Below are 72,089 nucleotides of genomic sequence, written 5' to 3'. Positions count from 1 at the left end.
ATGTTTCTGCATTAAATTTGATTTAAAAAAATATTGCCTTAAAGTTTCTCTCTTTTTGCTGTCTTTTTTTGGCATCTCCTTAAATTGTGCATCCTGGGCAAGGGCCTCCCTTGCCTCACCCTAATCCTGACTCTGCTCTTCGGTGACGCTCCTCACAACTCCAGTGAAATAAGCGTGCCACAGTCTGTTTCATTCGCCTGCACCCAAGGCCTGCTTTGCTCTCCACTGTGTCCCCTGTGCTCTCCTCACTACGTCTGTCCCCTTCAGGTATGCAAAGACATTTGCTGAACAAATGAATGAAGGGGTTTCTAAAAGGGGCTGCTCTGGATCTGGCCTGTAGTTTCAGTTCATTTCTTTGCATTGTTTAATTAAGTGAGCGCTTATTGAACACCTCCTGTGGCCGGGTGCTTGCTGTGCAGCTGTAGAGATGGTGAAGACAAGATCTCCACTCTCAGTGAGCTTGGCTGCTGGTGGAGACTGATCTAGAAGCAGCTTGCTTCCAGAGGAGAAGTTCTAAGGGACAGGGGTGGCAGTGGGGAGCTGTGAGAGCACAGAAGAAGGGTACAAGCTCATCCTGGAGGTTCAGTGAAAAGTTGACTTAGAGATGATGTTAGAGCCATGTTTTGGAGAAGGCATAGGGGAGAGGCAGGTGGACAAGCAGAGAAATGGAGTATTGGACAGATAGCACAGCATGTGCAAAGGCCCAGGGGCAGGAAAGAGCATGCTATAAATGTGCAGGAGTTCCTAGCAGTCTGATACTCTTGGAGCACAGAGCAAAACACTAGAGAGCAGGTAGGTCAGCCTGTAGAAACAGGTTGGGCAGATTCCCACAACCCACAATGGCAGCGTCTTCAGCATGTCCGTGCGATAGGTGACCGGTGTAACTCCTTCCAAAGGGCACGAACCCGGATTCCATAGTTCGTTCTGGGGAATGCATGCCCAGCTGTTATCTGAGATGGTTAGATATGGGGACAGATATTTGGGAATGGCAGGGAGTCCTTTGTTATGTAGTAGAGGAGCTGACACTCAGCAGAGGTCTGGTTATAGTGCTAAATTCGGATGCACCACCTCCCCAACCCAAACTCAACTGCAGCCATTTCAGCATGTGTCCCCCCATCTCTTTGATATGTATCCAAGGTTGTCACCTGCCACTAGGCTGTCACTCACACCAAGTAGGGGTTTAATAGCATGGAGTCCTCTCTTGAAGCAATCTCAGCCAGGCCCTAACACCAGATAGAGCACTGTTACAGCCTGAGGTATGTATGTCTGTTACAACCCTCTGATCCAAAGTCACAGTTGAAGCATGGACACCACCCCTTTGCCAAACAATTGTCAGTCCCCCGCATGGGCTTGGAGAGCTTATCACAAGGGCCTGGTGGGGCTTCCTGTCATAACTTTGCACAAGGTGTGGGCTTATCTTTCGGGAAACTTTGGAGCTGTGAGTGAGTCCCAATCCCTTCCTGGCGGCCCATTTCATCCTGAGATGGGTGTCGTCGCTCACAAGGAGATGAAAAGTGCCCTGCCCGGGCTGTCAAGGTTTACATTATCAGCTCCCGGAGACTGTATCAAAAAGACATTTGTGGTGGCATTTGACCTCAAGGAGAAATCTGGGCCATTTGGTGGCAATATTGCCACTTTTATCTGCACCTGTTGAGCATAAACTCCCCAGGGCAGCAATGTCCCACCAATAATCTGGTTTCAGTGGTCAGAGTTGGACAGAACACATCCAAGGACATCCTGTCAGGGAGGAAAGATCTCTCCATATCAGCAAGGCAAAGAGGCATCCGTTGGTCTGGGGAAAAGAAGACTTTTCCATAGTTACCCAGCTTAACCCTCCAACAAGTGTGGAGGTCACACAGTGGCTCTGAACCTCAGTTTCCTCATGAGGAAAAGGGGAATCACAGTGCTTATCATTCAGGATCAGCAACGATAAATGCACAGAGAGCCCAATATTCAACAGATGCACATGGTTGTCTTCTCTGTGTTCCAGCCTCAGATTCTCTGGTCAAAGCCAGAAAAGGCAGCAGAGCTGGCACAGAGGAAGTAGTAAGAGGAGCTCAGATTCTAGTTGCAGATGTCGGGCTCTGAAGTTGGATCCTTATTATGACATGTTCTTTCCTTTTCAAAGAGATCTGACTTCTAGGTGTGTAATTTATTTCATGTATATTGCTGCATTGGTCAAATACTGATTTATATAGTCTTCTGGAACTTTGGGGAAATAGGGCAGGTGTATTCAGTCTCGGTTTCGCTCTGACTCACCGACGGCCTGCAGCCTTGCCCAAGGCCCCCCGTGGAGCTGGACTCCATCAGCCAGAGCTCCTCACTGCAAGTGAATTGCCTTCTGACTTGGTCTCTGAGTGTTGACGATGTGGTGGTTTCTCCATACGGTTCTGATTGTCCACATGATGTTGGGCAAATTCTCTCAGGTCTTCAGTCTCCCCTTCTGTAAAATGAAGAGCTTGCATGGGATATTTTCAATGTCTCTTTCTGCTCCTATTGAGTTCTTGCTCTGGTTTGGACACCCCGCTTTGGCCAGCCACTGTTCACCCATTAAAGCTGAGTTATGTTTCAGGCCTGTGTGTATATTGATCACCCACATTTCTTCTCACCCCAACATATCCACCCAAGAGCCTGCTCCTTTGCTTCCTTCAAAAGGGTGACATGTCAGAGTTATGGCATTGTCGACAGGCAGATTTGGCTCAAATCTTAGTGCTGCCTCTTACAAACTGTGTGACATTGGAATAATGCATTTCATCTTTCTGGATCTTAGTTTCTTCATCTGTAAAATGGGAAAGCAGCCACAGACAAAACAAAACAAATGAGCTTGGCCATGTTCCAGTAGCACTTCACTGATGGAGACTGACATTCACATTTCATATCACTTTTACATGTCACAAAATAACTGATTATTTCAACCACCGAAAAACTTTCTGAGCTTATGGGCTGTCTCAAAACAGATGGCAGGCCAGATTTGGCCTGTGGGTTGTAGTTTGCTGACCCTGTTCTAGGCTCTTCTTCCTTCCTGGGGCACTGTCCCCAGGGCTCTAAAGACTAAGCCCATCCTTTGAGAATCCCTTGTCCTCAGAGCTTTACAAGCAGTGATCGAGGGTGTAGACTTTGGAGTTCAACAGACTCAGCTCCAGACTTGGATTTGCCACATGCTAGCTGAGTGACTTGAGGAAGCTGTTTCATGTTTGAGTTCGGTTTCCTCTCCAGGAATAAAGAGAAGAAGAGTGGCATCTGCCTGCCTGAGTTGAAGGGAAGGGGACTCAGACAGCCCTTTTTAATGGGAAAAGTGTCAGAGAATATGTAGCCATCTTTCAGCCACTGCAAGAATGGGTCCAGGGAGGTGACAAGGGCATCTAGCACACAGGTCCTCTATACCCAGCACAGAGCTAGTTGCTGGAGACAAAACACTCAATAAAATGACACACGGATCTTTCCTCATGGGATTTACAGTCTGAGAGAATATGTAAATAGGGAATTACAATAAATAGGGTTAAATTCCAGATAGTGTGAAGGCAAGAGTGGAGAGGCTTCAAAACCTTCTTTGCGTGTAAAAAGATTACCTGTTAAACTGCCTCGAAGACCCGAGGGGAGCAGCTGCTGGGGGCGGCGGGGGGCTGAGGTGGGGCGTGCACCAGGGTGGGGCTGTTTGCGCAGGGGTGTGGGCTCAGGATGTGTGCTCCGAGGTGTGTTCGTATGTATCTCAGTGGGTAATCTGGGCGTGTGGCTGTGTGATGACAGATGAAGGGCGGCTCTGATGTAACAAGAGACATGTTTGCATCTGTGACGGGAAACACAGAACTTTAGAGCTGGAAGGTCTTGGAGATGGTCTGGTCTGGATCCTGGTCCTCTCCTTTTTTTACAGGTTGCTAAGTGCAGGACCCGTCTCCTGACTCCTCACCTTGACTGGCTGCACAGGCAAGGTCAACCAGGCTCTGGTGAACTCAGCTCTGTAGTTCAGACAATGCTGGCTGGCCCTGCCTGGTCTGGGGCTGACAGAGGAAAGCAGAGTGAGGTCTGGAAACACAGAAGTGTATGTTTATGGCAAAGAACTAAGCACAGTGTCAGGCACTGTTTTCGTTTAAGGGTTAACGGAACTTGAACCTACATTTTGTTTATGTTTCATTGAAAGCAAATTTAAAACCTTCCATTTAAAAATTTTGACTTGCATTAAAATTCTTCCATTTCCATTGCCATGAATAAAACCCCACTTTTTAAATTGCATAAGCTGGAGGCGTGTTTTCAGGAGAAGGGCTGCGTTCCAAGATGCCCTTGCCGTGTTTAAGGAATAAGTTGGTTTATGAAAACCTTGGAGGAGTTTTGGAAGCTAGAAAGGTCCTTTGTCCAGAATCAGGTTTGTATGTTGAAAGGGGCCTGCAGGCTTTTGACCTGGGGCTTTGGGTCACAGTTCTGTAGATCCAAATACGAGGCACGACACTTCGTGATATCCTAGCCTCTTCATGTCCTAACCTGGGAGGCAGCTGGTTAAGGACCTTCTCAGCCAACATTATTTTCTCTGCTTGACGTGATCCTGAGTCAGTCCCACAGTGTGGGAATCTCATCTCCGAGACCAGGTGGTGCCAAGTACGAAACCCACGGGATGTGCCTGTTTTTCCATCCAGGATTGCCACTCCCCGGGCTTGCCCTGAAGACAGCCAAGTCCATGGGGTTATGAAGCTGCTTTGAGGATGCACTATTAAAAAATTACTTTCAATATATGAGCAATGCATAATCATTGCTGAAAATGAAAATAAAACATGCAGGAGATCCACTAGAAGATAAAAACCACGCCATTCAAAAACAACTGCTTGTAAGTTTTTAGAACGTGTTCTTGGGAATTTTCCCTATAAGGAGTGTGAATGTTTTTTTTTAAATGAAACTGAGATCCAAAGCCCTGTGAAACTGAGCAAGTGGCTTTGCCTTCCTGAACTTGTTTTGTTTCGTTTTTCCAGCAAAACAGGAGTGGTGATATTCAAAGGACTGTTATACTTGCTCAGAACCCTGCCACTGTGCTATGGAGGTCCAGGAACAAGGTCAAGGAGCGTGGAGATATAGTGCTCCGTGGACTGTCCTGGTGGAGGCCAGCCACTCGAGCGAAGAGCTCCACAAGCGATTCCATTCCCCAGTCGTCTGAGTCACCCTTAGCAATCGGAGTCGTCCCAAATAAGACCCCATGCACCATTGAGCAGAGACAGTCACCTCCTCTGTGCCCGGCCAGAGCTCCTGACCCTCAGAAGCAGGGAGCATAAGAACATGGGCCTGTTTGTTTTGCAGCAATACCTGGAGCATCAAGTGGTTGCATCTGAGAAGCTCTTCAGAGAAACCCTCGCCTGTGCCTGGGACCCACCCCTCCCACAAGCTCAAGGACCTGTGACCTGGGCTGTTTCCTCTCTTCCCTGACTCTTCTCTCTTGCTCAATCCTTTCGCTCAGCCTTCTCTCAGGGACAAAGCCCTTCTCTTTACTCCATCATTTTGACGAGCTACTAATCTTTCCCTCCACTATTCTTTATCAATCCCATTAAAAAAATTTTTTTTATAAGAGTTTATTTGTGCAAAACTGATGCCGTATGCCAGGGAGCAAGATCTCCAATGCTTCTTCAATTCCATTCTTTAAAAAGAAAATGTTTTTGAAAAATATGTTAGTGATTTCAGAGAGAGGAAAGAAGAGGGAGAGAGATAGAAACTTCGATGATGAGAGAGAGTCGTTGATCGGCTGCTTCCTGCAGGACCCTTCCTGGGGATCAAGCCCGCAAACCGGGCATGTGCCCTGACTGGGAATTGAACCAGGAGCTCCCAGTTCATGCGTCCATGCTCAACCACCGAACCATGCTGGCTGGGCCCAATTCCACTCTTCAACCTGCTTCCATACCTCCCACTTTGACCCGGTCCACTGTGGCTCGTGCTATTGGACATTCATCCTCAAGCTCATCACAAGAGTCCATCCAAAGGCCACTTCCTTCCACTCGATCCCCCAGCTCACTGACAGTCTCCTCTCCCTCAGCGTCCAAGTGCCCTCTGCCTCCTCTGCTTTTTCTCCTTCCTTACTCATGGCCTTTGGCAGTTTCCTTCTGCTCTCAGTCCACACGTTACCACTGGATGGTGTCCTTTTTCCCACTGTGAGGACAATTCTCAAATCCACATTTCCAATAAGGAATTTCCTTCCAGTCATCTCTGTGATGCTTCAAACTTCTTTTTAATGACTTTTGGGTTCTTTTCATGGCAGTGCTGGGTCTTCAGTCAGACCTCAGCTTCTGGAGTCAATCAGATCTGGGCTCAAATCGCTAGTTGGCCACTTGATAGATGTATGTTGTCGAGATGGTTACTTAACTTCTTTGAGCCTCAGCTTTGTGTGTGTGTGTGTGTTTATTTTTGTTTAAAATATTACAGATGTCCCTTTTTCTCCCCAGTGATCCATTCCACCCCTTCCCACCCCCCTCTCCAATCCCTCTCCACACCACTGTCCATGTCCTTGGGTTGTGCATACATGCGTATGAATTCTTTGGTTAATCTCCCCCCCTCCACCCACCCTCCCTCCTCCATCCCTCTGACCTTCGTCAGTCTGATCTGTGCTTCCATGTCATTGAATCTATTCTGTTTATCAGTTTATTAAGTTCTTTAGATTCTACATATAAGTGAGATCATGTGATGTTTGTCTTTCTCTGCCTGGCTTATTTCTCTTAGCATAATTATTCTCCAGGTCCATCCACACTGTCCCAAAGGGTACAAGAGCCTTCTTCTTCACAGCTGTGTAGTATTCCACGGTGTAAATGTGCCACAGCTTTTTTATCCCCTCATCTACTGATGTGAGCCTCAGTTTTTGCTCTGTCAAATGGAGATAATGATATCCTTACATCATAAAAATATGAGGATATAGCAATTGTTCAAAATGTAAATGTTATTATGGATAGTAATTTTAAAGTAATGTTACCTTTTCTGGTTGTGCTCATTTTAGAACAAGTGGAAAGTTCTGGAAAGTATTTGATCATTCAAGGCTAAGTACTGCTAACATGGACACGTATTTCCCTTTGCCTTGCATTTTTGTATTGTGTGCGTGTGCTGAGAAAACCAGCTCTCTCAATGCCTTCACCATTTTCCCAGCCTCTCAAGGTAGCAGGCGTGGTGTCATCTTTTACTCTCTGTCTCATCACCTGATCCAGTAAGTCACTAAGTTGTGCTACTTGTAGCCCTGGATTTCTCTCAGATGCTATATCCCTTCTTCTTGATGGTGCCTTTCATAATTTACCTGAGTTTTCAGTCTTTAGGCTCTTTCCCCACTTTTTATTCTAAAGTCCACATGGCCAGTTTCCTCCAGTCACAAAGGGGAATGTGCCAGCTCCTTGCCGGAAACACCCCTACAGCTGTCCTTGGCTTCTGGGGTCCAGTCCAGCTCCTTCCTTGCCAGCCTCCCCTCTCACCTCTCCCCTGTACCTGCTCCAGCCACATTCCTTGGAGGTGTCAGCCTGGCCAGGTCTGTGCCCTTGTTCCTTCTGCTTTGCATGTTTGCTCTGCTTGGTTGGCCGGGAAAACCCCTCTTCATCCATCATGTTTGAGCCCAAGGCCAGCTCCTTTAGGGAGCCTCTCTATTGCTCTGTACCCCATCACCCAGCCTTTGTTGCTTCTTTCTCTGAGTGCCCCAACCCTCAGGACTTTGCTCCTAGCTGGTTATAGCCCCTATCATGTGGTTTGATACCTACCAGGTTGTTTGCTCTCCATGAGTTCTTCATAAGAACTACATCTCCAGTGCTTGGTGCATGGAGTTGCCTGGTAAGTATTTGTTGAATGAATAGATTGAGAGATGTTGTGGTGATTCAAAGAGAGCAAAGGACTCGATGGAAGAACACTTGGGTTTGTGATTCTGTTCCTCCACTGCCTGCATGGCTTTGGGCAAATGACATCGCTGAACCTTGTGGGTTTTTGTTGTTTTAACAGACTTGTTGAGATGATCCAATGAGATAATGGAAAGTGCTTTCAAAAATAAAAATAAACACCATGCAAGCATTCTTTATATGGTTATGTTTAACTGAAAATAAGTATCAGGAGCTCTCGCTCTGGTCTTGCTTGGTGACCATGGTCTGTCCATGGGTCTTGGTTGAGGATGGGAAGTCCCGTGCCTAAGGCCAGGAGCTGGGTGCCTTCAGGAAAGTCCTCCTCCCACTTCCCTTCTAGGTCAAGTGAGGATATTTCTGGCCACTCCCACCTCTCTGCTTATTGTGAGGCCCAGATGAGATAATGCATGTTAAACATCCATTGTGGTTAGAGTGTCTGGAAAAGGCACTGGGCCAGGCAAATGCACAGAGCTTCTGGGGGCCTGGCGCCTTCCTGGGAGGCCCGTGTTCCTGGCCCTTGCCTGAGACACCCTGTCCCAAACCTGCTTGGAGTCTCATTTGATCGAGGCCATGTCTTCTTGCTGCAAGTACAGTTGCAGGCTAGTTCCTGCTTTTGATTTCACCCTAGTGCTGGGTGGCTTGATATCAAGCTTGCTGGTGAATTAACATTCACCCCGGATCCAGGAGGGGAAAATCCCTACTTTCCTATACACTGTTGTGCTCATGGGCTCTATTTCAGGGCCGCTTTCCTTAACCTCCCAGACAAGGCGAGTTCCCTGCAACCCTACGCCCTTGCACCCTTGCTCATTAACTTGGTAATGTCATCACAGTTGTGGTGATATCAGTGTTTGTGTTTGGTATCAGTCTCCCTCCTGGATTGTATCTGGTTCCCTGCTGTTTGTTTCCCTTTTCCCTTCTGCCTCGCACAGTGCCGGGCACACAGATGATGCCAATAAATATTTGTTAAGCAAAGAAGTGAAAGAATGTTCTGAACTTACTCAGTGCCCGCTGCATGCTTTGTACATTCTTACTTTAGTACCTTTGCTCCTGCTGTTTTCCCAGCCAGGACTGCAGCCTCTTCTCTCTGTCTCTCTGTCTCTCTCTGTCTCTGTCTCTCTCTCTCTCTCTCTCTCTCTCACACACACACACACACACACCCTTATGAATGAGGTAATGCATGCACAGCAATTAGCACAGTAGCAAGCACAGTAAGAGCACTTAGTAGGGTTAGCAGCACTGCTCACTTCCCATCCTGCTGAGGCTCTGACCCAACCTCCTGCCCCAGCCACAGCCCAGCAGACACATCACCGCTCGGGACTTGCATAGACGCTCAGTCCCTGTCTTCTTTCTCGGAGACGGAGCGGGGCTTACGGATCACATGCTGGGTGTTTCTATGGCCCTTTCCCAGGTGGTTCAGGGTACGGGAGGAACTGGCCCGCTGTGGTTGCCCAGGTCCTGTGCTTGCCTTGGGAGGGTGGGGAGGTAGGTGGCTAAAACGACAAGCAAGGCAACACCAGAGCCCTCGTATTTAAGGATCCGCAAGAAGCTGTGCACCGCGGCTAGTACCCACATCAACCCTGGAGTCGGACAGACGTGAACTTTGAACCTTGGCACTGCCTCTCGTCACCCGTCCTGGGGACCTTAGGCACTTGCCTAGCCTACCTAAGCCTCAGTGTCCACGCAGTGGGGATGGGATAACGTGGCCCAGTGTCCTGGGTGGGGGAGGCATGGAGTGCCGGGGAAAGGCTGGAGCAGTGCCGGCGGAGGCGGAGGGAAGATTTCCCCGGCCGTCTCCCGAAGCTCCCTCCTGTCTCCACCGCTCCGCTGGCTCTGCTCTTCCCTGACGCTCCGTGTGCGCCAGTGAGCGCGGCGGGAGAAGCCACTGTGGAGGCCTCTGCATACGGGTGTCTTGACAGAACTGCCGACGGCTCTGGGGTCCAGTGAGCATCCCTGGGATTATCGAGGCCTCCGTCGGTTGGTATCTTTGCAGCTGTCCCTTGCCGCCTAGCCAGCCACCTGTTGCTCAGAACCCAAACTAAAGCCTATGCCATGGTTCCAGGATGGAGCTGGAAGGTGCCTTTTTGGCATTTGATGAGTAGAGTTACTGCTTTGGAAAGGCTGGGTCCAGGGGACTGAAGGATTGTAGAGAAGAAAACCCCGCCATGATTAAATATTCACTGAACAGCCACACAGTTAGTGTCAGAAAGTGACAGTGACGCTACATAAAATAAAACACATGCAGAGGCTCCGGGAGGTACCAAGGGAATCTTGCTTCCCTCATGCCCCTGGTCCCATCCCCTTCATCAGCTGAATATATTTCTCCTTGAGCTAGAATATTCTTGCTGTCTGCAGCAACTTTTCTAAAGGCTGACTCCTGACTTCAATTTACATCCAAGTGACAGCTGCATGCTCTTTGGGTCCCAATGAGCTGAGTTCACAGTATGGAGACATTGGATGAGGGGCCCTGTGAGCAGAGGGCCCAGGCTGGACCAGATCACCCAGTGTGGCTTCCATTCTGCCACCGACTCCTTTGCAAACCTTGCCCTTGCTAAGGCCACTGATGACCTCCCTCATGATATGGGTTCTTCTGCCCCTCCCAAGTTCTGAGCTTTGGACTCCGTGTCTCGAGAGTTTGGAAATTCTCCCTTCTTTGGGTCTGGGAGTACTTCCACCTGGTTCCTGCCCTAGCTCTCTGCGAAGAAGATAGAGTGATGGCAAACGCCAGCGCCCGGGTCTGACTCTGCTCTGCACGTGGGTCCAGAGCACGAGGCTTCCAGTGTCAGGCCGGAGGCTTTCCAATTGTTTTCACTCTTGGCTTGGTGAATCCACGCGCATCGTCTGACCAGGGCTGGCCCCCCGTGTATCCAGCACTTCAGTTAAATAATAAATCAGCCTCCCGAGCCTGATGTAGGTCTCTCCTTTGCTGTGAGCCCCTGTTCATGATAAAAAAGCACTTCTGCTGCTCACCTCCTTCGAGAAGGAAAGTGGGCTCGGCTGATCAAAGAGCAGGTCCTTCCCGGGGAGAAGATGGTGATGGGCTCTTAGCAAAGTAGGGTGATGCAGGAAGAGGCTGGGAGGAGACCGTGATGAGGGAGTGGGGCTTCCCCCTCCCCAGCACTCTCACTTAAACGTTAGGCAGAGTTGGGAGTGACTTTCCTTCCCTATGCCCCCTTAAGGGGGTAAGGTCTAGAAAGAGAAGCTAGGATGTTGGCTTTCCCGTACTTTAACCACATAGCCTGGTGACCTGTGGCATTCAAAGGCAGAAGAATTTGGGTCAAGGGCATGGCCCTAGGGTGCTTTGGTTCATTTTCTCTACTGACATCACAAAGGACATGGTGGACTTTTCATCCCCCTGAACCTTGTGGCCCATCTCCAGATACGGTGGTTCCTGACATTCAGTTTCAGTCTGATATTCAGTCTGATGGATTTAGCTGGCTTCAGAATTCTTGAAGGACCCACTGAGCATTCTTCACTGTTCACACTCCCACTCCACCCGTCAGGGTAGAAGTCTTTCAACTCAGGAGAACTGGGCATTTCTAATTCTTTCAGGAGCTCTGCGAGGCAGTCAGTCCCATCTCCAAATCACCCACGATTTTAGACCTTTCTAATGATTACTTAATAAGAAATGATAGGATATATCTCAAAGCCTGGTGTAGAGGGGGGAAAACAACCAAAAGAGTTATAGAGATGGGGTAAGGCTGTGGCCACACTAACGCAGAAGATGTGAGCGCCCACCGTATGTAAAGTTTATATTCTTAATAACTCCTCTCCCTCATTTCTAATCTCTTTATGGCTTCTTTTGTCTCCCTCAGATTCTACCAACGTTTTCAACTTCTCTCTCTGCAAAATGTAGACAGAGAAGAAGAAAACCTCACCATTTCCAAGTATTTTTTGAGAAGTGCTGCCCTAGTGTTACCCGATCTTTGTTAAAGATGTTGGAACAGAGCTACCTGCTGAGCTAGCCCATTGAAAATGATAATAATAATAATTAATAATCATCATAGCTACCATCTGCATTGTTGAAAGTGTTATCTTTCTACACATGAACTTGAATTAAATCTCATAATGGCTCTATGAGACAGGAATTATTATTTATTTGATGTGGCTAGTCAGGGGCAAAGCTGGGATTTGAATGCTAGCAACCAAAACCCTACTTCACCTTCTGTTAGGCTGGATTGTTGTACTTACAAGGATCCTTCTCATATTCAGTTACCCAGTCAGAGCCTCTGCCACTGTTGTGTTTTTTGTCACATAGCATACATTGTCAAGCACACAGTGTAAAATGTTTCCAAATTAGAGTCCTTCCCTGTTCTTTCTCTGACAGCCTGGTGTCAACACTCCCCAGTTCCAGGAATAGCTCTTGGAAAGTTCTTGTAGCAATTGCAAAAAATTCTTTCCCTCCCTCCTCCACTGGCTGGTTTCCAAGTCTTAGGTTATGGGTTTGGGAGTCTAAACAGTGTAAACCTGAGGGTAAGATGCAGCTTAGAGTCACTGAGGAAGGCTGCTCTTTGGCAGCTGGACCCAGAAAGGAGCAAAATCATGCTGTGTGTGTCCCTCTGGATTTGCCTCCTATAAAGAGGGTACAGGTACTTGCACATCTTTCCCAAAAACTTCAAATTGCTTGTACAAAAGTCAGCAATATTATTCAAATTAGAAGCAGAAATCCTTATGTAAGGGTGCCTCCTAAAGAAAAATCTCGGAGCTTTGAAGTCAGGCAGACACGACCTCTTCTCAGAACTGCTTTCTTGTTAACTGTGTTAGCTTAGGGTTGGTATGTAACCTCTTGGAGCCTCAGTTTTCTCATCTGTAAAATGGGATGAGTAGTTTTCTTACGGGGTCATTTAAAGCTTTTGTCTGATGTCAGATATTAAGCACCCAGCTGGGAGCCTGGTGCCCCTCCTTCTGATGATCTTCACGTCTCTTCTTTCTACGCTCAGGTCCATAGCTTTTCTCTACTATTTGGATACTTGTCCACATGAAACTGGTTCTTGTGGGTTAGGGTCTAGACAAACACATGTTGGATTCATTTACTTCTGTAGGCATCCCCATCGTCTATGTGCTTAGAATTGTAGTGACTTCTGGAACGGGGTGGTGTGTAACTATAAAATGGGAGACGATGTCATCTTGCACACGGAGAGTTTATTCTCTGATCTAGGCTACCTAAGGGAAATAGAAAAAAGGTAAAGAAATCTTGACTCCATGCCTACCTTGCTGAACAGACCTGTGCTGTGCAACAGAAATACAACGAGGGCCACAGATGTAATTTTAGATTTTCTAGTAGCCTCATATAAAAAAAAAGGGAAAAAGGCGCTGGCTGTGTGGCTTAGTTGGTGAGAGCCTTGCCCCATACACCAAAAGGCTGTGAGTTAGCGTCCCGGTCAGGGCACCGACACAGGTTGCGAGGACGATCCCTGGTTGGGCTTGTGCAGGAGGCAACCGATTGCTGTTTCGCTCTCGCATCGGTGTTTGCCTCTTTCTCCCTCTCCCTTCCTCTTTCTCTAAAATCAGTAAAAGAATGTCCTTGGATGAAGATTAAAAAAAAAAAGGAAAGCCCTAGCTGGTTTGGCTCAGTGGTTAGAGCGTCGGCCTGCGGACTGAAGGGCCCCGGGTCAGCTCTGGCCGAGGGCATGTGCCTCAGCTGCAGGCAGGGGCCCTGGTCGGTCGGGGCAGGTGCGGGAGACAGCCGAGCCATGCGTCTCTCACGTCGATGTTTCTCTCTCGCTCTCTTCCGCTCTCTCGGAAAAGCAACGGAAAAAATATCCTCCAGTGAGGATTAAAAGTAATAATAAAGATAAAGTAAAAAGAAAAAGATGAAATTAACTTTAATAATATATTTAACTTAATATATTAGAAATATTAGTTCAACTGGTAATCAATGCAAAAGTTATTAGTGTGATATTTCACATACTTTTTTTCACACTGTCTTCAAAATATGGGATGTATTTTATAGCACACCTCAAAGTCACCTAGTCATGTTTCCAGTGCTTATAACCATGTGTGACAGTGGCTCCTTGGTCAAACAGAGCTGGATGGCAAGTTCCTTGAGAGGAGGGATCTGTCTTTTTTCCTCCTTCGTGTGTCCCCTCCGCTCATTTTTGTGCCCAGGACTTGCCTTATGCCTGCCGGTATTTAACGCTTCTGTTGTGGATTTGAATTCCATTTTCATGTTTCTGTACAAGCCAGCTTACCTCTGTCTACTGTTCTTGCCACTGCTTAGCTGAGTGACACTCTTCCTTTCCTTCAGGTTCCCTCCACGCCCGCTCCTGTTGCCCCGAACCACTAGTTCACACCTTCGCATCGCTGGAATCATAGGAAACTTGTTTGCAAGGCACCAGGTAACTAATTATTCAACTTGATGCAGGTGTGGCTTCAGGGTCCCCCGGCAGCCTGCCTTTGGTCCTGGACACCCCGTTAATGAGCAGACACCGAGGGCTTGGAACCAGTTCAAATGAGAATGGCAGAAAGTGATAAAAAGTTGCAGGAGTTGGATCTATGTAAGGAATTTGAGAAAGATGGGCCCGGTGAGTCCACAGAGAAGGCTGAGCCGGGCCAGGTGTTCAGACTCAAGCGGACACATGAGAGGATATGCTGAGGAAGACAGGCGCCGATTATTCTCATTGGCCAGCAAGCAAGGGCTTGGTCTCTGGCAGCACAATTGGGATTATAAAGAACACAAAATTCAGCTCTTCCGTGGTTGAGATGGAAGAAGAGGGCTGTGGTATCCAGCACACCTCTGTCCAAACTCTACTTTGTCCAAGTTCAAACTCTGTGGCCTTAAGTAAATTACCTTAGTGGTTCTTTTGGGACTTGGTTTTTCCATCTTTAAAATGGGGATAAAGTTTCAATCTTAAAGGCTGTCTTAAGTATGATATGACATAGAATGTCTATAGTCCCTAGGTCTGTGCTTGATCTGGATTAAAGATGGAAAAAATGATCTTTCCTTCCAGCTCCTTAGAATTGCGTGGGGTGGGGGTGGTCTGCAGCAGCTGGGGACCCTCAGACCCCAACAGAACCCAACCCTCTCGTTGGGCGGCTAATGGAACTTGTAGGGAAGGGGTTTCTGAATGTCTTTGCTTGTCTCAGAAAATAGCTAAAGCATTTCCAAAATTAGAACACATCTCATTTGTTAAGTGCTCTGAGAACAGGTGAGGAAAGATAGTACCAAGGAAGTTCACAAGCAGGAGGAATGAATCTGGCTGGGAAGTCACAGGGAAGAAGGAAGGACATTTACCTTGTTTGGTGCCAACTATATATGCCAGGCACTTTCTCATGTGCTATCTATTTAATTCTGTATGGGAGCTGTTGTCAATTCCTCCTGCCTATTCTTTTGAATAGATGAGAAAACAGACAGAGAGGATATAAAACCTGCCCAAAGTCATACAGTCAAAACAGGGTATTCAGGATCCAAGTTCAGGACAGGATCCACGCTCGAGTCCACCAGGTCACCCACTTCTATTGGGGTTAACAAACATAGATCGAGTGTGGGCTGTGCCTGAGGGGCCAACAGGAAGCAGGAGGCACTTAATCCATTTTAGGAAGGGAACCTTTCTTATTTCCGACTCCCTCTCCCCAGCTCTTTGGCTGGCTTTGTAATTCTCATGAAATCAGACTGTCTGGTGCAGTGCTTCCCAAGTGTCTGGGGAGAATATTACTAATGGCATGAGGTTATGAGAAAGTTATTCCCTTTCTAATTCCCTTCCTCTCCTTCTGGAGAGATTCTCAGTTTGGTGTTGCTCCTTAAGACCTTTCCAATATTTGCTGCAGTCTTTGTAAAGAAAGGGAGGGAAGGGGGCTCAGCAACAGAGCTTTGGGTGAGCAATGTTACCTACCTGGAATTTAATAATATTGTGATATTTATATCATTTTTTTCTATTTAGGGTAATGGATACTGATTTTCCATTTATGGTAATGGTATGGTAATGATATAAGTTTCCTTGTGCAGTGAATTAAGAGAAAAGTGACTCAATTAAATATATTAAGGCAATGACAGTGTGAAGTACACAGGCCTGATCATGGTGAAGGTGCTCTAGACATGCCCGAAGTCTGGGAAACGCTGGCCCAGGCTCCTATTGTCCTCTTATGGCCGATACAAGAGTGCCACAAGAAGTTCCTTGTTTGCTCAGTCTCACGCTGGCATAAGATGCCCCCTGATGGAGTGAGATGTTTAGGAGACTCGGGAGATAACTTCTGCCCTATCACGGACATGCACCCCTGGGGAGGGCACTTCTCAGAGCTCTCATTTCTGCCAAATTACATTGATCTCTGGGGTCCTTTAATAGTCCCAAAATTTCTTCAGGGAGATCCCCTTCCCTTTGGCCCTTGATCTCAAGAATTCTAATGGAGGGCTTCATGCTCCCAGTTGAGGGTAGGAGAAGGGGAAGGCTGCCACTCATTCAGCCTCATCAGCATTTTTCCTTCCTGAGTAACTGGTTCATTTGTTCCACAGAACAGGTTAGAGGGACAGTTGTCTTGAACCAATATGCCTCTGACTCCCTCAGAGGATGGTGTGACTTCCCCTCGGATGTCAGCTTCACTGAGGGTGACGCTGCACATCACGTCTGGTTTCGGTTTACTGATGGCTGCAGCTTTATTAGTGACTTCTAGAATACAAGAGCAATGTCAATCCCATTTGCTCCATAAATGGAAGTTTAATTGTGAATATTAATCAGTCAATTTCAAATTCTTTTCAGTATTTAGGTAAGGCTAATTAGAAACTCGATAACTTCTAGTCTGGGACCAGCCGTTGCAACAATACCTTATGTTACCACAGCTTTATAGGGCAGGGGCCCATAAACTTTTACTCCAAAGGGAAAGATGGTAAATATTTGAGGCTTTGCAGACCATGGGGTCTCTGTCGCACTACTCAACTCAGATGGAAGCAGCCAAGGACAGTGTGTAAACAAACGAGCATGGCAGTGTTCCCATAAGACTTTATTTATGCAAACAGGCAATGGGCTGGAACTGGTACATGGGCCATAGTTTGCCAACCTCTGCTCTAGAATGTATTTATTTATTATTTTTTAAACTTTTACTTATTGATTTTAGAAAGAGAGAGGAAGGGCGGGGAGAAAGAGAAAGAAACATCAGTTTGTTGTTCCACTTATTTATGCATTCATTGGTTGATTGTTGTATGTGCCCTGACCAGGGATGGAACCAGAAATCTTGGTGTATGGGGATGACGCTCGAACCAACAGAGCTATGTTTGCTTGAACCAAACAGGGCTGTGTTTGTTTTTCTACCTTTTGCTCTATGCCAAATGCACGCACACGCACACACATACACGCACACCCTCAGCGACTTTGTTTAGGAAGCAAGATAGCCTAGCAGTTAAGGAGGGTTTAGTATATGCTCTGTGGATCGTAAAATGGGTAAAAAGACATGCACTGCTTTTACGACTCAGAAGAATTAATGAGATACAAGGGTAACATGCCTGGCAAGCAGTAAGTACTCATAATATTGCATTCCCAGCTCCAGTCTCCGTCGTCCTCCCTGATGTAGCGTTAAGCCTGAACGACAGTCACTCCTTCCTCACTTGGACTCACCACGTCCTTGCACAACACCTCCCTCCACCTCACACGAGCACGGGTCGTGCAGGGCAGTTTCTTCAGGTGCCCTGTGTGGTTGTTCTTGGCTTTCTGGCCTGTTGGGCTCCTCTGAGTCTTGGGTATGGAAAAAAATCCAGCAGCCTCTTCCAGGAATTCAATGGAAAGGAATTTCTAGGCAGGCTGCCTAAAAGCTACACTGTGTTCTTAGAAAGCAGCTGTTGTATCTGCTGTGAGCTGACTGTGGGAGACATGTCAGAGCTGTTCCTGAGGACTGACCCATTTCATTAATGTTGGGTGTCTTCTAGGTTTCTTTTAAAATTTATTTTATTTTTCAATTAGAGTTGACATTCAGTATTTTATTAGTTTCAGGTGTAAAGCATAGTGGTTAGACATTTATATAACTTATGAAGTGATTCCCTGATAAATCTAGTACCTACTTGGGTGTCTTCTTTCTTTCCAGGGCTGTGATTAGGATTCCTGCAGTGTGTGTGAGCATACGTGTGCACATGTGTGCACGTGTGCACATGCGCATACACATATGTGTTGGGAGGGTATGGTGCAAGAGCAAGCAATTTGGTTTTGGCCCCCGGGTATTTAAAGTGCCGTGGTTTCTGTGGATCAGAGATTGGGAAAGGCTTAGCTGGATAGGCCTCACTTGCGGTCTCCCACGGACTGCAGTCAGGTGTTGGCTGGAGCTTCATCCTCTGCGCGCTCAGCTGGCTGGAGGATCTGCTTCCGCACCGGCCCTCTCCCGTGCCTGGTGAGTTCATCCCGGCTATTGCTCGGGGCCTTAGTGCTTGAGTGACCTCATGGCATGATGGCCTGCTTTCCACAGAGGGGGCAAGTCATGAGCCAAGGTGGAGCTCAATGCTTTTCACGACCTCACCTTGGGAGGCATACATCGTTGCTTCCACCATGTTTTACTCTCACTAGCCATGAATCAGTGCAAGAAGTGACTACATGAGGGCATGGATGCCAACAGGTGAGGACCATTGGGGGCATGTTGTAGGATGGCTTCCATGTAATCCAAGTGGAAAACACATGGATAATTATAATTCTCTGTGATAAATACCATGAGACTGGAAGTGCAGAGCTTAAAGGAGCAGAAGATAAGCACAAATAGCCTTCTCTGGGGTTGAGGGAGGGTGCTGATGGTGGTTCTGTTGAAGACTTTTTGGGAAAAATGGCATTTAATCTGAGGCCTGAAGTTGAGCAAGACTTGGACAGGCTTGGGAGTGAGCATGGAGGAAGTGCGTTCCAGGAAGAGGGGAAAAGATTCTTTAGGCTGCAGCTTGAATGACATTTCCTCCAAAACTCTAGTCCCAGGAGATGTAGCACACAAAAGATTCCTGTGCTTAAATAAGTTGGGAAAAGGCAGCATACTTCAGTTCTTGTGAAAGATTTACTGATACACTTAAGGTTTGAGAAATTTTGCACTAAACATATGTTTTAACAGTTTAACCCTAACCTATTTGAACATGGGAAAGTTTAATGTTAACATTTTGGGAAAAGTTGTATCAGACATCTAGGTCAGTGTTTTCCATGGTTGCTATATCCTTCTCAGTAATTTAGGGGGCAAGGGGAGAAATTAAGCTTGCTTTTTTAACTTGAAGAGTAGGGAGCAGAAATTCATTCATTTATTCACTGTATTAGTGAACACTCCTTTGACTGCAAGAGGTAAAATCTGATCCGAACAGGATGAAGAAAAAACGGGAAATTGTTATCCCACATAATGAAAAGATCAAAGGTAGATCTTCAGGTTCAACTGGATCCAGGTATTCAAACCAGATCATCAGGAATCTGTGTTGAGCATTTTTTCAGCTGGGATCTCTTCAATTGATGGCTAAGAAGTCCATCTGGAGCTTCAATTTAGCACCAGCCTAGTAACCATGGGTAAGAATGATAGCTGATTGTTCCAGCAAAAGTCCTTTGATTGACTTGGAGTCAGTCATGGGCAAAGAGTATGCAGTGTCACACATGGGCCACATCTGGGGCAGGTGCCACCTTTTGGAATCACAACATTGGGGACAGCCTTACCCCAAACCACCTGGATTTAAAGAGAGGGAGGGAGGAGTGGCTTTTCAAAAGGGAGAGAGGATTCTTGGAAGAGAAGATCCAGGTAAATAAAAACAATAGTGTGCATTCTCACTCCCACATATTAATCAATCACTTATCAGGTGTCAGTTTCTTGGCTACCCACAGAGAATGCAGAGATTAATGTTAATCTTCCCTTCAAAGCCTGGCAACTAGCTGAAGACTTCATTTCTACACCCAGCCTTCCAGTTCAAAAGTTTTAATCCATGCCTCAGAGAAGCTACAAATGACCACCTGACTTTCATATAAACAAAATGACAAGGGCCTTTCTTGCAGGTGCCCAGGGTCTCCTATAATTATAAGGAGGTGTCCTAACAAAGACTGTGTCAGGGGCAGAAAGGAGGCAATCCACTCATTTGAGACTAGAAGATCTCAGCTCTTCCTCTGGGGAGATTAAATAATCTCCAGGGTTATTTAATAATAATAATAATAATAATAATAATAATAATAATAATAATTTCCAGGGTTCTACCATCATAGATTCTAATGTAATTGGCTTGGCTTGGGGGGGGTCATTGGGTTTAGGTGTTTTATTTAAAAGTCCCCCAGGCTATTGTGTGATGTGCAGTCCAGATGGAGAACCACTTCTGTAAGGACCGTCAGCTGCTTGGGGGGGCAGAAGCAGTGTTTTGACTCCTCAGCACCTAGCATAATGCCTGGCCTATAATTAAGGCCCAAGGAGTATTTTGTGAGTGATAAATGAGGAACTTATACAGGCAAGAATCAGTGACACACCTTGAGTTTTCCTTGCCTCCTTCACCCTGCACATGCTGAGAATCAAGGGGCAAGTTTTCTCTGAAGGGGACATGTGTTCAAAGCGCAGTGTGCAGGAATCTGGTGAATTCTCGTAGCACCGTGGTGAGGATGGTTTTTCCCTTCCCCCACTTCCCTAACAGGGCACTCGATCACAGAGCACACAAATGATTGGCCTCAGAGCTCAGAGAGGAATAATGATAGGCTTGCGGGGTCTCTGATGCCACTACAAGGAAGCTGATGGAAAGAGATTAAGGCACCAATTTGGAAACATAAAAGGTTAATACAGGCTAGATGTTTTTGACCTGAATTTGATTTCTGGGACAGCCGACCAGTGCTAAATTCACATTACCTCCAGTTCCGAAGACATGGTTTTATTGATGCTGCCTGAGGCTCTTGTCGGCTGCCCCCAGACCCGCTGTTTCTCAGGAGCACCCAGTGAGATGTAGGTTACTCCAGTTCTTTCTATATTGTCAGAGGCCGCTGTATCAACAGGCCTGGTTTCATGAACTGGTGGGTTTAGAATTAGTTTTTTATTGCACTATTCCTATGAGGATGGCTGAGGGTCCCAGGCTCAATAGCCACAGCAAAAGGTGCTGGTCCCCAAACTGGGCAGAGGGATGGTTCTCCTAGCTGTCTTCTGCTGTACCACTGAGGTCATGGGGAATAGCTCTCTCCTCCTTCCCAAGGCACTTGTTCTCATGGGCTCTGGAGCTAGGCTGCCTGGTTTGTGCCTCAGCCCCATTTATAGCTAGATGACTTTTGGCAGCTCACTTTACCTCTCTGAGCCTCAGTTTTCTCATCTATGAAAGGGGGACATTTCTCATCTTAGCTTCTACCCTATAAGGTTGCTGTGAAGATTAAATAGATATTGCTACACACATACACACACAAACAGACATGTGAATGAATATTCTATTTTAAGATATATATGTATATCTTAGAATAGTGCTGAGGACATTGTAGGTGTTGAAATATCTTGGCTATGTCCTTATTGTTGATTCTTGCACATGACCAGCCACCATGCATGCCCACACACCCTGGACAGAGCTGGGTCTTGCTTTCCTCTCCATGCCTTATCCTAGAAAAATCCCCTTGCTAACTCGGTACACATCTGTTGTTCTTGTATCTTGGCTACAAGACCATGGAGTCTTTGGGAATGGGGGCCTTTGGAGCTATGCTCTGTACACTGATGTGACTATTTGTGGTAGCTCTGCTCTACCTCACCCTTTATAAGCCGACATCTCACTCTCTTCCCCAGAGAAAACTTTTCTTAGGTCTGATGGCTAGGTTGGAACTTGATCCATTTGTCATGCTCCTGAGGGTTGTGGTCTCTAACCTGGCACTTCCTCCTGCTACTGAATTATTTCCCCTTGTGTCCATTTCCCTTTGTCTCCAATGCCTTACCAAGAGCAGTACTTTAAAGAATTGCTCTTAAGTGCCTGTCTTGATGGTCACACCATAAGTTCCATGAGGGCAGGAATCATGCCTGTCTTTTCAGCTTTTCATTTGCCACACTAAGCTCAGTGTCTGGCATATGAAAGCTCTAAATTCATATTTAGTAACCTTTTCACAGAGGATATGCTCAATCCTGACTATGTATTATATACTGATAATACAGTCAGAAGGAGGAAAAACATGGGAAGTAGTTACAGTTAGAGAGGTTCAAAGTCACATGTAATTATGTTGCTAGAAGTGGTGCAATCATTCAAATCAGGTCACACAAATCCCTCCTGAGGCAGGGATCTACAGAAAATAGTAATGACTCTGACAATTTGTTCCTACTCATCTGAGGGCCTTCAGAATCCAAAGGTTTAATAACACAAATAGGTTCCAAAGCTTTACCAAGTCTTGAGGGCTTGCCTCTCTGATGCAAACTCATGGGGTCTCATGTCATTTAGTGACCTCTGGTTCTTCTACAGCCACCATCTAAAAGTCAAGACTCCCCACTGAGTCTGAAGGTGCCTCCCTTGCAGGGTCAGAGAAGACTGATTATGTTCTGTGTTTAAGAAACATAGATTTATGCTTGATACCTAAAAAGCACCAATAAATACTTCATTTTTCCACATCGATGAATATGTCTCCCACTAACCATCCTTCTTTGATGTTTTATTTATTTATTTGCATACTCATTTGGGCTGTTTTATCCATGTTCCACCAAAATCTATGTAAGCTTAAGCAAGTTAATTGACTTTTCTGTGCCCCAATTTCCATATCTTTGAAATACAGACAATAACAGCAGTTCCTTTGAGGGCTGCAGTGAGGATTCAATGCAATAACACACGTGCCTGACACATAATAAGCACTTTATAAGTGTTATTAATATTATTATGTTATTTGTTAAGTACTAAGTATAAAGTATTGGGTGTTTCAGAGTATAAGCATGGGCTAAAATGATAAATTTTAGAATAAATTAAATGAATATGTAAGAATGTGAATTGGCACTTTTTGAGCACCTCCAACATGCTCAGAATCTTTGCTTAAAAGTTAAAGTAAGTCTATCCTTGGATAATTTTACATACATTAAAAATAATAAAAAATGAGGTTAATTTATGTTGGAAGGGGCAAGATTGGTGATGGCTTCTATATTAGTGATTTGAACCTGGATCATAAGGTTAGGGTTGATGGTAGGTGAGGATCAGAACCATGGAGAGCTCCAAGGAAGGTTGAGGGGCAATGAAGCTGATACTGAAAACAGTTTCTCTATATCGTCCTGGTGGGAACTGGAGGCCTTTGCTCTGTTCTTGCCTTTAGCACAGGCTTCTACGCTTTGAATGGAAATCCCTTGAAAGAAACAATCTTTAAAGTCTGCTTTTTATTTGATCTGGAGATGTCATAGAACCTTGTCCAAACATGGCATAGAGCATGTTATTAATGTTTCTTAAGGGAAAATTCCTGTGGAGGTATATTCAAGGATCACTCCTGTCTCTCCTGTCTTATTGATGATTGAAAGTGTAGACTCTGACTGTGTTCTCTGTTAATTTCTCGTCCATAGGGAGCTCAGCACACAAATCTCAACTCAACTACAGCAAATGGGTAGGACCTTATGACTATTGTTTGTATTCCCTTTCCCTCCCAAATCCATTGATTCTCCACTTCCTATAATTCCTTACTATACCAATTTACTCTCCTTTCAGCCCTCGTTCCAAAATTTAACAATTTTATTTTGTGTATTTCCTATTAGCATTCTCAAATCTTTCATGGAAGAAATTGGGCTCTAAACAAGTAAATAAATAGGCAAACATGTGTTCCTTCTTACAGGAGGAGCCAGTGGGAAAAAGAAGTGAGGCCAAGGGCCCAGTATAAGTAAATAAACAACAGAGCAGCCACCCCATCTCATGTGAGGTAGGATCCTGTCTGGGACTATCCAGAACAATTCTACAAATTTCTTGACCTTCACCTATGAGCACGAAGTCCTCATCTGTATAACCTGAACCTGTGATTTTTATCGTATTTGGCCATTGGTTTGATTATTCTGCTTAGATCTTTGGGTTCTGCTTTTGTGTTTCCATTGGCCCCCTGTTACTGACCCATTTCCAGCTCACTTTCATCCTCTGTTCTGAGCACATGCCCATTCTTCCATCTTAACCTGAGCCCATAGTTGGGTCACGTGTGGTCTCACCTCCTCTGATCCTTATTTGCACCTGCTAATGCCTTGCTGTCCAAGACTCTAAGGTTGGGCCCCAATCCTGACAACATGTTCAAATCCATTCCTCCGTGGCAGCCTGACACCTGCTTTGAAAAGGAAACCAGGAGGAGGTGGCTATTTAACCCAAGAGAATGCAGCTGGTGCTTGGGAGTCGTTAAGATGCCTTCCAACTTTGAGTTTCTCTCTCAGAAGAGTGAAAAACAGGTAATACCTGTAGTTTCAACATATTGTTCATTGCAAGCGCTCAATAAAAGTTCATTTAAAAATGGCATAATAGTTTATAGTTTAAGAATATTTACACATTTTAAGAATTTGGTCCACATGTGTAGTAGGCATTTACAGCCCCATATTATGGATGAGGAAGACTGGGCCCCCAAATTCACTCAACCCAAGTAGGAAGTGATGAAACCTTAGCACCTGAGCACAGATCTTTTGTTTTCAAAGATCATTCTCTTAACATGGCATACACAGAAACATTTAAAGAGAAGGAGGGAAAGAGATATTTGGGAAGGGAAAGGTTGAACTACTCATAGCTTCCTTAAAATGTAACAGACTCTTGAAAATATTGTATAGTTTCCAATGGGTATCACATAAATACCAGGTTTAAAAGTGGGGAAAAGTCAGCATAGCCTGAGGCCGAGAAGTCTTACAGAAAAGTTTCTTGCTCTTCTGTAATTATGCTGTTACAATAAAAGGCTAAGCATATATTATTACACTTTTGCTATACTGGCAATTAAGATTGTAATCTGGATGACTACTAGAGCTTATAATGAGATTATATCCCCTATTAAAACCATGATCCAATGGTATAATAAAGAACATTCCAGTTCTAGTTAGTATGCTATTGGCCTTGGGGGAGGTGCTAAAAGGCATTAAAAAGCATTGTATAAATTTTAGAAATTGACCCCTTATCAGATGTATCTGATAAGTGAGTATGTTCTCCCATTCAGTGGGTTGTCTTTTCATTTTGTTGATGGTTCCTTTTGCTGTGCTTTTAGTTTGATGTAGTCCCATTTGTTTATTTTTTCTTTTTTCCCCTTACCCAAGGAGATAAATCAGTAAAATATTGCTACAAGAAATGTCTGAGATTTACTGCCTATGTTTTCTTCCAGGATTTTCATGGTTTCACAATTTATGTTTAAGTCTAATCCACTTTGAGTTTATTCTTGTGTATGGTGTAAGAAGGTGGCCTAGTTTCATTTTTTTTTTTTTTTTTTTTTTGCATGATCTGTCCAACTTATACAACTCCCACCAAGAAAATAAACAATCCAATTAAAAAATGGGTAAAGGACCCTAAAAGACACTTCTCCAAAGAGGACATACAGATGCCCAATAAGCATATGAAAAGATGCTCAGTGTCACTAATCATCAGAGATGCAAATTAAGACCACAATGAGATATCACCTCAAGCCTGTCAGAATGGTTACCATCAATAAATCAACAAACAACAAGTATTGGCAAGGATGTAGAAAAAAGGGAACCCTCGAGTACTTTGGTGGGAATGCAGATTGGTGCAGTCACTGTGGAAAACAGTACAGGGTTTCCTCAAAAAATTAAAAATGGAGCTGCCTTATGACCCAGCAATTTCACTTCTGGGAATATATCCTAAGAAACTGAAACACTAATTTGAAAGAATACATGCACCCTTATGTTAGTTGCAGCATTATTTACAGCAGCCAAGATTTGGAAGCAACCCAAGTGCCCATCAGTGGATGAGTGGATAAAAAGGCTGTGGTACATTTACACCATGGAATACTACTCGGCCATAAAAAAGAAGGAAATTTTACCTTTTGCAACAGCATGGATGGACCTGGAGAATATTATGAACTAAACCAGTCAGAAAGATAAGTATCATATGATTTCACTTATATGTGAAATCTAATGAACAAAATGAACTAACACACAAAATAGAAACAGAATCATAGACAAAGAAGAGACTGACAACTGTCAGAGGGAGGGTAGTTGGGGGGTCTGGGTGAAAAAGGTGAAGGGATTAAGCAAAAAAACCCAAATAACCAGACCCTGACAATAGTATGGTGATTGCCAAAGGGAAAGGGGGTGGGGTTGATGGAAGTGGGCAAAGGGGGCATAAACGGGGACGGAAAGAGACTTGGCTTTGGGTGGTGAGTGCACAATGCAGTATACAGATGATGTGTTATAGAGTCGTACACCTGACACCTGTATGGTTTTATCAACCAATGTCACCCCAATGAATTCAGTACAAAAGATAATTGAAAAAATTTAAATAACTGTACCAATGCATTGAAACAAAAAGCACCTAAGTGAGGGCAATGCACTCCAGAATGTTACGGTGCTCGCAAGGCCCAAAGAATTTAGAATTAAAAACTTTCTCTTTTGTATTTTGTATTTTTTTCCAATTCAGTTGGTCCAGGTTTGAACATTTTTATTGCTTTTCTTTTTCTTTTTTGTTAGTATTTCTTGAAAGGAAGTACTATAATTTTAAAAAATAATCACCAGAACCAGTAGAGAAATGTGCTTCCCTTTGTTGCATTGAAAGGTGCTTGGTAAACTCTCTTAGTACCATTACAACCAAAGGAATCTTTGTTACTTTTATTGCCCAGGTTTATTTTAATCTTTATAGCATGTCAAATATCCTTTTTGATTTTTTTTAAACCTGAAAGTGTCCAATTGTTATCAAAATACATTGGTCTCAAAGCTTCATTGACATGGATCTTTTGTCCGGGAGCCACTTCTCATTTTGTGCTTGAATTTCCTACACAATGTCCACAATAAGAATTCTTTCTCAGGGGAGAGAATGACAATGAACCTATCTTAAGCTGGCTGGCTAATGAAAAAAAAAATTTTTTTTTTTCTTCTTCTTTTTAGGTCTCATTAGTGGTGACATCTTGGGGTGAACCAGTCTGAGGAATAGTTATACACAAAGGCTGTCTTGAAAATGCCTTCGGTCCCTCCCTCTCTCTTCTTCTCTTTCTCTCTCTTCCTGTGTCTTCCTCTCCCTCTCTGCCAGTCCTCTCCTGCTGATATATATGGCCATGCGACTAAGTTCTGGCCGATGGGATATAAGCTGAACTGTTGTCTGGGAGCTTCTAGAAACTTTCCTTACTAGAGATCTGGTATAGCTGCTTTGCTCACTTTTCTTTATACGTTTATTTCTGTTGGCTTGGATGTGGGTGTAAAGGCTGGTGTTGAAGCAGCCTTCTTAGACTGTGAGGCAATCTTTGGAATAAAGGCCACTGGCCTGCAGGAAAATCAAGATAGGAGGAACTTTGGCTCTGAAATCTCCATGGAACACAGCAGCCATAGTGCTTGACTATATCTATCTCTAGATCTTTTACAAGATAGAGAACTAAACTTCTATCTTGTTTAGACCACTGTTATTTTTGAGGTTTGTTACATTCAGCTGAACTGACCATCTCCGTTTTGCAGGTGAGGAAACGAGGCTCAGAGAAATGAATGTATCTGTCAGCAGCTGCCACAGTCATAAATGTTTGGGACTTAGGCTCTCTGATTTTGAGACCAAGGCTCTTGTCAGTATTCCAGACTATTTTACTTGCTGTGATTTTTTCCCTATTCTGCTCTAATTAAATTATGATTGCCTGGGGCTGGCCCTCGACACTGTTTGACCCAGAAGTCCTTTAATGTTGATCTGATTTAACTCATTTTCAGGAGATGGCTCTTGGTTTTCTTTGCTTCGGAAATCAAGGAGCTGAAAGATTGGTAGGGCAATAGGATAAAGAATGTTCATTAGCACCATGACAGTAAATTGCACTCTCTTCATTTTGTAGTACAAATTATTGTCTATCCAATCATCTTTTAATTAATTAGCAATTAAGGTTGCTAAGGATGTGAAGATGCCCATTAATAGAGGTTGGCAAATTACTCTCATGGTCTGAGGAAAGATGAATTTCAGCTCTCTCTCTCTCTTTTTAAAAACATCAAAATCAGTTACTGTTCCTATTTTAATATAGTGTTCATTTTTGACAGTGGTTCTCAATATGGCAAATAACCTGGACAGAGAGCATGTCTTCATCCCAGCTATGTCACAAACTTCTTTTGCAAGGTTGAAAAATATGCTAATTTTAATTGGTAATTAAGGTGATGCCTGCAATAAGTGGGTAATCAAATGAGATAAATTACTTTATTCTATCTTAGGACAAAATCATGTATATGTAGAAAACAAGGACCTAAGAGTTTTTTCTCTCCAATGTCCACATTTTGGAGAAATGCAAAACAAAACAAACAAAAAACACAAAGGAAGAAAACCAAAGTTGAGTGCCAAATATTTCAACTGGCTGGCCATCCAAATTGTCCTATATTTTACTTACACTGTATAGATATAAATCTGTTTTCTGCTTTATTTAAATAAGCTCTAAAATGCATTTGACACAGGCTAATGAAAGCAATTCACCATAACAAATGAGATTAAACTGTGTTCCCTGAGATGTCACAGGTGTCCTTATGCAAAGCGTGTTGACCACAGCATAGATCTTGTCTCTCAACTATCTCAGATCAGCAAAGTGGACCCTAATTCAATTCTGTTTGCGCCAGTCATGATCCAATTCTGGCTTAGACAAGGGAGGCTCTTTGCCACCCACCTTCCTTATCTTCCTGCCCTGAGAGCAAGCCTTTCCCAGTGTCTTGGATTATGTGTTTTCCCCCAAAGAGAAGAGCTTCCAATCTTGCCCAATCCCAATCTGACCCTAACTCTGAGGATCTTTGGTCTTATCTCTGCAAAAACGTTTGCTCTTTTTGTCAAAGCCTTTGGAGAATCTAGTAGGTACCAGATAAATAATTTCAGAAAGGACCAATGAAAAGTAGGTGGGTATATAACTGCAGTAAACTTTTGCTCACTTTTTTGGCCATGGGCATGGTCAGAGTTTGCCTACTGGTACTGGACAGGGATTCTGAGACTAGAATAGGTTCATAACACACCATCAAGACAGACTGGATGTAAGTGTGATAAATACCAGTTGCTTGTATATTGAACAATAAAAAGAAATAGTCTGTAAAATGTAGAGGTTGGGGGTTTATTAAAATTTGAGGATACTGCATTCTCTGTCTTGGCTTAATGTTGGTCTGTTTGACATGCCTAGGTCAGTCTCCTAGTATTTGTGATTCCTGAAAAGGAAGTGTACACACCTATCAGAATGGTGAAAATCCAAAACACTGACAACACCAAATGCTGGAGAGGATGTGGTGCAACAGGGGCTTTCATTCATTGCTGGTGGGGATGCAAAATGGTGCAGCCACACTGGAAGACAGTTTGGCAGTTTTTTACAAACTAAACATACTCTTGCCAAATGATCCAGCAATTGCACTTCTTTGTATTTACCCGAAGGAGTCTACACTTATGTCCACACAAAACCTGCATGCAGATGTTTATAGCAGCTTTATTCAAAATTTCTAAAACTTGGAAGCAACCAAGATGTCCTTTAGTAGGTGAATGGATAAACTGTGGTCCATCCAGGCAATGGAATATTATCCAGCATTTAAAAAAAAAGAGCTATCAAGACAAAAAGGAGATGAGGGAACCTTAAATGCATATTGCTAAGTGGAAGAAGCCAGTCTGAAAAGACTACGTGTTGTATGGTTCCAACTCTATGACATTCTGGAAAAGATAAAACTATGGAGACAGTAAAAAGGTTAGTGGTTGCCAGGGAGAAAGGGGAGGGAGGGATGAGTGGGCAGAGTACAGAGGAATTTGGGGGCAGTGAAACTATTCTGTGATATTATAATGACAAATATATGTCACTACATATTTAACAAAACTATGGAATAGACAAAACTATGGAATGTACAATACTGAGAATGAACCTTAATATAAACTATGGACTTTGGGTGATGATGGTGTGTAATGTAGGTTTATCAATTGTAACACACGTGCCACTCTGGTGTGGGAGTGTTGGTAGTGGAGGAGGCTATGGGTGTGCAGGGCAGGGGCTGTGTGGGAACTCTCAGCTCACTTTTGCATTGAACCTAAAACTACACACAAAAAGTCTATTTTTTAAGAGAAGGTATTAACACTTTTGCACCTGCAATGTTCCATTGTTGTGGTGGGCACTTGGCATACACTATTTAATTGATCCTTTCAATAGCCGTGAGCAGCAGATTAAAGAACTCAGGCTCAGAAAATTTAAGCAACTTGTTCAAGGTCACAGAAAAAACAGGTAACAGAAAAAGCACACCTGCCAGGCTCAGAAGTCTGTGTTTGTCTCCATCCATTCATGGTGCCCCTCAAACCTCAGAAGAAATATCCCTCCAGCCTCCACTCTGCTCCCTGCCCAAGTGAGTCTGCTTCACACCAGGAAAAGGTGGGCCCATTGTCCAACATGACTCATGAGCAGCAGCCGGAAACAAGTACCTGAGAAGTCTTATAAAAATCAGTCTGGCTCTTTGCTTTTCTCATCACTGCACTCAGCATAATTATAACAGCCTTTTGTCTATGGAAACTGACTTCAAAGGTCCTGACAAAGAGTATCTCCGGTGGGAACTATGATTATCCCCATTTTATGGCTGGAGAAACTGAGGAATGGATTTGTTAAGTGGCTTGCCCAAAGTCAGCTGGTGAGTCAGGGAATTAAGTCTACATCTGTAGGACTCCCAGGCTACATACAAGCCCTTGCACCATAATCCTGCTCTTGGACCAAAACACCTGCCCTGCTCATTAACTAATATTACTGTTCCCTGGGTAAAAATTAAAGGATTACGTGCAGCCAAATGATAGCATCCGTATCCTTGTGAGGTCCACAGGAAAAGAGGCTCTGTCTCTTTGGGAAATAGGTCATCGGCCCTAGTGTTTTGCTTAAGCTTCTGGAGTAGGGACCTTGGGAATGAACTCACAGCAGCTCAAGAAATCCTCAGTCCCATAAACATGACCAGGGCCACTTTCATTCTCTAGAGAGGTTCAGCTTGCTGGCCATTTCGAGCCCTAGACCTCACCTTTGCCTAACGCTTTGCTTTGGAACCACACCACCTTGCCTGACACCATGTAGGGAGGAAGAAGGAGATGGGGAGAAACTCCACGTTTTGGAAGAGAAGCTGGCTTCATAGTCTGTCTTCACTCCCTGGGGTTGTGGCTGAGAGGAGGCACTATGACTGGCCCTGCTTGGAATTTGCCTATCTGAACATTACCGAGGCATGTATACCTTGAGAGGTTTAATGTGTTCATTAACGTAGAATTCTAGAGGTTGGGTCCTAAGACAGGTTATATGCCAGAAGCTTATCTTTAAGGCTCAGAGCTACATAAATTCCATTTGCTGGGATTCTGTTCCCAGCGGGGGAGGAAGCGTGCCAGGAGAATGGGTGTTCCTGTGAAATCAGCCTCGTGTCGTACTGGGCCAAGGGGCAAGAACAGGGCTTTCACAGTCAACCCATGAGATCTGGAGACTTAAGTGGCCCCCTTGGGAGGGAGTTGAAAAGGCTAGTCTGATTCTGCTGGATATTAGATTTCAGATGGCAGTCAACTCCTGTTGCTACCTGCTGGCTAGATGCTCTTTCATTATTTCCATTTGCAAAATTCTACTCAGCTCTCAAAAAGCATAGCCTTTGCTTCAAGGCAACTTAGATACTCCATCTCCCATGCTCATCTCAGCACTTTGTTCTGACCAATGTTGTGGTGCCTATCACAGCCCTGCATTGCCTGTCTATGACATCTGTCTCTACTGTGGGCTCCTGATGTGATACACCCCAATGGGACCAGAGAATTCACAATCAATGATCTGTGTTGTATTGACAGGCTTGGCCAAGAACCACACAGGAGATCTTTAGTACTCTCAGCCTAAATATAAACCTGATTTTGCTTTGCCAGGGGTATGTCACAAAAATCTCCGTCCTTACTCCTTGGATATTTGTTGGGTTTTCCAAGGGGAAGGGAATCCATGCTAAAATTTTGTTTTGAGATTTCAGAATTTAACTGTACACAAATGCCCATTTAAACTGATCTAAGCTGTTTGCTACCTGTTCACTTGTTCATATAATAAAGCATTTGACACCCACACAAAACCGTAGGTCAGTGGCACAGGCACTATTCATGATTATACACAGGGAGAGTCAAGGTCAATGGTTTGCCCAAAGTCGCACAGTTGCTGAATTACTGTGTTTAGCCTAACACTGACTTCTATTTCCCCTGCCCTGTGCTATGGCCCGCACGTAAAACTGTCGGAAATTATTAACTACACTTAATAAATATAGAATTAAATGAGTTTACCCAGCATGGGAAAACCTGGCATAGACTGAACTTCAGGGAGCTCATAAATCATTCTGTAAACTGGTGATCCTTCCCTTTGAGGGCTTTTTGTGTATGGAAAGTATCTCTCACTAAGCTCTCCAAAGCCCCATTTATTTAGCAGTTTTCTCCCAATCTCCCACCTCCCACCTAAAGGTCCTGTTGCTGTGATGAGAGACATCATGGAAATACAGAGCGGTAAAAAGAGGTTGATAAGTGCACTGGTTCATACGGGGTAAAGTATACATTAGAACTACCCTTTCTCTATTCTCTTGAGGCATCTCTTAAGTGCTGTTCCATTTTAAGGCCATCCTGGGCAAGGGGGAGGGTTTGGATGTCTCGGAGCTGAATGACATTTGGGAACAGGCTTATTTCTCTAAAATAGCATTTTCCCTTTAGAATGGTGTGCTTTTGAGGAGTCATTATCAACATGGACATTGAAATTCCCAGGACCTGGGGCAAAGGTGATTAGAGCTTATGCAGAAATCAGTCAAGAGGACATGAGGGAATTTACTGTAAAATAATGGCCTTCAGTGTGCTTATCTGTTTTACTCGGGCTCCCTCTCCATTGCTTCTTGGCCAGCCATCCCCACCCCACACCCCTTGGTCCTCTGCTCCATTTTTATTTGCCCAGATTGTAGGCAAATGTAAAAGGCTTTATTTTTCTTTCATTGTTTACTTAATTATGTAATTAATTACACAGGATTTTAATTTGGGCTTAAGGAACAATCCACTTCTTAGAGAGCCGCTGCCACCCCGCTCCCCACCCCATGCCTCCGCTTTTCTGCAGAACCCTGTCACCTGCATCTAGTCCCACTTCCATGTATATGCAATGTAGTTCATATTCTGTTTTGCAGGGCTATTGTAAATCTCTCTCTCTCTCGAATTATATCTTCTATCTCAATGTTACTAGAAAAAAAGTAATTCACTCTTGTTTTTGGTCTTTCGGACTCTTTTTGCTAACTCAGTTTATAAACTGAGACCAAAACTTTCACCTCTCCACAACAAAGAACACTTTAGTTTTCGTGCATCACACGTAAAGCACAAGTTTCCATTTCATTTTTTGGAGATTGAATGATATGCACTTTCTTTGATAAACAACTGAATTATGTCCCCACAACGTTAATATGTCGAACCCATGTGATTGTATTGGACATAGGGTCTTTAAGGAGGTCATGAAGGTTAAATGAGGTCAAAAGGGTGAGATCCAATTCTGATGGAATTGGTGGCTTTATAAAAATAATTCCTCTCTCTCTCTCCCTCTCTCTCTCTCCATGCACAAGTACCAAGAAAAGGTCATGTGAGCACCCAGCAAAAAAGCTGTCTGTCTGCAAGCCAGGAAGGATCTGTGGAAAATCTTGAATTTTTCAGTATATTAAGATTATCATGTTGCTGAGTTTTTATTTTCACTTTTTAAAATGTCTCATACCTGACTAAATTATGAACTTGGGAATTCATCTCAGGTGGAGGCTTAATTTGAATAATAGATACCATATGTTGTGCACATGTTAAATACCACGCTTAGCATTTAGAATATATTATTTAATTTACCTTTATAACACTTCAAGAGCATAAGAATTATTATTCTCATTTTATAGATGAGGAAAATGAAGCTTTGCCAGGTTGAACAGGTGGCCTAAGGTCACACAGGCAGTGGACATATGTTTATATACCTATAAGACCTACACTTTCTTATGAAGTGAGACTGCCTCTGAGTGGCAATGAGTCCTCCTTGGACATCAGAATACAACCTGGTCCTGTTCCCTCTTCCATGACACTCTGAGGCTGTAGGACAGAGATAGGAAGCTGTCCCCCTTGGTCAAGTGGTCCCATGAGCAGAGGAGCCAATCAGGAAGAGAGAGTTTTGGCACTGTCTCATATGGGCACCCTTCCCATGGCAATTCCTTCTGTATTAATCACTTCCTAATCCCTTTGTTCTTAAGGTGAGGAAGAGCTCATTGATGTTTGGGGATGTGAGGGAACGACAACCTCTGGACCCACATGTAAGCCCAGATCAAGAAATTATCTCTGTTTCCATTCTACCCTGAATAACTGCATTATCTCTTCTCCTGCTGGATGTATACTGGCCGAGCAGATCAAGCTTGGAGAGAGTCCAGGCTGGGGAATGTGAAACATGGCCCAGATGTAGGCGTAGTTCCTCTTGTCAGCAGGTGTCCCAGGGCCAGGGGTCATGCTACAGGGATTACTCCAGGGTCTTTCATGTGCTATCTCTCTTGTCTCTGGTCCAGTTGCTTTTTTTTCAATGGCTGCAAGGACAGTGGAAGTCTTGGTCTGCCTGGGATGAAGAGGCCACTGAAAGCCCTTCCACGGGCCTTTGATACTGCTGACCCCTCACGTAGGGGAGGAAAAGCTAGAAACTCAACTAATAGCCTGATCAATTGAGCCATTTACGTTCCAGCTCTGACCAAGTCCTTCCTGGATGCTGACTATTCAACGGCTGGCTCCTCACTTCCTACCGATCAAGTCCAAGTTCTCCTCCCACCATCAGGTAATAATGGTCAGGTGACCAGAGACTTCGACGAGTGTGTTCACTGCTCTGTCCCCAGTGGCTGGAAGATCTCATTGAATATTTGATGAATAAAAGGTAGTAAGTTGCTTACAGGAGGGTTTTGAAGATTAACTAAGGTGTAGGTTAAAGGACTGCCTGGTACGTGGCTGTCAGTGAGCTTTTAGTAAATTTTTACTGCTATTAAGTAAGGCAGACACAGCACTCTCTACTCTAAGGAGATAAAGCTAATTAGGAAGAAAATCCATCTATAGTGGAATCAACCTCCTGGGAGCTGCTGAACTCTGAGAGTGAGCTGAGTAGGTCTCAGAGTGAACAGGAATGTTAATAAATAAATGCAAATACCAACAAGTGGCGTGCATAACCACTTCCAGAAGCATGAGGAGAGTCAGAGAGGTTAAGGCCTCATTCCTTGGGTCCCCTGCCTTCTTGTTTCTCCTTTCCTCACCCTTCTGGGACCAAATGATCACCTGGATATAAATCTGAATTTATTGCTCATGCACTGACTGAAAGGCCCTGCTTTTGTCCTATGAGTTTGATGCCATTTTCCTTTTTTCTCGACTTAACCCTCTGTAGCAGTGGGCCAGTGCGGTCAAAGTGCGCATTGAAAATTCTTTTCATATTCTTACCAATTTACCATTGGAGCAATTAACCAGTGATTTCCCCCTAACTTTTTATCATTTAATCTTGACTTTAATTATATGAGGTAGACAACATACTCTCACTTTCTAGATGCTTGCTGATTTCCAGCATCCCACGGGCAGATAGCAGTGGGTCCAGGATATTTCAGTCTTCAGTTCTAGGCTTCTTCTACTTCCTCACACTTTTCTTGCATCTTAATTTTTGTCTGAGATTTACTATCTTCAACAAACTTCTGTGTGAGTCTACTGTGTGGCAGGCAGTATGGTAGGTGTGCGGAGAAAACAGAGAAGAATTAGACTTCGTGCCTTCTCACTTGACTCTCTAGGTCTGCCAGGGAGACAGACAAGAACACATTATTTTAACAGAAGGTGACATGTGCTCTGACAATGACATTCACTAAGGGCTTCGGTTGCAAAGCAAAGGGAGTGGCTTCCTGATAGCTGAAAGGATAACTTGGAGAAACTGTCACGGATGAATTGACAGCAACAGTTGAGTATAGAAGATGGGTAGGAGTTTGTCAGATGGAGAGAGTGGGAGAGACATACCAAAAAGCAGTAAAAGGAATTGTGAATAAACCTAGGTACATGGTGAGTGATATGTTGAGAGTATCATATTGGTGGAACATGGGGGAGGCGGGAGTGGGTGCAGAAAGATTGCTCAAGCGGACAGGAACCAGGATATAGACAGCCCCCATGTCATACTAGGGGTTGAACTGTATTACCTGGGGTCAAGGTAAATTGGACTTCATTCTGTTTCCCATTTCCACTGATACCCTCACCCAAAGAGAAATCCTCCTGCCAAACTGGTCTTAGTGACTGCTGCTGTCCACTTGGCTCAAATGGGCCACAACAGGTCTCTATTTGCCCATAACATGGAGCTTCTGTGCTCCACTGACCTCCTTGGAGAACCTGCTGCTGATGTAGTCAGAATACCTTGTACATACATGTGTCATATACTCAGATATCCTCTGTTGCTCAGGAGCTTACTGTCCCAGCTGCCTGTGAGTCACGGTGGTGAATGGCAGGGGCCCTGGGGGCCATGGACACAATCCCAGATAGGAGCCGGAATTCCTCAGAGCCATCCACAAAGGACTGCTGTATGCTTGATCAACTATTCTGTGTCTAATTCATTACTGAACTTGATGGGACTGACAGCCCTCACAGCTCCACTTCCTTTACCTATTGGGATGATTGCATTTTAATTTCAAAGTTGCCTTCAACCTGAGAACTGGATGGAGCAGTCTTCTGGGAGAGCTTGGAGCCTGTGGCTTCCTTTCCCTCGCCCCTGGCTGATCAACAGAAATTTCACTCTCTTTGTGGACAGGTCCTTCCCTGCATTGTTTGCTTTGGAGCATGAGCTCTCCTGTGGTTTTCTCTGCATCAGTCTGTCAAAGGACATTGTTTTATTTTCAATGACAATGGGGTAGAGTTGAAAGAGCCCTGGGTTAGAAGTCAGGGAAAAGAAAAAATGGAAAAAAGAAAAATCCAACCCTTGTATCAGTGCTGCTATCCCCCTTGCACGTGTGTCCCAGGACATCACCATCCCTGACTGGGTCCCGCGAGACTGAGTTCATCCTGATGACACTGAGTTTACAGGATTTCGAAGAATATTAAAGGATATTACATAGTGAGAATGACTTCTAGGCTGTAAAGCATTTTTCAGGTTTGATCTCACTTTAATTTTTATTGAAAGTAGGTATAAATCACAATGGCTTGTATTCTTTTTTCTCCAGGAAGTGGACCTCAACTACCCCAGTCCTCATGCAATATTCTTTCTCTGAGCTGTTGAAAAGATAAAGCTCTGTCTTCTTTGAACTTAGACATAATGCTTCTTTTGTCATTTTTATATTTATGCATTTCACCATAGAATGAGGTCCCTGCAGGTATCCGGCTTGTCTTTTGTTTCCTTTCCTTTCCTTTCCCAGCGGTGCAGCACTGAGCATGAAGCAGACACTTGGTGATACTGAGTCACACTGAGTTTCTATTTCTGCCTTTGAACTAATAAAGTGTATATAACTCAGAAAATTCACTAATTGGGATCATGTTTATTCTGCTATTATCAACGAACATAACACATTTGTTTAAACTCAGGGCTCAGTAGTTTATGTGGGTCATTAATGCATCTCAGTGAGATGCAGTGGTTTACAGCACCTTGCAAGAATATGTAGATTTTCCATTCTAAGGAAGCCACAGGATTCTTGTTTCTGCAAGCTCAAGCTGGCCACCAGTGGAGGACTGTCTACAGGGGGCAAGTATGGAAGCAAGCAGTGCAGGAGACAGGAGAGGACGGCTGGCGCCTGGGACCTGCATGGTGAGAATGGAGATGGAGAGAAGGGACTAGATCTTAGAGGCTTAAAGGCCAGTGCTCACTGAAAGGAAGCATTGTCATAAGAAGGCCTGTAGCTTTGTGTCCGGGCAAGGTGGCAAAAGGAGACCGACACAGAACCCATGCTCCTTGCCTGCACATTGTTGTTCCTGCGGGTGACAAATAGGCCCTAAGAATGGCTGTTTTCTGTTGCAAAGTTTCCGACGGTAGGGCGCTGGCGCTAACTCATGTCAGTAGGCAATGAGAGACAGAGACGTAAACCAGAGCAGGCCACGTGGCAGGGACGGGGCAGCAGGGTCCAGACCAGCACTTTGAAGATGAGCATTGCCCGTGTAGCGATGGGCCCTGCACATTCCATCCCTGTAAAATCTCTGCAAGTTGCTATGAAATACGCACCCTGAGTATATCCCCTTTTCTCCATCTCTGTGCTCATTTCTCCTTACTTGGCCTTGCCTTCTGCCCCATGGGAAATGTGTTGGGAATTTTAGAAACGTGCTTATTTACCGGTGCAACAAACTGGTAAGACTAGTGATGAAGACACAAAGTGATCGCACAAGGAGCTCCTACGTCTGCTCATCCCTCTAGATCCTGGCTTCACTTGACAAATAGTGAAGGCAGAGGATATTCACTGGCGTGCACCTGCAGGTTTTGTCTGCCTTGTGACCTTATTGCCAATGCTCTCCTTCGTGGCATGAATCTCTGGAATGAAGAGGCATCTAGGGCTCTCAGCAAGTGTACTGTGCAGCTTAAGCCTTAAGGAGTTTCCAATTTCAAAACCTTCCCCATCTGCAAAGTCAAGGCAGCTGTGGGGGAGAAGCCTCCTAAGCTTCCTCTACAACCTGGAATATTCTGATTCATACCACTACCTACTTTCCTTACCCCAGCCTAGATTATTGACTCAGATCCTGGGCTTTGAAGTCAGAGCACCTGGATTTAAACTCGGGCTCTACTATGTAACTAGCCATGGGGATTTGGGCATATCACTCAGTCTCTCTGAGCCTGTGTTCTCACCTCTACAATGGTGATAACAATATAGCCTGCCTCAGGTTCATTGCGAAAGTTAAATGTAATAACACATGTAAGTGCTTAGCACACTGCCTGGCACATGGTTAAAACATTTTCTCACTAGGTTGTCCTTAGTATTCTTACCATTGGCAGATTATGAGTCTCCACTGACTGGTTGACACACTTGAGGCATCATGTGTCCAAAAGCAGGTGCTCCTTCCTCTTTGTGACTTGGAAGGAGGTGGGAATTATGATCCCTCTTTAACTATATGAGGGAAGTGAGACACAGAGAGATGAAACAACTGGCTTCAATTGAAGCCAGGCCTGTCTTGGGCATAATACCATTTTGGGGGGATTTTGCAGACTGGCAAGTAAAAATGCTAACCCTCTTCCATAACGTGTATAAACCTGGGAGAGAGAGGAAGATCTTTGGTTTACCAGATATTCTTTCCGGGATCACTGGCTCCAGCAGAGCAAGGAGTCTTCGCTGGAAATGTTGCTACAGTCATGTGTTCTCAGCGAAGCCAGGAATCAGTGAGGGTGGTGGACAGACGATGCCCTGCTTCGGACAGGCTGACCCCACGGCCACACTGAGACCTCTATATGTACTAAGGGATATATGAGGATGTGTTAGCAGGTGCATAGCTTGGCTTATACACCTCTGTGGTTAATGAGGAACATCCGTGTAGATGGCGCTATGGAGAGGAAGTAAGGGACAGTCATGACAAAAATCCGCCTTTTCCCCCCCAGGCCAAAATTTACCATCAGGACAAAGCAGCCTGGGCACAGCACTGTCCAATGGGGAGAGCCCCGGGGATGTCTGGCTGGTGACGGTTCTCACCACAGTGGTATCCCAAGCAGCAAGTGCTCGGCCTTGAACCGGCCTCTGCCATCCCTGCCAGGAGACCAGGTGGAGGAAGAGCCACGGGGCACCTCGCTGGGAAAACAGAGCAGCGTTACTGCTGCACCCCGCGCTTCCTGTCACTGGGGCTCTCCCAGGCGACCTCTGGAGAATGCGCATGATTCTTCTGCATACAGTGCCAAAGAGAATTTTCTGTTTTAGCGGTAATAAATAACAACGGTCCTATGGGTTCATTCTTTTCACCATTCACAGGCTGTGACTGGACTCTCGGCCTTTAACAGTCTGTCCAGCGGCTGATGTTTTTTAGCTTTAAGAAGCTCTTCAGTACCAGGGAAGCATTTAGAGGGTAGAGTGGGTCCTCGGGAGCTGATCAAGGGTCAGTTACTTAAGAGTCGAGGGGTTTCCATTTAGTTTAACAATTATTTACTGTCTGAGCCCATCTTTGTGCTTGTCCCCCTGCCAGGGCCAGGGAAGTAGAGATGAAGCACTCATGGCCTTTCCCTTAGGGGAGCTCACAGCCTAGCAGGGGGGTGGAAACAAGTGGGGAAAGGGAATGTGCCCTGCTGGACCGCAGAGGGGCTGTGGGAGACGCCAGGAGAGGGCCTTTACTCTGCTTTGGAATCAGAGAAGGCTTTCTGTAGGAGGACATGCCTTCATCGCATCGTTCATCATGCCGTGAGTTCATTCGTTCATTGCTGAGTCCTTACTATGCCAAGCTCGGGGCTAGGCGCTAGGGACACACAGCAAACAGATCAGACAAGTTCTCTGCTTCACGGAATTTCTATTAGAATCTAGAGGAAACTCAAGGAAGATAGAGGTGATGGGTGTGGAAGAGGGGACGGTTTAGCCAGAGAGAGCAACAGGGGTAAAATAATCAGTGCTCTGCTCCATGTGCAGGGCACTATGGGGACTTTCAAGCAATATTATGAATTGAAAAACCTAGAAGGAATTTCTGTGACATACAGATAAGTAAGGCAGGTTTTTCAGCCCCACTAGATCAGATTAGATATTTTACTTTCTTATTTCCTATAGTTATCCCTGCGTTTGGAATAGCACCTAGTAGGTGGTCAAATAAATTCTTGTTGAACCATTACGTGAATTAATGTTGGGCAGAGCTGAAGTCTTTGAATAGATAATGTTACTTTCAACTCCCAGAGAGCAAAGCAAAAAACATTCTTTAATAATGAATGAATCTCAGGGATGAACTCTGAATTAGACCTGATCTCAGCCACATGGCTGACACCTCCATTCACATCTAAAATGCTAAATACATGCCAGCATAGATTTTTGGAGTTCTGAGTTGATGCTTATGGCTGGAGCAGCTGGATGGGGCTCTGAGTAATTTTCTAAGATGTCCTTATGATCCAGAATATTCAGAGAATGGAAAAGACTGTGTTGATGTCATTCACTCATTCAGCAGGCATTTTTGGAGACCCGTTGTGTAGATGCTGTGGGAAGTAGATCCTGAGCTTTGGGTACCCCCTCTTTGGGAAGCTTCCTTGGACCTCTCACCCCTTCTCAACAACGCTAACCTCTTTGTCTCTGTGCTGCTTCTGTGCTTTATGTCAGTGTCGATCTCTTTTGTAATTACATTTTCCCTTCTGGACCCGCCCCTAGAGTGTGAGCTTCTCCAAGGCAGGCTTCTCAATTTATTCAACTTAGATTCTCCAGTGGTTTGATGAAGACTCTGCAGCCTTCAAATGAAGAGTCACGACTTGTCCTGGGAGACAGTCATTGAAAACAGAATCTTCCCAGAATCTTCCCAGGGCTCTGTGGGCTTTCAGGGCAGCATTGTGAGAACAGGAGCAGAGAGGACTGGGTTCACCTGGGCAATGAGTGCTGCGAAGGCATCACACAGACTTGGGAGATGAAGAGATTTTGCTGGGAAGGAAAAATCCTGTGGGACAGAAGGCAGTTTTGAAGGTGCACTGGGGAGTTCATTGTACGCCTGCTGGGTTCACTCCCCCCTGTCACCCTGTGGGTCTAGGACACATGCTGGAAGCAGCAGACCTGGGGTTGACATTGTTTCTTACTCCGCATTATTTCTGACAGCCCATTTTACAGGTGGGGACCCTGGGGCTGGGAAAGGGGAGGTCCACAGTGGGGCAGAGCTGGCTGCCATTTGTGGATTTTGTGCTCCTGCCCTCAAATATAGCTGCCTCTTGTTGCCTGTGTTCTCTTGCCAGATGCAGTCTTAGAGTTTCCTGCAGGAGGAGAGAGGGTTTCCTCTTGGGTGGTGTTCAAATGGGTCAGACAAGTTGCTTCCTTATCTATTGCTGATGCTGAGGATGGGCCAGCTGGGCCTTTGGGTTTCCAAGACATATTTGAACAATAAGGGAAGATCTAGTCTCCCCTAATAGTAAAGATATCTCTCTCTCTCTCTCTCTCTCTCTCTCTCTCCCTCTCTCTCTCTCTCTCTCTCTCTCTTCCTCTATCTCTATCTCTATCTCTATCTCTATCTCTATCTCTATCTCTATCTCTATCTCTATCTCTATCTCTATCTCTATCTCTATCTCTATCTCTATCATCTCTATCATCTCTATCTCTATCTCTCTCTCTCTCTCTCTCTCTATCTCTATCATCTCTATCTCTATCTCTATCTCTATCTCTATCTCTATCTCTCTCTCTCTCTCTCTCTCTCTCTCTCTCTCTCTCTATCTCTATCTCTATCTCTATCTCTATCTCTATCATCTCTATCATCTCTATCATCTATCTATATCTATATCTATATCTATATCTATATCTATATCTATATCTATATCTATATCTATATCTATATCTATATCTATATCTATATCTATATCTATATCTATATCTATATCTATATCTATATCTATATCTATATATCTATATCTATATCATCTATATCTATATATCTATCATCTATATATCTATATCTCTATCTCTATCTCTATCTCTATCTCTATCTCTATCTCTATCTCTATATCTATATCTATATCTATATCTATATCTATATCTATATCATCATCTATATCTATATCATCTATATCATCTCTATGTCTATGTCTATGTCTATGTCTATATCATCTATCTCTATCTTTATCTCTATATCTATATCATCATCTATATATCTATATCATCTATATCTATATATCCCCCCTCTCTCTTCTTTCTCAAATTTACATTAAAATTAGAGAAGTTTAGACCGAGTGAGACCAGGGCCTTAATATATAGTCAAAGAGACTGGAAATGAGGGGGTTCAGGATGGCTGTACCTGGGAGAGTTGTGTCTTCTAGCAAGCTGTTTATCAGGGTCATGGTTGCTCTCTACCCAAATGTATACCTTACTACAGACACACACACACACACACACACACACACACACACATACACTCTAAGCTGCATCTGGGTTTGGTCCAAGGTTGTTCTTGAAAAATAAATTAATATGCAAATGAAAATGCAAATTGAATTATGCAAACAGATATGAAAATAAGACAGTAAGAAATAATTTAGTCGAGCATTCCCTCCCTCCACCCTTCACAGAGGTGTTGCATGAGCAGAGTTCTTTGGCTCTTATCAAACTCCAAACAAGAATCTTATTTTCAAGTCTTTCCTTCTATCATCACTGCCCAGTGCTCCCCTGTAGGGGCAGGGCCATGAGAGAGAGTGTCCATCAGCTGGACACTTACTATTTGTCAGATCGTGTTCAGGCACGTGGCAATTGTTAGCTAATGCAACACTATGAGGAGTATGTAATCATCAGTATTGTACAGGTGAGAAAACACAAGATCACATTAGTGAATGGCCATTTCCATGGTCCCTCGGCCGTTAAGAGGTAGATCTGGAATTTGTAATATGACTTGATTTTAGGCTAAAGTGACATGATCAACAGCCCATTTGTCTTTCTATTTTTTGGTTCAGCTTCCACAGTGCGAGGGCTTTTCTCCCTTCCCTCACTCGATGCTTCTAAGCCCTCCTCTAGCTTTAGAGGCTACCACTGTCTTTGTCCACAGCCAGTAGGAAAAAGATGAATTTGCCCAGGGAAGGCGCAGGGCACTTCTGTTTCCCAGAAGCTCTACCAAACATCTCATTGGTTCTGGCTCATGTGCTCTGTGATTGAAAATGGGAAAGGCTGATGGTCCCATTTGGATATTAGGATCCTGTTAGGATGAGAGAGAGGCATGCCTACTGGGTAGGCAACCTCAGATGTCTACTGTTGAGTGTTTGTGAGATCCCAATCGTGGGAATGTATTTTGGGAAATAAGTTAAAAAGTAAACTTGAAAGAGTACTTAGATTGCTGGAGTGATGCCTTACAAATCCTCAGTGACATATTTAAACTCTGTGAATAAATTAACCCCTTCCTACCGATGTATTAGGTTTTTCACATGACAGAATGTTTTCATAATGCTTAGTCTGAGTTTCCCAGTAACGCTTCAATGTAGGTTTTATATCACCATTTTACATGGTAAGAAGAAAGGGCTTTAAGAGGTAAAGTCCAGAAGCAGGGTGGTGGAAACCCAAATTGAGGTCTTCAGACACTTTCTTCATGGGTCTTCTTATTGAAACACTTACTCCCACATTTAAATACTAGAATTGCTTTCCAATCAGTCCAGAGCCTTTATAATCAGCTGATTGTAAAATTAGCTAGTTTAAAAGGAGTCGGTCCCTCCTCTTTCTGAGAATGTTCGGGGTGTGTTGGGGGTGAGAGCAGAGTGCTGGTTCCAGCTTCAGATGCGCCCTGGGTCCTGACTCCTACACATTGGCTGTGCGACTCCAGGCGAGTTATTTGACACTCAGGACTGGGTTCTCACCTTGTAAAGGGACGTAGTCTTACCTGCCTCATTGTTTCTGGAAGGAATAAGTAGCACACCAAGAGTAAAGAACTCAGTCCAGCATCTGGCATATTTGTAGAAATTCAGTGAAATGTGGAAATTTAGGGTGACTGTCTCAGTTTGCTTGGGGTGGAGGAGGTTCCTGGGATGGGGGACTCTCCATGATAAAAGACAGAAAATCTCAGGCAAACTGGAACTAGTTGGTCACCTGCGTGATATCAGAGACTGTAATTCTGAGAATGAGATGGCTGGGGTAAAGGAATGCTCCTCGTCTTCGGTTAAGTGATTTGATTTAAAAGAAGAAATCAGAAGCCTGGGCACTCCGAGGTCTGTCAGCTAAATGCTGACTGCTGGACCGCAGAGTCGAGTGGCCCCCAGGCTCGAACCTGACGCGCTAGATGACCCGAGTCCCACTGCAGGGTTGGATCACTGGGATGTCCTCGGCAGGTGTGAACGTTTCCTGACCTGGGAGCAGGACTCTAGACTGTAGTCAGGCTCTGACCTTGACGGGTCCTTTCCCTCCTCGGGGCTCCTGTTTCTCTTCTGGAGAAAAGAAACAAAACTGGGCAGCAGTAACACGAGTCATTTCTCTAGTTGTTTCAGTCCACAGGCACCTTTTCACGTCACCATCTCATGCAATGTTCACTGCAATTCAGAGGAAGGTATCATTACTACCTTTAACATTTGCTGTCCCCAGTTTACAGATGGGGAAAATGGAGCTCAAAGAAGACAGAGCTTCTTGCCCAAAGCAGCAGAGCCAGGAAGTGACCCTGAGAGAACTCAAGCCTAGAACTGCTGACTCCAGAGCCCACCCCTTTCCCACGACACCTCTCTGCCTCGCTGAGCACAAAGGTCCCCTCCTGCTTCATAATCGGATGGTGCCGAAGCTCAGATGTCCTACTTTTGGTCTAAGCGATGAAGAATCACACGATCAATGTCCTGAACTGATGTCCCTGGGCTACATGTCTTTTGTGGGGGCCCCTCTGTCTTCTGCGTGCCCTTTGCAGGCACAGGAGAAATTAGCAAGGGTTCCTCCCCCCATCAGAAGAGAAAAATAAAAACTTCTCTCTCCATGTGGAATAAGAAAGCAAGATGGTTTCATGGTCTGCGGCTGCTTTGAGCAGAAGTCAGCAGAAGGAAAACAGATCGTCTAAGTGGGGACTGTGACTTCAGCAAATTTTTACTTTAGCAGAAGCCCAATTACTCAAGTATGCACGGTACACATTCCCTCTCTTCCCTTGCATGTACATGTGCATACACATGTGTGTACACACACACACACACACAAAGCTAATTACGATCCAAAGACTCCTCTGGAAAGGATGGTTAATTGATTCTAAAAATACCTCCATCAACAAAAGCTGCGACGCACTTGTCCAGGGTTCTGAGAAGTCAGCAGGAAGTCTTGCCCATGAATTCCCAGTTGCAAAGTAAACCTTTATTTCAGTACAACAAATTTTATGGTGCCATAAAAATGAGGAAAGTCAATAGCTCTATCTAGTATCAACGGAACCAAGAAAATATTAATTCTATATTGTTTGAAGGGCAAGGGAACATGAATCCTTACCCTTAATAAAGTACTTGAAAATCTTAGTAGTATGACATCTGTTTATGCCCAAGAAAGCCCTGCATATGAACTATATAGATGTAAGCTCGACTACTTCCTCTGTGAGGGCATCAACCCTGGAAACCCAGACAAAATTTGTGAGACAATATTGAGGTGCCTTGTTTCTTCAATCCTTCTCTCTACCGAACCTTTGAGATTCATTAATTGAGCAAATATTTACCTGTGCAAGGTGGTGTTCCAGACCCTAACAGTTTGGTCTGAACAGAGAAAGGAGGCGAAGCTCAGGCAAGGCCTGTGTTGACAGGACCCCAAGCTTGACCTGTGGGAACCGCCCAGGGTTTTCTCTGATATATCTCCCCCTAGCCATTGCCACCCCATGGCCACCCCTCAAGACATCACCATGGCTTCCTGGGTCGCTTCCTACCTCCCTTCTCCTTCTGCAGGTGGAGTGCGTTTCCAAATGAACATGTGATCACGACCCTCCTCCTGGCTTCAAACCTTTCCCGCTTCCTCATGGACTTCTTATCGGGGGGATCGCTCTGTAAATTATGTAAATGTCTAACCACTATGCTGTACACCTGAAACTAATATAAAATAATATTGTATGTCAACTGTAATTGAAAAAAAAATTAAAAGGAGCAAAGCACAAGCTCCTGTACCTGCCTGTGCAATGTGGCCGCACCCGCTTGCCTGTCCCGCCTCCTGCCCTCCGTCTCACTTCCCTGCTCTCCACAGCTGCCCCGATGGTCTCCCTTCAGTCCCTGAAATCCATGGCTTCAGGTTCCTGCATATATTTGTTCTAGGCATGTCCCAGCTGTATCCCTGCAGGTTATGCATGGATGACCTTGCGATTGTCCTCATGGACGTGTGTCGGGGAACAGGGCAAGTGTCACTCTTTGCTTATCAAACTACTTTTTTTTTTTTTTTAAAAAACTTTTTTTTTCTTTTTCTTTTTTAAAATATATCTTTATTGATTTCAGAGAGAGGAAAGGAGAGAGAGACAGAGGTAGAAACATCAACGATGAGAGAGTCATTGATGGAGCCCGCAACCCGGGCATGTGCCCTGACCGGGAATCGAACCCCAATCGCCTGGATCCTAGGTCGACGCTCAACCGCTGAGCGACGCCCGGCCGGGCTCAAACTACTTTGAGCCAAACTTCTTTCCTTCTTTCCCAAAACTGTTTCTTGATTCATATAACTAGGGAGGCAACTGACTTTATGCATAGATAAGTCCAGGGCCTTCCTTAGGTTGAACTGTATCATTTACTACTTGTGAGGGTGAAAGACAATGTCATCAGTTATCACATTAGAATAACAGGTAAAAACTGAGCTAGTCCCCATGATTTAGAAAGTATGGCATCAGGATGCTCTCCTCTCCTCCCCCCCATTTCCTCCCTCCCCCTCTCTCTTCTTGTGTCTCTCGGTCTTATTTTTATTTTTAAAAAATATATCTTTATTGATTTCAGAGAGAGGAAAGGAGAAAGAGAGAGAGAGAAACATCAGTGATGAGAGGGCCATTGATCAAGCCCGCAACTGGGCATGTGCCCTGACAGGGAATCGAACCCCGATCGCCTGGATCCTAGGTCGACGCTCAACCGCTGAGTCACGCCCGGCGGGGCTCTGTCTTCTTTTTAAATCCTCACCTGAGGACATGCTCAGAGAAAGGAAGGGAGAGATAAAAACATAGATGTTGATTGGCACGTGCCCCACAGCCAGCGGGTATGTGCCCTGATTGGGAGTCAAACCAGTAACCTTTTGGGGCACAGTTCAGCGCTCAACCACTGAACCGCCCCAGCCTTGTGTCCCTTTGACTGTGGTCTCAGTTAGGCTGCTCCCACAGGTGGCAACCATCTCCTTCGGCAGCTCCTTGAGCACCGTGGCCACAGCGAGGGGCCTGGGTCACATGTCCGTCCTTGCAATCACCCCACCTGAATGACAAGAAATGCGAGCGGGGTTGGGGTGGCTCCTCATACTGGAAATGTAGGTGCTTGGACCCCCCAGCAGTTTTACCTCTGAGCAGTGGAACTGTGGATGTGCGTCCCTTTTCCTAGCTGGAGGCCTGGGCTGGTGGGAGGAATACGAAAAGGCATAAGAGCATTACGAAATAAATGCACACTTTGATGTCTTCTCTAAGATGGGAGAGATTTTTGTTTCCAATAAAATGTTGCCATGTTACATCAAAAAGCCAGCTGCTGTTAATAATAGCGGAAACCTTGTGAGGGGTATATGGAAACTCTGTATTATCTTTGCGATTTTCCTGTAAATCTGAAACTGCTATAAAATAAAAATTTATTTAAAAAACTAGCAACCAATAGAGAAATGTGTCTTATTCCGGGAACTCAAAGGCATGTCCCACACTCTCAGAGAAACAAAATAAAGTTATGCGCCTGGTAGGGAAGGGGAAGAGACAGACTCTCTCCCTGATGTTGGCAGTAAACATGGAGCAAACATTTCTGTAGAGGGGAGTGGGAGTGGGAAGAACTTTTAAAATTCAGGCCAGTTTGCTGGAGTTTAGGAAACTCTCCCTTCTTATTCTGTACGTCTGCACTTGTCAGAGGAGGAAAGTAGAAACTCAGGACTTCTTCTGTACTTCAGCTGTCTTTGCACATGCGTTTGCTTACGTGAGGGGTACTACTTCGTGTAATTATATTACTTAATTATTACATAACCTGATGAAACGTGAGTGCAAAAAGAGAGTGGCTATGTCTATGAAATTTAGGCCACATGCTCTGGAAAGACTTGATAAAAACGATTTACTAATAACATTGCTGTTGAATTAGGTGTGGTTGAGATAAATGTCAATGAGTGGGAAAAATTTATAGGAACCTACATGGAATCTGTATTCAGATTTCTTTCCAAGTGTTTAAAGTTACCACTCCACTCCGGGGAAAATTAGGACTTGTATACAATGAATAATGGGTGCATTACGCAATCAACATGATTCGATCTCCAATCACTGAACCCATAAATGCGCAGCCCTGTCCTTAAAAGACTGGTGACTAAATGAAGAATTACATATATTCCACTAAAACCAAACTACTAAAAATGTTCACCCATTTGCGCACATTCTTCAATGAACCAGCCAACTTTTGGATTAATTCATATTGAATAAAAGGTTCTATTTTGTGGATGAATTGCAACAAATAAAAACTTAGTTACTGAATTCCACCCAGCATGCAAAATCTCTTCTAGATATGGTATATTTTCTCCGACTGCAATCAGCCTAAGGATCGGTGTGCTATTTTTGATAGTCTGAAGCGGAAATTTAGAGAGATATAGAAATTGTTGCCTTGTAAGCAATAAATTTCCACTTTCTTATTCTTCCCCTATCATTAGTTTTTGGAAATTGTATTGTTTCTCCCAAACAAGCCAATTGAAACGAGAAAACTAGATCATTTGAGCTGATATGTATGTTAGAGACTTATGGGCATTTCAAAAAAATCTCCCGGCTTTTCTATTTCTTGGAGCTTCCTACCATAGGCTTGGTTCTGGATTTTGAGCCACTATGTCCAAAATTTGTTTTGTGGATCATTTACTCTGCAGGTCACCTTGTGGAATCGCCTCATGCTATCTCCTCACCCTCCTGATGAATAATTATGCCCCCCCCCATTGAGAGGTCCTTAGAGAAAATATATGTCCTTCTTAGACGGTAGGTCTGGCTTTGCTGCTGTTGAAATAAAAGCTTTGCAGGACTTTTTCCTGTGTGTATACTGTTTGTTTGGTTACAAGTGTTTGCACATACATTATCTCATTTGAGTCACATACCAAACCTCTTTACTTCCTTTTTATAGTTAAGAAAACTGAAATTCAAAGGCGGGAAGTAATTTGTTTGAAATTCCTTAATTGATAATCAGTAGACCTGGTATTTGGATCAGGAACTTCTGGTTTCAAATCCAAAGCACCTTCCTGAAACACCAACACAAACAAAATATTCCAGGTTTATTTGTTCCTTTGGGGTTACTCCCATCACACAAATCCTTGATTGCCTTTTAATAATTCATTTAACAAAGACTTCATTGAGCATTAATTGTATGCTAGGCAATTGCTTACAAATAGAAGCAGAAGCCCCGTTCCCTGGATGTTTGGGGACTGAGGCTGACCCTTGAATCTCCCCCCGTGTGCCGGCGTTTGAAGCTCAGAGAAGCATAAACATCCACGTTAGCCGCTGCCATTGGCTAATTGCACAATTATCGTAAGCAAGATGACGGCGTGAACATGTGCTCTTGATAATTGCCACCGTTTCCCGTGGAGTGAGGTGTATTATTTACCACATTATTATTGCAAAAAATGTGTGTGATTTTGCTGGAAACCATGTAATTAACTTGTAGCTCACTGTGTTATTTTAGCTTGAACTGCATCTGGTGACTTCTAAAGATCTGTTAGCAACAATGCCTTGTGGTTCTGTTGGCGAGAAGGCTTATAGGCTGAGCATATTTGTAGTTGATCATTTTGGTGCCAACTGTTGGTATCAATTTCAATTTATGGTGGGCTTGTGCCAGAGAATATGTACTTCAATGTAGAGCATCCCTGCTTTCTCTACTGATTCTGCACAAGTGCCTTCCACCCACCCTTTCAGCCTCTCACTCAAATACCTGCTGGGTTTGTTCAACATAAAGCAACAGCCAGATCCATCCCTCATATACTTCATAAACTGTGAGGTCTACAACCAGCTTCATAAATGTGCAACACAGCCACCCTGGAGGAGCACTTTGCATGACCCTTTTTTTTTAGAGAGAGAGGAAGGGAGGAAAGGAGGGGGAGAGAAACAGAGAGACAGACATGGATGTGAGAGAGACACATTGATTGGTTTCCTCCTGCACATGCCCGGACCAGGGCCAGGGGTGAAATCTGCAAACCAGGTACATACCCTTGACTGGGAATCGAACCCGAGGCCCTAGGGTGCACTGGGCGGATGCTCTAACCACTGAACCACACTGGCCTGGGCATATCCCATTTTTAAAGAGCTTCTGCTTTCTGTGTCTGAGTCACTGGATCATCTTTATTCTTCTCAGAATTTATGTTTTTCACGTCATATTGCTTTTATCTAGAAGTTGGAAAACGGGAAACTTGATCTCTCATTTTGTTTTACTAACTCAGTATCCATTAACATTGGATACATTTCCTTTCAGTCTTTTTTTTTTTTTTTTTTTTTTACACTCATGTGAGTTAAAAAATATATCAGTAACCACAGTAGGCAGATAATCTGATATCTTTTTTCTTCACATTCTGGTACTTCTTTATTTTCTTGAGCTCCGCAATAGTCTTCTAAGAAGCCTTTGGAAATGAAGTGGATTGGCACTTTCCCCTATTTTTCTGCATGAGTATAGCTAAAATCTCTGAATTGGATTTGGTGTGTAAAACAAACATAACAGGACTCTGGAAGGTGGAGAAAAGGAGACAGACCAGCTAGAGACCTCAGGACTCAGCGAAGGAACACTCAGTGGTCCCCTTGGTTTTCTTTTGGCCTCAAATATCTCAGAATGGGTGCTGGAGACGCTGGTACACTGGACACGCCAATGTGCAGCCGCAAGAGCCCCAAGGATAGCTTGCTCTCTCCAGCCAGAGGGCCAGGAAAGGGCAGGAAGTGGTGGAACAACGTCTTCTAAGTGCTGAACAACAAGAACTGTTAATCTAGAATCCTACATCCAGGGCAATACCCTCACAGGGTGAAGGGGAAGTTAAGATAGTCTAAGGGGAAGGGCAGCTAAGAGAATTTGTCACCAGCCAAGGGAATTGTCTGAATGAATGAATTCCTCTAAGCAGAAAGTAAAAGACAAAAAAGAAAATAAAAGAAAAAAGGGATCTTACAATGTCAAGAAGGAAGAAAGAATAGAGGAAAGAGCAAAACTATGTGGAAATGCAACAGACTTTCCCTCTCCTCCTGAGCTTTCTAAATTGTGTTTGATGGTTGAACAGAAATTGTAACACTGTCTGATGTGGTCATCCAAGTATGTCAAAGCAGGCAGTATTTAAAATTGTTATGTTATTGCCCTGGCCAGTGTGGCCCAGTTGGTTGAACATACTCCCTTACACCAGAAGGAGGCGGGTTCAATTCCTGGTCAGGGCACAGGCCTAGGTTTCGAGCTCTATCCCCAGTTGGGGCTCGTACAGCAGGCAACCAATCGATGTTCCTTTCTCACATCGATGTTTCTCTCTCTCTCTCTCTCTCTCTCTCTCGCTCACTTGCTCTTCCCCTATCTTAAAAAAAGGAAACTGTTATGTTATTGATGAGAGAGGGCAAAAGGAAGCAGTGGGGTGTGTGACTCTGAAGGGGAGATCTGTGTGGTAACAGGGTAGATCTGTATCTCGATTACAGTGGTGCTTACAGAAACCTGTGGGTGTCATAAAATGGCACAGAACTACACACACACATTGCGCTCCGTCAGTCTCCTCGTTCCGATATAGTTTGAAATGGTTCTGTACAGTTACGTAAGGCCTAACCTTGGGGAAAACTGAAGGAAGAGCACACGGAACCTCCCTGCACTCTCTCAAATCTGCCATTTAGATAATTAAGAATTATAGAGTGTAAATCTGTAATTAATTCAAAATAAAAAAAACTTAAAGAATGAAATTGATAGCCAACAAAGATTTGTGGGTGTCCGTAGATGGAGCACCACGCAGTGACGGAAAAGCATACACAGCAGTTATCTACACCGTCGGGCCATTTCTGCAACGACCTGGAGAAAGCAAGACGGTAGGGGAAGGATCCTATCAGTGGGTTCCCGGGGGTGAGGTCAGCTACCCGAGGGGAATTTTGGGGTGATAAACGTGTCTGTATCTGTGCCTGTGGTGATGACACAACTGCAAACATTTTCAAAACTTATAAAACTATGTAAATTCCACCTCCATACACTCAGGGTAATAAAGATGAAGAGGAAGCATGAATACAGCCATAATAACTGAATATTCATGCTGTTTTCCATTTGTCACTCTCCAAAACCACGCTCATAAATACCTGGCAGCAAATAACTTCGTTTCTGCAGCGACTCCGCTCATTTCTGTAGACATGTTCTCAGAAGTTGAACTGCAAGAGTGGATACAGAGGGATAAAAGTTATGAACATTTTTACAGCCTTTGAGAAATAATTGCAAAACGACTTCCCAGAAGTGTGCTTTCCTTTAGCTGGTTTATAATGCCACTCAGAGGGCATGGGAGTGCTTTGTTCTCCGCACCCTGTGGGACAGCAGTTGTCACTTGGCCCCATTTGTTTTAGATATCTCTTGAGAATGAAAGGGTTTTATTTACGTGAGGCTGTATAATTACGGCGCATGGGAGTGGGTTTAGCAGAGCTGAATCCATGCTATTTACAGTTCACTAAACATCCCCTCAAACATTCGCCCTCATGTGTGACAAGCCATACGTATTATTCCTTTATACCTAGAGCGTGTGGTCCTGGTAATTACCACCAATTTTCTTCACCCCATATCGGAGACATCCTTAGACAGGAGAATCAGGGAGGTGCCTCCAGCCTGGTTCTGGAGTGGGAGCCTCTGTTCCATGCCCATTCTTTGCCCTCTGCCTGTTAGTCTTGCCTCATCACTCAACTGCATGTACCTTTCTAGTCCGCACTCTAATGATCCCTTGGGTTTTGGTTTGGGCTGATCGACCACATTAATTTTCACTGTGTCACAAATATGATTCAATCTCCTACAAACTGCTCAAAATACACACTTTAGGACCCAGCATCTTCATCTACTCTTTTTCTACAGTTGTGGCGATATCTTTTCCTGCTTGCTATCGTTGGGTATGAGCAACACCCTACCCTGAGGACATGTCCCTTTCTCTAATGCTTTTAAAAAGTGAATTTATTGGGGTGATATTGGTTAATACAATTACATAGGTTTCAGGTGTACAATTCTATAATTCACCATCCCAAGCCAGGTCTCCTTCCATCACCATTTATCCCCCCTATACCCTCTCCTACCTCCCCTCACCCCCCTTTCCCTCTGGTAGTCACCAGACTGTCGTCTGTGTCGATGAGGTTTTTTGCTTTTTATTTAGTCCCTTCGCCTTTTAACTGCCCAACTCCCCTCCCTCTGACAGCTGTCAATCTGATCTCTATCTGTGAGTCTGTTTCTGTTTTGTTTCCCTAATACTTTTATTGCAAAATACACCTGCTGCAGCTGCCTCTGGAAGAGCTTTGCTTCTGCACCGCAGTGACGGGCCACGTGTCATAGCCTCTCCTGGCTTTTGGCTGAGTGTGAACTGTTCCTAGGTGAGCAGCACCACAGAAAACAATGCCCTCCCTAATGAGAAGCCTTCTACTCCTGTTCACTTCCTCCCTACCCTAATATATGGTCATGTTTTCACTTTATCTCACTTAATTTTCAGATCAGTCTCCAAAGGAGATGCTAACGCCTTGTTTTGCATGTACAAACTATGCTGACCAAGGGCTCCCACACTGCTGGGACTTACCCTCTAAACAGGGCATGACCCAGCTCTGCAGAGAGCTGGCCAGGTGGGCTTCACCTGCGCCCAGGGGAGGCCTCTGCGGCTGTCCTTCTCTGGCCGTGCCTCACTCCCGCTCAGGTCTCTCCGCTTTCACGCCTTCCTTCCTCCACAGTAGCACCCAGGACGTGTCATCTCCATTCTAGGCTTTTGGGGATATTTCAGTGAACAAAACAGATTTCTGCTCCTAGGACGTTTACACTCCAGTGAGGGGAGACAGAACAGACCATAAATCAGAAACACTATACATCAGTAAATGATACTGTATGTGAGAGGTGAGCGTTACAGAAAAAAACGGTAGAGGAGAAGGGGCCATCAGGAGTGCTGGGGGCTTGTGGTGACTGCAGTGTTTAATGGGCTGGCACTAATAAACCTCACCAAGGAAGGGACATGAGAGCCAGCTCTTGATGTCTGTGTGAAGAGCATTCTGGGCACAGGGCGCAGCTGGTGCAGGGGACCTAATGTGGAACACGAGCTGTTTGTGGCTGAGTGATGAGGCCAGGGTAGAAGGAGCTGCAAAGAGGTTAACAGAGAGGCCAAGTCACAAGGGTTCTGTGGGCCACTGTAGGACATAAGCCCCATGCCATTCCTCCAAGCCATGGCCAGCAAGTCCACTGTCATGAGCAGCTTTATGTGACATACTTTATAAGAACCATCATTTAACCAGTCATTGTGGAATAATCCGCTGCTCAAATCCTGCTGCAGAAATAGTCTAGAAACCTTCAATCTTGTTTCTAGCAAGACTTGGCATCATTTTGAAGCTGTTCAGTCGGTAAATATGAATTAAACATTTATAGTTGTATTAAATATTCGAAAAATAGGAGCCAAAACAGTCTATCAAGTAATTGTACATATTTGTGCACTTATGAAATGCATATTCATGAGAGCTATGTAAATATATATTTAGTCATTTCCTCTTCCATGTGAGGAGCCACGGCTGAACTACAGATGGTAACTTTCTTGCATGTAATTATGAGAATGACACAGTAAACCATTTTGAAACTGTTCTTAAGAGAAGATCATTGTCTGTTTGGTCATTTCATGAGTTTAGTGCTCTTAGAACAGGGGAGAATGAAGTTCTAGTATATGCCTGTCCTTGTGGCAGGCATTTGAGAAAGAAATGACAGTTGTCCTGCAGAGGATCCCTCCTGCACCAGTCTTGGTCCCCATGGAAGTGGCTCCCGCACTATCTTCCACCAAGAGTCGCAAAAGGGAAGGTGTTTGAGTGAGGGGCCTGTCTAGGGTTACGTGCAGCTCTGATGTTCCCGCCACAGCTAGATCATCTCTCCCACTCAGAAAAGCACATTGGAATGCTAGGGAGTGAGAATGTGATGCTTTGGGGTTAATATTTAATTCATTTTAATTTATTCAAAAATGTAGCCAACTTCAGTATGATATCTATTAATAGTCACATGATGGCACCCCATCTCAACTGCTCATGACAACTCTTGTGGGTCCTTCTGCCACATCTGAGGATGTTCTGAATAAAAGAGATTGTTGAGAGCATTTGCATACTAATTTTGTCTTTGTGTAAAGATCTAATGTGGAAATCTTTCTGGGCATCAGTATTTTCTAAAGGGATCTCTATTTTCTAAGGTCCTGGTACGCACACTAGCACTCTGCAAAGATTCTGTAAGACCCAATGTATAGGGGCATGGGCACTTTCTCTCAGAAACTCAGTCGCCTCCTGTAGAGATAGATAGACAGATAGATAGATGACAGATAAATAGATTAAGGGATATAGCTGGTCTCCATATCCCTGAACTCCAAACAGCTGACTCTACTGCTCTGCATTCTTGACAGAAATAGGCAGAAATGAGACCCTCGTGTATGGACAGTGGCTCTCACTGGTTATCACTAGGTGGGACCTTAGCCTAGTTAGGTGGACTGATATTTGGGTAAGTCTTGAGAACTCAGGATGACTCTAGAAGCAGACTGAGCACAGGCCATTATCTCTTGCCCAAGGAGTCTCTCTTTTGGGGATAGAGAGATTTTGGCCCTATAATAAGTTAGCGGTAAGAAGCGACCACTGGATTGGGTGAGCCATGTGGTTACTCAGCTCGAGGTAGCTTTTCCGGACCTACCAATCTAACTCAGAGTACAAGCCAAGGCCCTCACTGTGACTTACAATGGCCTTTGTGATCTGTCCCCCCAAACCTAGGGCTTCACCTCTCACCCATCCTCCTCTGCTCATTTGTTTCCACCCCACTGGCCTCCTTGCTGCTCTTTGAACCGCCTCAGGTCCTTTGCATCTGCTGTTCCCTCTGTCCAAGTGCTCTGCCTGTTATTTGTGGGGCTAGGTCTTTATGAAAAAATGACCTTCCATGACCATCCTAGTCAAGATTTCATCAGCCTTCCCAACATTTCATTTCCCACCTTGATCTTTGCTTCTGAGCAATTACTGCTCTTGAACACACTGTACTTCTTAAATATGATTTTATTGACTTCAGAGAGAGGAAAGGAGAGTTAGAGAGAGATAGAAACATCAATGATGAGAGAGATTCATTGATCGGTTGCCTCCTGCATGTCCCCTACTGAGGATTGAGCCAGAAACCAGGGCCTGTGTCCTGGCCGGGAATCGAACTGTGACCTCCTGGTTTGTGGGTGGACACTCAACCACTGAGCAACACAGGCTTGGCCACACTGTACTTCTTTATCTGGTTTAGTGTCTGGTTTCCCACTGCAACGTACAGTCCACAGGGGCAGCAGTTTTTGTCTATTTTGTTCATTGCTGTATCTCCAGCATTTTAAATGGTGCCAGCTGTGGTAAGATTCAATATTTATTGAAGAAATCAATGACTGCATGCTTAAAAGCAAGGAGACTAGGTTTTATTTTCTGTCCATGGTCCATCCCTGTAAAAGCCCTCTATTCTTAAGCAACTGGTTTTGTTTCTACTGCAACCAAAAAAATCTTGAAGCAAAAGAAATAGGCCAAACTAGGAAGCTCTCATTGTTTCTCAGCACTCAGGGAGCCTTGGAGATCGGGGTTCCCATGCAGTGAACAGTTTTGTGGGTTCTCTTCCCTGTTTCCTTTCCCAGATAACTAGGTCACAGACAACCGGTGTTTCCCCATGTGGCCGAGGGGAGCATGCACAGAAATCCCCACCTCCTCTCTCTCTGCTTTTCCAGCCCTGCTGAACGCCTCCTAATGATTTCATCTGCTTGGAGGTCTGCTGGCTTTTCCACTCTCAGAGAAAGCGGTGGTGCCGGGGGCTGGTGCATGCTCTGCCTACTGACGTGAAACATGCTTTGATGAATTAGCGCAACCCGGCCAGCCATTTACTTGAAATTTTACCCTCGCTTCTTCCTCTAGCAAACAATTAAGGAGCAGCAGCGGCTTCCTGCAGGGGAGACCAGTGCCTCCTTCCTCTGCAAAGCAGCCTGGCGCTCTTCCAGGTGATGAATGGCTCGGACCAGGAGCTCCAGGTTCCCTTATCTTCTGAGCATCCAAATAAGTAAACATATAAATGCATAAAATAAAAAAATAAAATAAAATAAATTGAAATCACAAATGAGGAAACCAGTTTAGGTTACCCCCACATCCTGTGAGTGACACGGAGCCTGGACAATGCATTCTTAAATTTAGCAACATAGTGAGCCAAAGAACAGTGAGTCCCACAGTGACAAGGGCCCAGCGACAAGGTACCCTCCTCCTCCTCTGGGTGAGTAGCTCAGTCCAACCTCAAAAACTCCTGAGTAAGAGGAAAATGCCTCTTTAACAGTATTAAGGGACAATTTATTATGTGTATCCTTCCAAGGAAGCACAATGTCAGTGTAGGCCCATTGCATTTGCATTATTTCCAGACAATAGTGGCAGCAGAGAGGGACAGTAATTTATTTCAGAGTAACACAGGTGAATTCAACGTCTCCTGGGACTGAGCCAGCGGAGACTTAACCCACTCTGGGCTCCCGAGTGCTTGAGATGAGACGATGGGTTTTGGAGAGGTCTTACTGACTTCTTTGGTTAAATTCAGCTTCCCTCAGCCTATGCTTCTCAATCACTTGATCACAAAAGCTCTCACAGGGTAGAAGGGATGGAAAAAACTTTGTTCAGAAACAGAAATCTGGTTTTATGTCCTGGCCCAGTGTATCCCTTCCTCAGTGACCTAGGCAAATAATTCAGCCCTTTTAAGACTCATTTCTTTTGTAAAGGGGTCTAAGAATGCTACCCCACAGGGCTGCTGGGAGGGCCCAGTAAGCAACTGCATTAGAGGGTGCTTTGTGATTGTGTAAGTGCCATTGTTTTGGGGTGAAGGCAGTTTGGGGTTTCCTAGCAGAGAATTTACCTTAGAAGAACCCCCCAACAAGAGGCAATCACAGCTACTCCTTGAACCCTGGCATTAGGGAATTATAGAAATGCAAAAGACCACGGCAGAAAGTATCTTGCAGTCTTCTCAGGTTCTTGTTTGGCACGTGGAGGAACCAGGCACAGGGTTAGGAAGCAGACTGAGCATCGTGGGGAATGAGGTGAACCTGAATTATCTCTATTCTCTGTTCCTACCGGTGCCCTTCAGGACGCCCTGTACACAGCAAGTGCTCAATAAATGTCGGTGGAAGTGAGAGAAGTCACTCACTGTCCAACATGACCAGTGTTGCTGTTGACAATAGTAGGTTGGGATTTTTCTCTTTGATCCACACCCCAAGTATTTCTTATTTAAATGTCCAACCCTGCAGGCAGTGTGTTTGCTGGTCACCTAGGTCATTTTGAAAAGGAACATGGCCCATGTAAGTCAGCAGCATCCTGGTGAAAAGCCTCTACTTTTAACTTCTGACAGAAATTCTTTGAGGTCTTGAAGAGCATTTCATTCTTATTACACCATCTTTCAATAACATTCTTTACATATAAAGTGGCGCAAATCTACAAAACGTTGCCCAACACATTGCTTTCTTTAATTATCTCTGGGGTCTGATGAAGTAGGTACTATTTTTTCCATTTCCCAGAATAGGAAACAGGCTCTGAAAGTGAGCAACCTGCTCAGTAAGGTACAGGTACTGCCAGGACTGGAATTTGAACCCAGAACTCTGTTTTTTAAGTGCATCCATTAATACCACCCCATAAAATGCCAAATAGACACCCGTGGCTTCTGTTTCCCCTTCTCTCCTTTTCCTCCCTCCCTTGTTTCCTAAAAACTCTTATTAGCGCGGTGCTAGGTGCCATGCTGGGCACTGAAACAGGCGAGAAATGAACAGAAACGCTCTGTTTTTGAAGAATTGGCAAGAAGAGGGTTTGCAGGTAGAAAGGTAATTCCAAATGCAGGTGGTCTTTGTAAAGCACTAACCCTGATTGTCTCTGCCTGAAAGGGTTCGTTGACAAGCACCCAACTGCCTGGAAGAGGGAAGAGAGAGAGAGGAAGAGGGAGACGGTGGGGAGAGAGAGATCTCTGTCCGGGACACTGCCCCTGGATAAAGCCTTTGCCCCTTTCACAGTATCTAGGCTGTCAAAGTTCATGCCTTCGCTTTCCCCTCTCTCTTTCGTGACATGAAAGAAAGATGGCTGTGACACATCCAAGTGGAATCTGCAAACTGCCGATCCTTTAAAACCTACTTTTGTAAATACCAATAAAACAAGTCTCAACACTGACACTGGTTCCTCAGCTCAGGAAACTCATTCCACCAGGAGTCCCGGAGGAGGGAAGCTACTCCCTAAGACCTTTTGTCCATTCACAGAGCTCAGCCGAAACTAAAACTCGGCTCCCCAGGGTTCCCCTTTTCCTGCCTTGCTTTGATTCTAAGTCAGTGAGCCTGTGATCTCCTGAGTGACGTTTGCCCCAGGAATTATTCCACTCCCGAGTGTCCAAGCCTGGGAAGAATACCCCATAGGCCGCCCCTAAGTGTGCGTTCAGTGAACACATGGAGGGATGGAATGAATGGACAACAGCCAGGCTCACATGCTGGCCCTGCCGTTGCCTGGCTAAGAAAGGCATTTAACCTCTTTGCCGCTGGATTTCTTGTCTCCCCGAATGGTGTGTGGCAACTGAAAAGGACTTTGGAAGGAAAAGGGTGAAGACAAACAGCAAATCGTTCAAAATTCATTGTGTAAAAATAAACACACCTCGGCTCACTGGCTCTGCGGAATCTCTTTCTCCCGGTTGATGTCTTCTGCGCCGGAGGAAGCAGGATGAGGAAAGGCCAGCTCAGAGAAACCTGCAGAGGCCCTGTCCTTGGCTCGCGTTTCTTTCCCACTCAGATTCTCTTTTTGTGTCCCACGTTCTGTTCTGAAGAACGTGGAGAGAAACTGCCCAAAGATTTCTCCCTATCGAGGCCTCTCTCTCATTGTGCCTTTTGGGTGTCTCCCGATGACTCCCTCCACTGCAGCACGTAGACCGGGGGCTCGCACGCGCCTAGCAGATGGACGTTTGCGGAATACACTGAATTGTCAGTGGTGGGCGCTGTGCATTCTGGCATCCTGCGGTACCTGCCTTTGCAAAGGATGCTTGTCTAGCCTAGGAGAGGAGAGAATTGTAGGCAGGGACACTCTCTCCTAGGCAGTCATAGCAATGCCCACTCTGTGTGCTTAAAACGAAGAGTTTGCCTTCGAACTCTGAGCGTGGTGTCCTGCGGTGGCTCATAAATTCCAGTTAGCAGAAAGAGCTGGGCTGGTTGCCTAAGAATCTCTAGAGATTCTGATCCACTAGTTTTGGGGTGGGACCCTGGAATAAAAAATACATGCTATCATCTATCTATCATCTATCTATATCTATCTATCTAAACTATCTATCATCTATCATCATCTAACTAATCCATCCATCCATCCATGCATCCATGCATCCATCCATCCATCCATCCATCCATCCATCCATCCATCCATCCATCCATCCATCATCCACCCACCAACACACCCACCCATCTATCTTCCCAGGTCATCTGAAAGTTTGGGCCACACTGTAGAGAGAGAGGAGCACTAGAAAGGAAGTTCAGAGACTTGCAATGATGGAGGCTCTGCCACTGATTAGTAATTGGAATAGTAATTTAATTTCTTTAAGCCTCAGGGAACCTGTCAGTTAAATGGCCATAATAACCTACCTCCTAGGGCTTCCCAGGGATACAATGAAATAATATTTGTAAACAAGAGACACACACAGAAGATTCTCAGTTGAAATGCCATTGGAACCTGAATCAGCTTGATAGTAAAAACTGCAGGGAGACCAAGGTTTCTGGGCTAGTTCATAACCAGGACGAGAAAATGAACAATTTGGATACAGATAGAATGTGATGATTCATTGACTGTTTTAAATTGCTCAGGCTATGGCAACATAGAAGGAGTTCCTAGCCAGCAAATTTGTTTCCCAGGGGCATGAGGAAATCCTTCTTTGACAGTTGTCAGTCCAAGCCAGAAGGTAATAGGATTAGCTCCCGGAGAAATCAAGAGCAGAGAGACCCACACATCACAGTGTGAGAAACTCCTGTTGCTTGGGGAGTTGGAGGGGAACCACTCCTGTAGGTGCTGCCAAAGGGTGGGTCCCGGTATGGGGTGGAGGAGACAGCTGGATGGCAGACTGGGCTGGCTGCAAGGAGCAATTAGTCAGGTGCCTGAGGTTGAGAGGACCCCCCTGTCTGTGTCCTCACACAGAGCTGCAAGGCTAGCTGTAATCATAAGATTTGGGAGAAACAAGTATTCTGCAAACCTGTAACAGAATTGATGTGACTCTATCAGCCAGAAACATCCATTGTGTGCTTATATTGTGCAAATATGAAAGGATCTTGGTTATTAGGTTGGGCTGGGCATTCCCCTGTTTTTCTTCCCTTGATCCCCTGTGGTGATTTGGGGCATAGCTCTTACCTCACTGGATAGAAATCATTGAGCTTGTCTTTTCCATTGTACCATTTTTTTGTTTTTGTTTCTGCAGTACTTAGCACATAATAGATACTGAAGACGTTCCATCAAAGTAGCCCCGATGGAACTGAACTGCGACTATGAGCCAGGCACGTTTAAATTAGGCGTAGGCATCCCTGTGGTATAGCTTCGTGCGCTAGGACTTACTTTATATTCTAGTCAACATGGACAGCATCCCCAAATCTCAACTGTTTCTGAAAATCTGGTGAACAAAAGGCAAGAAACTTCAACCCTGAGTTATAAGGAAATATATGATACTCTTAAAATGAACTTTGATATGTAATAGAGTAGAATGTCCAATGGGCATGAATTTTGACATCAAACACATGCGGACAGTCCTACTCCCCCTTCTTCTGCTGTGACTGCGCTGAATTGCGGGATATGCAGTTTCCTGGGTTATGCTGGCGATCGCGTGTGCGGCCAGCTACGCGAAGGCAAGGACTATGCTTTGCTCCTTGTTGAAAGCCAAGCATCAAGCGCAGTGCCTGGAGGTGTTCAAGAAAAAGTTCATAAATTATTCTTCATGCACTTCTCTTCTCTCTTTAAGTAGAGTGTAAGCTCCTGCAGGATTTCCTAGTTTTCTTTAGGTTCTTGCTACGTGTTCACCCCACACTTCATTGTGTATCCCCTGGGCCTGGCGCAGTGCTCTGAAAATAACAGGCACTTGGTGCGTTTCATAAATGACGCCAGCTTTGAGGGCATGGAGAGCTGGGATCCAATCCCACCTCTGGAGCTTACCACTTTGAGCACCTTTGTATTTAATCTTCCTTAGCCTCAGTTCCCCTGTCTGTAAAATGAGTACAATTCTTGTTTCACAAGATGGAAGCCACGTAGCGGTGATATTGTTAACGTACGGCACTCGACTGGTAACAAGTCTTCAAGAGATTAGTCCTCTCTTTCCTGTTGCTTCTGTCTTATTTCTAGACAATGGTTTATGTGCCTGAGGATGGGATATGAAGGGGCTACGTTCTGGTGCTAGTTCTAAGCTTTGGCTCTGGTTCTGCAGAATCTTACTGTGCCTGGTGCTGAGCAAATCCCTTACTGCCTTTGAGGTTTAATTTTTCTATCAGCGAAATGGGTATGATGCTTGCAACTGCTCCCTGCTGGTGCTCTGGGAAGAAGGATGAGGTAACGTCTTGGGAGGAGCCTTGAGCTTCAGGGATGAAAGGTGCCATATAAATTCAAAGCTCAGAAGCCCTGTGCTCTTGGTCTTCAGTGGTTTGCTAGATTCTTTCAGAGCAGGAGGCTGCCAGGCCTACAGACATAGTCGTCAGCCCTGTCTCCTTCCCGAAAACCCTTTGAAATGATGGGAAGGCACCTGTGAGTGGGATTGCTTTGTTTTCTGCTCTTCCTGCCCCTCCTCTACTTAATTTGCTCTGAGGTTAAAGGTAATTGCTTTTGGGGTGGGAGGAGAAAATGAAGCAATCACAGGGATAATTAATTGACCGTGGGGTCAGTAGATCTGGGTTCAAGTCCTGATTCTGACTCTCACTTGCATTGGGCACATCAATGACTGTCTCTGGGTTTGGTCTGAAAACAAAAAGGTTGGACTAGATAATCTCCAGGTTCCTGACCAGCCTTAAGAATGTGACCCAGATGCCTGTCAGGAGAGTGTGTGAGCTGTGAAAGTAGAACTATAAATGTTGGCAGCCCACAAAGAGGAGAGGTTGCTGATGAGGTTGGAGGAATGACAGGTGAGAGTGGCCGTGATCAATCAGATTAGGCAGATCCTTGAAATCCAGGCAGGAAAGTTTAGACCTGGTACCACGCATAGGTTTTTCTTCTTCTGGGAGTCATATTGTGACCCCAAAAGAGCAATACCATGCCTTTGGAGCCATTTGACCTGGGTTTAAATTATGGCTTTACCACTAATTAGTTATGTCATTGGAAAAGTTATTTCACCTTGAGAATATTTTTAAAAATTTTTCTGTAAAATGGCAATAAAACACCCACCTTTTGGGGTTGTTATGAGAATTAGGTGATGTTGCACATATGAGTACAGTGGATCATTATTTGTGGATTCTATTTTTGTAAACTTGCTTACTTACAAGTGTTCTATTTGGAGTTTATTTAGTGCCATAATTTTTGCACTTTTATGCTTCTTGTTGGTAATTTTTCCGTGTATAATGGCCCTCCAACAAAAATCATCAGATTTGTGTGGAACCACAAAACACTCTGAATAGCTAAAGCAATCCCGAGAAAAAAGAACAAAGCTGGAGTTATCACACTCCCTGACTTAAAATTATATTACAAAGTGGCAATAATCAAAACAGCATTGTACTGGGGAAAAAACAGACAGACCAATGGAGCAGAATTGAGATCCCAGAAATAAACCCACATGTAGATGGGCAAATAATCTTCAACAAAAGGCCAAAAACATACAATGAAGAAAAGAAATCCTCTTCAATAAATGGTGCTGGGAAAATTGGAAAGCTGCATGAAACTAGAGTATTTGTCATAAAATTGGAAAGCCACATGAAACTAGAGTGATATTTTTTTATATATTGAATTAATATACAAAAATTAACTCATAATGAATTAGAGACCTAAATATGAGATCTGAAATAATAAATTACATAGGAGAAAACATAGGCACGAAACTTATGGACCTTGGTCTTATAGAGGATTTTATATATTTGACTCCAAAGGCAAGGGAAGTAAATGCAAAAATAAATGAATGGGACCATATCAAACTAAAAAGCTACACAGCAAAAGGCACCATCAACAAGACAAAAAACAACCAACTGCATGGAAGAGGAATTTGCCAATAATACCTCCCACAAGGGGTTAATATCCAAAATGTATAAAGAACTTATACAACTCAACAACAGTGAAAAACCAAACAGTCCAATTAAAATTTGGGCAGAAGACCTGAACAGAAACTTCTCCTAAGAAGACATACAAATGACCAACAGATATATGCAAAGATGCTCAACTTCACTAGCTACCAGGGGAGTGCAAATCAAAACTACAGTGAGATACCACCTCACCCCTGTTAGAATCAACAAGACAAGTAACAGTAAGTGTTGGAGAGGTTGGAGCGAAAAAAGAGGCCTTCATTCACGGCTGGTAAGAATGTAAACTGGCACAGCCACTATGTAAAAGAGCATGGAGGTTCCTCAAAAAATGAAGAATAGAGTTACCATATGACCCAGCACCGCTCTTTTGAGTATCTACCTGAAAAGTTGGAAACATTTATTCGTAAAGACATATGTACCCCTATGTTCACTGCAGCATTATTCATGGTGGCCAAGACATGGAAACAACGGAAGTGTCCCTGGACAGATGACGGGATAAAGAAGTTGTGGTCCATACACACACTGCAATACTACTCAGCCATAAGAGAAGATGCAACACTGCCATTTGTGACAGCATGGACGGATCTTGAGAATATCATGCTAAGCAAAGTAAGTCAGACAGAAAAAGTCACGAACTGTATGATTTCACTCATATGTGGGATATAAAACTGAAAATAACAAATGAACAAATAAGACAAACAAAAACTTATAGTCACAGAGACAACAATATGGGGTTACTAGAGGGAAAGGGGGGTGAAGAGAGAGTAAAAGATAAAGGGGGTCAAATATATGTTGATGGGAGAAGATTTGATTTGGGGTGGTGAACACATAACAGATGTATACAGATGACATACTATAGACTTGTACGCTTGAAACCTATATAATTTTATTAATCAATATCACCCGAATAAATTATAAAAAATAAAAATAAAGTGACCCTTCCCTCCCTTAAGCATAGCGCTGAGGTGCTGCCTGGTGTTCCTAAGTGCCAGAGGCTGTGATGTGCCTTCTGGAGAAAAAACATGTGTTAGATAAGCTCTATTCAGGCATGAGTTATACTATGGTTGTTCATGAATTCAATGTTAACAAATCAACAACATATGTTAAATAAGGTGTCTTCAAACAAAAAACACACATAAAAAGCTTATGTATTGCTTGGTTGATGAAAATGTTTTGACCAGAAGCTCAACCTGTATTTCCTAACCCTGTATTTCTCCTAGGAGCAACAGTTCAGTGTTTGCTAATTCAGTGTTCATGGTGATGTTATAGAGTATAATCACTGTAGATAATGAGGGTAGACTGTATCTGGAATAAAATTCCTCCATCAGCCTCTGATAGGTTATGTTGAAGTAACAAGCAACTCCCAACTTTCAGTGGCTTATAATCTTACTTATTCATGTTATATGTCAACTGCAGGTCAACTAGAGGTTTGCCTCAGGTGCCTTCTCAGTCTGGGGTCAAGGCTGATTTCAGCCTCTATCCAGAACATGCCAGTTTTCTGCCAGAGATAGATTTGAACCAGGCAATTATTTTATGGCTTCTGCTCAGACATGCGTACTAAATTACGCCCACTCACATTCTATTGGCCAATGCCAGACATGTGACCAATCCATTAATAATGAGAAGGGGAGGTACACTTCTCCCAGGGAGGCAAGGTAGGCACATGTCTATGGGTGGGGATGGAGAATCCTCTTATATAGAGAAAGGAAAGGAAGAATAAATACTTGGGAAAAAATATAAATGTCATTTACCATGCTTCCATTTTCTTGGCTCTCTTAACTTTCTACTGTTGCCTTATAATTAGGCAAACCAGATGACGAACAGTTGTCTACAGACAATTTGTAGTAATTCTTTAGAGGGGGAAAGTTTTTCTACATTGAGCTAGTGGCTAAAACCATTAGGTAAAGCTGTGTGTATGCGCATGTGTGTCTTTCTTTGGGTGTGTGTTTGGGAAGTACATCAACATCATCAGTAAAAAGCATTTTATCAGACAAATAAACTATAGTTAGCTCTTTGAAAGGGCCTTCAAGACTTTTGGTCCAATGCCCTTGTTTTATAGATGAAGAAATTAAGGCCTAGGAAAGTGAAGTGAGTGTACAAAACACGTATTTATTTGGTTGTCTGGTGCCAGGGCCAGGACAAGAAACTGGATCACAGTTGACTGGCCCTTACTGATCTTTCACTATATTCAGAGCATTGTAATTGCTCTTGGGTGATAGGGAGATGCTGATTGTCTGGACTTTTTCATTGAAATGGTGGTGCTTTCATTCACCTTTATGGAGTGAGGAGACGGTTGAGAAAATGAAGTTAAAGAAGAGGAGCGCTGAACCATGATATAGCAAAAAGATGACTGACTTTGAGTTCAGACAGATACTGCTGTGGGACCTGGGGCAAATCACGCATCCTCCCAGAGCCCCAGGTCTCTCAGCTATAAAACAGTGCTAATATATCTTATAGGGTCACCACCGAAGATTACAGATAACGTAAGGAAGGTGCCTGGCATGTATGAGGCATAAGGTAAGAGGTTGCTATTGCTTTGAGTATGATTGTGATTTTAGACCCATAGGATTGTCACTGTGAGACTTGTACAACTTGACAAAAGTTGCAATTTTCCTATTTCTGCATGGACCGTGAGCAGAATTCTGCCCCCATTCTCTCTCCTGGCAAAAGATGAGCTGGAGAGCAGAGGAGACTGATATGTCAAGATGAAAGCAGTGCACCGTCCATGGGTTAGCGCCCCTCCTTTCCTGCAGCAGGTAGGGCAGATCCTTGGCAAGCTGGGTGTTATAAGCTCCTTTGAACTAACCTTCAAGGCAGCTCAAAGGCAGTGCAGCTTTGAAACCTTTATGGAAGTTTTCTTTTTCCGCTCACTCTTTCATTATCTTTCCCTTCCTTCTTTTTAATTCGATATGGAAGGCTGCATAAATGGCTTACGATTCCTGTTTCTTGTGCTTGCAAAACAGAGACACACGCCTGTGGGTTGTATTTACAGCCAGCAAGAATTCCTGGTTGGATGGAGACATTGGTTACTTTATAGGGCTGAGAACAAGGTTTCTCCTTTTGCTGTTGATGAACTTATTATTAAATCTCGGCAGAGTATTTTTGTTTTGTTTTCTCCAGGTCATGCACAATAGGGTGAGTTAGCAGTCAGGGTAAAATAAAATGACCGGTGTGAGCGCGTGAATGAAATCTACGCGAACACAAACACACCCCTTTTAGATCACAGAGTGACCATGAACATTTTTCTGTTTACTATTATCAAAGAGTGAAAACAGATAAGAGAACCATTTCAGTATTTTGGGGAAAGTTGATTAATTCAGATATGAGGGGCTGTATGGGATGGGACTGGGGGAGGGGGAATTCTCATAATTCTTCCACCTGAATATAAACATCACAAGTGTGAGGATGTGTACACAGTTCAGTTCTCTGTGCCTAGTACATAGGAATGCTCAATAAATATTTGTTTAATAAATGAAAAACAAAAAGAAATCCAAGATTTCTTTTATAGGAGGATCTCAATTCAGATATTCTATCCTTTCATTAAACTAGGATTTTGCTTCCAAAAGTAGAGTTACTCTGTCCTTAGGGTTTGTACTGGCTGAAGGTAGCACCAGTCAGATGGAAGAAGCCTAGGTGTCAAAACATCCTGGATGTTACACACTCAGTGCTCTCAAGTTTAACAATGGACACACGCTCATTCTTCCTGTTTCCTTGCAAAATATGCATAATATGCATCCTGATGCATCCTTTAGCTGAATTTGGGCAACTTTAGTCAAGGAGGAAGCTTGGCAGACTAAGTACAGTCAAGAGCCCCAAGTTGCCTTTTAAGGTTTATGTTCACACTGAATTGAAATTCCCTGAGGACCTCTGGGTCCCTTTATTAGTTGGCTGCATGCTCACTGAGTCAAATGCTAAACATTCAGCTCTGAGCAAGATAGACCAAGTTCCAGTACTCAGGAAATCTCCTTTCAGGTAGCAGATACAGATAATACATGAATAAATGGTAACTAGGATAATTTCAGATCGCTCTGAGAAAGAGCACTAGAATGAATTTACAGGAGGTAGGGAGTGACGGTGAGTGGAGGTTGAGGAAGAAAGGCTGGCTAGGGAAGGTCTCACTGAGACGTTTCCTGAGCAATGACCTCAAAGCTGCAGTCCCCACCCCTGCCTTTTTCTCCTTCCCTGGACCCTAAGAGTAGGGAGAGGATGTGTATGTGGAGAGCGAGTAGGATAGCGGAGCAGCAGCTGACGTGTTCCTGGGGTGCTCCTGGAGGGGGTATTCCAAGGGATGCACACGTCTTTCTACAGAAAGTCTTCAGGAACTTGACATAGTTGATATAGTTTTGAACTGTGGCTCTTAACATTTTTGAGCCCCAGATCCCTTGAGAAGTTGAAGTAAGTTAGGAAAACTTTCCCTGGAAAAAGTCATCTTAAACATAAAGTTTGCATGCAGTTTCAGGTACTCATGAGTCTACTGAAGCCCATCAACTGGGGGGTTCCTTTGTTCCAGTGTTAAGCAATTCTGGGGTAATAATGATGGTAATATACCCATTCACTGGAGCATAGTATGTGCCAGGTGAGGTCTAACTATTTCACATGTACTTCCCCAGTTGAGCCCTACAATCACCCTAGGAGGTTGACACCATCACCATCACCGTTGTATAATGAAGAAATGGAGGCACAGAGCAGGTGAAACATTTTCCCAAGGTCACATGGGGAGAAAGTGTCTGCCTGACCTATTCTCTTCAGTTGACATTATACTCTATCAGAAAATGTTTTTGTTGAAGAACAGACCTACCCAAAGGCTTCGATAGCTCTTGCACTATTTTGGGAAATTCGATGGTTGATCCCCAGGGTGAAAATGGGGATCATTTCTACCATTCTATTTGTTCTATCATGATATTTGTTCCAGCCCCTATCACAGTGGTCGATGCCCTCTGAGTGCCCAGGGCATTCCCGGCCCTGATTGGCAGGCCAGGGCTGTGTGCAATGTTACATACATGTTACCCAGAACCACGTGAGCAGCGGGAGAACATGAGGACAATGCTGTCCTGCTCGATCATAAGTGATTTTCTTGGTGTAGGTTGCACATTACATTTACAACTGCATGTCATGATTTCAAAGTTAGAGAGGGACTATCTCACAGTGGCTAAGACACCCTGGAGCAGAGAGCAACAAATTCTTCCATAAAGAGCCAAGTAATACATATTTCAGGTTTTGAGGAACAAGAGACATTGCTGAAAACTTTATTTAAAGACTTATATAGCCATTTAACATATATTTATTTAAAAATGTGAGAAATATTTTTACCCTGTGAACCATACAAATTCTGGAAGGCTGGATTTGGCTCATAGGCCCATTTGCAGTTGGCTGACTCTCTACAAGTAGGCTATCTGAGCTCAAGTCTACTCTGGCGTTGGCGGGATGGATAACCTTGGTTGGGTTATTGAGTCTCTCCATACCTCAGTTTCCTCATATGCAAAATGAGGGTAATCATCGCACCCGTATTATAGAATTGCTGGGAGAATTAGAAGGTAATATATGTAAAAAGCTTCGATGAGTCCCTGGCACCTCATAAAGATGGTGCCAGTTGTTTGACAAAGGGTATGCATATCCCAAGGCAAACCAGTGCTTTGGACTCCTTGCTGAGACATGGAGTGTGCGAGCCAATGCAATACGATATTGGATAAATTTTTTACAAAAACAGCTAAATTAGAAAAATGATACACTTACCCGGTTTGGTCACAGGAGTCTTCCCTTATCTTTTATCAATCTATGTACAAGAAAAATAAATAAATCCAAGGATAGATGAGGAGCTTGGTGGTTAAGTTCTTCCATGAGGAAATGAACATTTCAGTTAGTTCCCCTTCTCAGCCTCCCTCCCACCCACTGCTCTCACAGCTATAGGGCAGGGAAAGGAGAGATGTAGGGGACAGACACTATATACCGGGTGGCAGAAGGGACACCTTATCTAGCACTTATTACTTCTCAGAGTTCTGCGTGGTGCTTTAAATATGCAATCTCATTTCTCATGACCACCCAAGCAGCTGGGCAAAGTGGGCTTAATTAACTCTATTTTACTAACAGGGAATCAGAGAAACAACACAAGATTAAAGTAACTTGACTAAGGTCGTGTAGCCAGTCAGTGGCAGAACCAAGACTCAAATCCAGGCATGCCTAATTCCAAAGCCTCCAAGCCTCCAAGCCTATGCCTTTTCCAGGGCATTACGCTGCCCTCCTGGGCGGCAGGCCCAGGAGTGTCTCTGGAAGGCGCTCATCTCTGCTGCCTTACCTCCCAGCTCCAATCAGCCCCTGAATCAAACTAGAGCGGAGTCAAGTCCTCCCGCTGCCTTGCACTGCAGAGGCCTCTGGGACTTCCTCACAGGGCAGGACTTGCAGCACTAGAGGAACAAACGTGAGAAAGATCACAGCAGCCTGGGAATACCTGGAGTCTTCAGGGAGGGGGGTTTGCAGAGGGCAAGGGGAACTGAGCATCGGCGAAACCAAACTGAGAGGCGGGGGGGCCGGTGGGTTTCTGTGTCTTCCTCAGTCCAGGGTCTCCTTGTAGCTGAGTCTGGACACTCCGAAAACACAGACCGCCTAGTAAACACTGCTCTTACTTTACTGACTCTTTACAAACACAGCATTTATACAGATTTCTGTGCACAGGCCTATTGGTTATATTTAAACTAAATTGCCATCGCTATTTCTATTGCAAATTGCTAATCTATTGATGCAAGTTTTTTTTGTGTGTGTGTGTGTGTGCCTGTTACAAAACTGCCTATAGTAAGAGGTCCCCATGTGAACAAGACCAAGGTCATGGTAGAGAAGGTTCAGTGGCTGTCCCTCTCCACTTCTGCTCTCCATATACTCAGAGGTCCCCCTCTCTCTGTACCTTCTTCGCCTGTCTCACAATTAAACATCGTTCCAGCCACAGTTGCAGGGGTGGACAACTGTATGCTTTGGGAAGTTTTCCCCCCTAACAATCTATATATTTCTGATTATACAAATAATGACATACATTATAGGACCTATTGGTAGAAAATCAGGAAAAATATAATGAACAAAACGCAAATGACCTCCAGTCCCATTGCAGAGGAATAACTGCTGTTAGGGCTCTCACGGGTAGGCTTTATGATGATCTTTATTTCTTCCTTTACACACTTGATGTACCCCAGGCCTCCATGTGGTCCAGCTTCAACTCATAAG

Source organism: Miniopterus natalensis, chromosome 16 (assembly GCF_054644295.1).
Source record: "Miniopterus natalensis isolate mMinNat1 chromosome 16, mMinNat1.hap1, whole genome shotgun sequence".
NCBI classification, from domain to species: domain Eukaryota; kingdom Metazoa; phylum Chordata; class Mammalia; order Chiroptera; family Miniopteridae; genus Miniopterus; species Miniopterus natalensis.
This window is presented reverse-complemented; position numbering follows the sequence as displayed.